This window comes from Marmota monax, unplaced genomic scaffold, assembly GCF_021218885.2.
Source record: "Marmota monax isolate L192 unplaced genomic scaffold, Marmota_monax_Labrador192_F-V1.1 WCK01_AAM20220418_F8-fsc00014, whole genome shotgun sequence".
NCBI lineage: Eukaryota > Metazoa > Chordata > Mammalia > Rodentia > Sciuridae > Marmota > Marmota monax.
In genome coordinates this window covers 25,185,014-25,242,413 of record NW_026695222.1, presented here as the reverse complement: position 1 = coordinate 25,242,413, position 57,400 = coordinate 25,185,014, and the positions used below count along the sequence as shown (strand labels likewise).

Below are 57,400 nucleotides of genomic sequence, written 5' to 3'. Positions count from 1 at the left end.
AGTTCTGGTTCTTTGGGCCCCCACAGCACCTGGGGGAAGGGTGGCCAGAACATATGCCCGACACCCAGTTGCATCTGAATTTCAGATAAGCAAGAAATAATCTCTTATTATTATATAAGGATATTCCATGAGATATTGGGGATATACTTATGCTATAGAATTGCTTTTCATCTGCAATTCAAATTTAACTGGTGTCCTGCATTTTAACTGGCTAAATCCCTACCTGGGAAGGCACCAGCTGCTCAGAATTCAGCATTGGTGAGCATGAGCCCAGGAATCTGCATCTTGAGTTGTTTGGGGGCAGCTGGGTGCACAGGGTCTTCCACCCACACATGTAGAAATAGGCAGTGTCTTGCTGCAGACCGAATTGAGAAGGGATGGAAGATGGGGCCTTCCCTCACCTCCTGTTTGCAAAGCAGACATGCTACTCCCTGTACAGGAGGCCTGAGGTGAGGCAGTGGTGTGAGCAGCACCGTGGGGGCAGCTCACTGTCCTGGTTTAAAGCCCTGCACGTAGGGAAGGGTGATGGCTGGGTTCAGATCCATCTTCTGCTCACTGCCTGTGTGACCTGGAGCAAGTCCCCGAGCCCCTCTGGTCTTCAGCTTCCTATAGAGAGATGAAAAGAGAGGCCAGCACTTCGCAGATTGCCACGAGGATGAATGGAGACCACACGTGGAAAGTGCTGAGCGCAGCACCCGGACGCCATGGTGATTAATACTGGTCAGGGAGCAGCAATAACAGTCCTTGCTAACGCTGAGCACTCCCTGTGCCTGGGGTGCCCACAAGTTCCGCTGTCATTAACTCAGAGAATCCTTGTTCTCCTCCTCCTCCCTTCTCTGGCCACAGCAGAACCCTCTGCCCCGTGGACATGATGGAGCCACTCTGGTAGCCCTTGGCCCCTGGCACAGGGTGCTCAGGCCACATGTTGGCTTTTTCCTGTTGACAAGAGCTGTCCCTTTGTCAGGAAGGTGCCCGCATGTAAGGCCCCATTCAGCAAATTCCCTGGAGCCCCTCCTGTGTGCACCCTGGGAGAGAGAATACACTCCAGCACCAGGGGTTCAGGAGACTTTCCATTGTGCTGTTATTTCTGACAGCAGGTGTCTTAGAGCAATGGTTAATGTTGGGATTAGGAACCACACTCCTGACTGCCACTTTCCAGCTGTGTGAACTTGGGCAAATTTCTTAACTTCTCTGTGCCTCCATTTCCTCACCAACAGAGCTAATTAGAGCGCCTATTTTATGCAATTGCTATGTAGATTAGATTAATTGATTTGTGTAGTATATGTAATTCCATGCACTCAATAAACCTGAGCTACTACTATTATTACTGAAATTGTTAATTATTACTTGCACAGGAACTTGGGCCCAATGATTCAACCTCTAGGGACTGTCCTTGGCACTGGGGGAGGGGTTGGTTGCAGCTGGGGCAGGAGCATTGAGCCAGCAGGTGACACATTTGCACACAGGAATCTGCATCTTGAGTTGTTTGGGGGCAGCTGGGTGCTCCTGGGCACCCCAGAAACAGCCCTGAGTGAATCCTGGCCTCCTAGCAAGGTATCCATGACGAAAAACCAGCCTTCATGCACCCCGAGCAGGGCCACCCCCACCAGCCCCCACCCTCTCCACTCCTACTTGATCCACACAATGAGGGAGGGAGTTACAGCTTCACTGGGCTTCTCAGGCAGATGGTCAGCCCTGACTTTCCTATCTGGACCCCCACGCCACATGGAGGCTGATTTAGGAGAACAAGATCTTAGAAGCCCAAGGGCCCAGCTTCCTCCCTCATCTCTCCCAGGATGCCACGGCCACCCACTGCCCACAGTACCCCAGGCACCCTGCCTCGGGGCCTCTGCACACACTGTTCTTCTGCCTGGAACTCGCCCTGCAGGCTCCTTCTCAGTCTCCAAGTCACAGCCCACCATACCCTCCCCAAAGAGGGCGTGCAGACCACCAGGTCTGAGGTGGACACCCAGCCTCCCCTCCCAGTTCCCCTTGTCCCTGTGTCCTGTTTCAATTTCACATGGCTCTCATCACAAACAATAATTCCTTGTGCATATTTGCTTTTGTGTCTTGCCCTTCTCCTTGAGTAGGCTCACAAACTCCACGTGGAAAAGGCTTTAGCTCATTCCCCACCCGCCCTGCCAGTTCCCCAGCCAGGTCTGGGCCCACAGACCCTCAGGACCTGCTTGTGGAAACAGCCCCCAGGCCCTTCACTGCTCTGCCATGTGTCCCAGGGCCATCTCCTTTTGCACCCTTGAGAGCAGGGATTCCTTGTGTGTGCCATATTCCAGGGAAGCTTCCAGAACCTCTACCTAGGACCCAGGGAAGAATTTTGCAAGAGGCCTCAGAGGCTGCAAGAATCGGAGACATCTAGGCCCCACCTTTTACATTTCTCCTAAAGGAGCATTGTCTTAACATTTCCCTGTCTGACAGGGACATGTACGTAGGGTTGTGGAGAGACCCACTCTTTGATTGGGCAGAAAGATCTGGGTGAACAGAGCAGGTGGCTGTAATCACAGCAGATGTGTGGGAAAGGCCTGGGAGTCCCTTGGGCTCCATGGAGCCAGAGTGCATCTATGGAAATTTTCCTCTTCCCAGGCCTCCCATAGGTAGACCCCTTGGGGGACTGGCCATAGCCAGCACCCGGACTGGACACAGCAAGTTCACAGAGACCACACCAATGTGTGTTCCCCCCACTGGATCTCCAAGTAGAAGTACTAGTCAAGGAAGAAAGACGTACCTCCAGTCCATGTGGGATGATGGGAGTGCACTGGCACAGTGACTATCTTCTCTGAGCTCCAGTTGTCCCATCTCCAGTGGAGACTGCTGTAAGCCTGGACTCAGATCTGAGGTCCTAGAAAATGCTCTGTACTGTAGACAGGCAGGGGCCAGGACCCTGCTCTGCCCAACCTAGTTGGACAGAGCTCTTCCGGCGGGGTCGGGGGGCACATCCCTTCCCCAAGAATTGGCGATATCCCTCAGGTGCCAGCAGAGCCACCTGCCTGCCATGCCTTCCTGGCTTCCTTCCACATTGCAACAACCACTGTGCTGGTGCTTAGCTGAGCGTGTATGTGCAGGCAGGCGCTCCTGCAGCCTTCCCACGACCTATAAACCAGGGTCAACTAAGGCCAGCTAAATTAGAGGACCACCTGAGGCCTCATGCTTAGACACGGCACGTTGGTTCCAGAGTTCCTGCTGTTCCCACCAGTATTTCTCACTGGTCCCTTGCTTTGTTTATCCAGGTGTCTTGGAGGAGCCCTTCCCCCACTCTTTCTTCCTCCCTTTCCCCCTCTTTTCTAGTTAAAAGTCATCTGGTTAATGGACTAGTTGACCTGTCAGCAACCCAAGTCTCTCTGCTCTTTGGTCCCAACACTGGACAATGTCCCAGCAGAAGCCAATGGCAGGCTGAGGGGATGCACTAGAGGCCCCTGTGCTGGCTCTCTGGTGGCAGTTTTGCACTCTGCGAGTTGGACAGGAGTGTGTGGCAGGCCCCTGAAGCGGTGACAGGAAGGCAGTGGGCAGGGCAGGGAGCCCAACTGACTTGGCCTTGACTCTGGCACCCTGGACAGAGTCCCGCACAGGTTCCACGTGCTTGCCATCGGGGCAGGGGGCACCGGTCTTTCCCCGTGGTTCCTGTTGTGTGGATAATGCCTCCTCTCCACAGGGCCGCTGCCAAGGTAAATGCTCCTGTTGTTTGGAGACCTGCATTCTATCAGTGTGGGAACTCGAGTGTGCCAAGCGCCTCCCGACCTGGGCAGGAGGGGCTGGGTGGCCGCGCTCCCACTCCTCTACAGTGGAGTGCATGGCACATTTGGAAGGCGTGGGCTTCCCCCAAATTCCAAACCTAAGAAGTCCCATTAAAGTGGTTCAGGGCTTTCTTCCCCTTCCTACCCTCGGAGGGTCACAATCACAGTCATTTCCTAGAAAAGAACAAAAAGGAAGAGTAAGAGAGGGACTAAGGGAAAGGCAAGCAGGGGCCTCCTGGAGCTAGAGCCGGTGGAGTTTGGGTTGGGTTGACCCTGGGGTGCAACTACGGTTAGGGTTCGGATTATAATTGGGTTGGGTTGGGTCAGGGTTAAAGGTTGGGACCATGCCTTCCACACACGAAACTTTGGGGACACTTCATGTCCAAGCCACAGCAGTCAGACCGGCGGGGTTTGGGACTGCGTCGAGTTGGAGTTAAAAACAGAGTGGATGAGATTGGGCCGAATGTGGATGAAGTGAGAGGGGCCTCCAAGGTCAGTGTTGGTTCCGAGTTTAGCTTGCCTCTCATGAAGGGCAGGCTTGGAGCAAGATGTCTCTGTGCCCTTCCCTTCTTCTCCCTCCTTCCTGGGGGTGGGGTGGGGGTTTCTGTTCTGGGCACTACTGGGTCACCCAGTGACATTCAGAGCCAAGACCCTAGGAATTTTTCACTTAGCAAAGCAAAGCAGGCATTCAAGGGAGTGGGTTCCTGGGGGGAGTTCTAGGGGCCCCCAGCCAGGGCATGCTCAGGCCTCTAGGAGTGAGGAAGGTGACCTTCCCTGGAGCCTCCTGAGAGTGAAGTCCTGGCAGCGCCTTGACTTTACCCAGCGATGTGCGTGTTGAATTCCGACCCGACACTGGAAGATAATAGATGTGTGCAGTTTTGAGCTACAGGTTGGTGGTAATCTGTTACAGCCAGAGAAGCCAACGCAGCTGGCCCAGAGCCAACAGAACTGGCCTGTGTCTTGGCTTCAGGACGTGGTGGCCGTCTGGATTTGAGCCAGCAGCTCCCTCACTTCAATTTCCTCGTTTTTTTTTTTTTAATTAGAGCATTATAATTATACATAATAGTGGGATTCATTGTTACATATTCGTAAATGCACATGGCATAATTCAGTCAATTTCACTCCCCAGTACCTCCTCTTTCCCTTCCCCTCCCTCCCCAGTTCTCTTGCTCCACTCTCCCGTCTTCCTTCTATGCGATCCTCCCCATTTATTTCCTTTTGCCTCTCCGGCTTCCACCCATGAGAGAAAACATACCATCCTTGACTTTCAGAGTTTGGCTTATTTCATCTAATACAATGCTTTCAAGTTCCATCCATTTTTTTGCAAGTGACATAATTTCATTTTTCTTTATGGCTGAATAAAACTCCACTGTGTATACAGAACACATTTTCTCTATCCATTCATCCATTGATGGACACCCAGGATGATTCCGTAGTTGGGCTATTGTGAATTGTGCTGCTATAACCATGGGCTTTCATGGATCACTGTAGCAAGATGACTTTAATTCTTCAGGTTAAATACTGAGGAGTGGTACAGCTGGTCACATGGTGGTTCCATGCCTAGTCTTTTGAGGAGCCTCCATACTGATCTCCATAGTGCTCCTACTAACTTATAGTCCAACCTACAGTGTGAAAGCGTTCCTTCTTCTCCGCATCCTCCCCAGCATTTATTATTGTTTATATTCTCGATGGCTGCCATTCTGGCTGGAGTGAGATGAAATCTCAGGGTAGTTTTGATTTGCAGTCCCCTGATTGCTAATGATTTTGAACAGTTTTCATATATGTGTTGGCCACTTGTATGTCTTCTTTTGAGAAGCGTCTGTTTAATTCACTTGCCCATTTAGTAACTGGGTTATGTGGGAGTTTTTTTTGGTGTAAAGGTTTTGAGTTCTTTATACATTAGATATTAATCCTCTGTCAGAAGAGTGACTAGCAAAGGTTTTCTCCCATTCTCTAGGTTCTCTCTTCACATTGCTGATTGCTTCCTCGGCTGTGCAGAAGCTTTATAATTTGATGCCACCCATTTGTTAATTCCTGGCGTGATTTCCTGAGCTTTAGGGGTCCTATTGAGAAAGCTATTGCCTATCCCTGAAAGCTGGGTGTGTTGACCCTACATTTTCTTCTAGGAGTTGCATGGTTTCTGGTCTAATTCTCGGGTCTTCGATTCATTTTGAGTTGGTTTTTGTGCAGAGTGAGAGCTCTAGTTTCATTCATCTGCATGTGGATTACCAGTTTTCCCAGTACCATTTTTTAAAAAGCCTGTCTTTTCTCCAATATATATTTTTTGGTACCTTGTCAAAAATCAGATGATTGCATTGGTATGGGTTTGTCTCTGTGTGTTCTGTTCTATTCCATTAGTCTGTGTCTCCATTCTTATGCCAGAGCCATACAGCTTTTGTTTCTTTAGCTCTGTAGTATAATTTGAAGTCATGTGTTATAATACCATCAGCATTGCTTTTTTTGCTTAGTAAATAAAAACAAACAAACAAAAAAACGTTGGCTAGTCTGAGTCTTTTATTTCTCCATATGATTTTTAGGACTGTTCTTTCTAGTTCTGTGAACAATGTCATTGATATTATAATGAGGATTGTATTGAATCTGTAGATTGCTTTTGTTAATATGGTGATTTTAGCAATATTAATTCTGCCTATCCATGAACATGGGAAGTCTTTCCATCTTCTAGTGTCTTCTTCAACTTCTCTCTTCAGTGCTCTATGATTTTCTGTGTAGGTCTTTCACCCCCTTGGTTAGATTTATTCCTAAGCACTCTTTTTTCTTATTTTCTTTTTGAGACCCTTGTGAATGGAATTGTTTTCCTTATTTCTTTTCCAGCAGATTCATTATCGGTGTCTAGGCAAGCTATTGATTTTTGTATGTTGATCTTGTATCCAGCTACTTTACTGTATCTGTTTATTAGCTCTAGAAATCTTCTGGTGGAGCTTTTGAAATCTTCTAAGTATAGGACCAGGTCATCTGCAAACTGTGATAATTTGACTTCTTCCTTTCCTATTTGTACCCTGATTGTTTTCTTCTCTTGTATAATTGTTCTGGCTAAAATATCAAGGATTATGTGAAATAGAAGTGGATATCCTGATCTTGTTCTTTAATTTTTGAGGAAATGCTTTCCATTTTTTTCTCATTAAGCATGATGCTGGCTTTTGGCAATTTCCTCATTTATAAACAGGATGAGGTCATTTAGCTTGTATATATATATATATATATATATATATATATATATATATACACACACACACACACACACACACACTGGGGATTGAACTCGGGCACTCAACCACTGAGCCACATCCCCAGCCCAATTTTTGTATTTTATTTAGAGATAAGTTATCTCTGAGTTTCTTAAAGCCTCGCTTAATTGCTGAGGCTGGCTTTGAACTTGTGATCCTCCTGCCTCCTCCCAAGCCACTGGGATTACAGGCGGGCGCCACCACACCTGGCCCATTTAGCTCATACTAAGTGCAGATACCACAGGCTCTGACTGGTTCCACGGGTCCCTGGTTCTTACCCATTGCAGGTCCAGAGGGAGGCCTGCACCTTTGGTCATGCTGTGTGCATGTGTGTTTTGGGGGCATGGTCTGTGAGACTTTCAGCCCAGGCAGAAAACAGTAGTGTCTCTGGGTCATGCAGGTACTCCATTTTTGGGGGCCTGGAGGATATGTGTCACAAACCTTCTTTTTTTTTATCACTCTTGGCAACAGTCCTCTCTTCCCGTCAGAGGACAGGCAAGGCCAAGGTGGGGCAGAGCAGAGAGGGGCAAGTGGAGTTCAGGAGCGGCAGAGGGTGCTCATCCAGAGAGGTGGGCTTGCTGTGGCCTTACAGGCTCAGGAACTTCTCTGTCCTCTCTCCTCCTTTTCACTCCTGTCTTTCCTTCCCCTCCATTTCTTTCCTCTTGCTGTCTCTTCCATGATTAGGAACTAAGCTTAGTGCATGTGTATGTGTGAGTGTGTTTTTATATTTAGTAAATCCAACTACTAAACCTGGCCCACTTGTGGGTGGCCCTTGAAAGAGTTCCCTCCAACCCTCTTAGCATCCGTGAGCAAGAACAGTCCCAGTGAACCAAGAGCCTGTTTGGCCAGCCAACCATGGGGAGGGGGCCTGGATTTGGGCGTCTGAGACCTCCACGTGAGGCTTCCCCTTGTCAGGGTCCTTTCCCCCTTTCTTCCCTGGTCCTGGGGAGTTTGAATGGGTTGTGCTGGGGCCAAGGCCCAGGGTTTCCGGGAGCCCTGTGGGCGGCCTTTGTCACACCCCTGGGCTTCACAAGGTGGTCTTGGACTGCTGACTAGACCACCAAGTCGAGCTTGAGGAAATGAAGGCTGGGGCCCCGTGAGGGTCAGTCTTAGTGTAGGGTTTCATTCTGTGGCTCGGTTGTGCCATGGTAAACACTGCTTTTGGGAAGTTCTGGGGGCCTCCCGTCATGGGCTGGAAACCAGCACAGAGCCACGGCTGTCTCTGGGCCTGGCCTCCCCTCCACCACAGCTGTACTCCATCCCTCTGAAAGCCCCCTCATCACCCCAGAATTGGCTCCTTCGAGAACTCCACCTCACCCCTTGAACCTGCTCCTGTCCCAGGATCTCAGGGAGCACCAAGACCATGCCCCCAATCCACCCTGGTCACCCAAGCTCAAGCCCGTGGCCTTAGCCCTCACTCCTGCGAAGGGAAAGGAGGAGAGGGAGGGGACACAGCAGGAGTGTGAGTGTGCATGTGAGTGTGTGCGTGTGTGTGCGCACAGAGCACCCTGCTGTGCCTCCGTCTGCTCCCCCATTCTCCCCGTGCGTCTGTCACTCTGGAGTCTCATCAGTGTGCAGAGGGCGTCCGAGCCGGAGCCGAGTGAGTCACTGGCTGAGCTGCAGACTGTGGGGGCTGTGCTCGCTCGCTGGGCACAGAATCCCTGCTGGCCTCTGCTCAGCCCCCGCACCAGCGCCCACGCCTGCCCCTGCGGCTGGGTGCTGTTGGACCTGCCATCTCGAGGGGGGAGGGGAGAGCCGCAGTCACTCTCCCCAGCTGAAAGCAAGGTCGGAGGGCAGTGGCTGTCCCCAGGGCCATCTCCTTCAGAAGCCCTGTGAGGAGCAGCCCAGATCCCATGGAGATGAATCCATGTCTGTGGGGTGGCTCCTGCATGCCTGCCCCAGGACCTCAGTGGCAATAGTGGGGGGCTATTGCCACCAGGGCCATCTCCTCCTACACAGCAGGTCACTCTTATGGGTATGATCCTAACCTTCCGTCACATCACACCAGCCCCAGGGCCCATGAGGCTGAGTGTCCAGTGGATCGAGAGATGAATAACAAAAGCCAGGCCACACCGAGGGAGGCAGGGTTCAGACTGTTTCGTCGCTGTCGTGGGGCTGCCGGCAGTGGCCCGCCACAGGTGTTTGTGCACTGGAACACAAACTCACGCTACCTTGCACCTCCACATCTGGCACAGGGCTTAGCATAGCGTGGGAGCCAAGAAATGTGCCATGGTGGGAGGCTGGATGCACAGCAAGGCAGGGGGGCGAGCGGGATGATGAAAGAAGCACCTGGGGCAGGTACTATAGAAGGACCTTGCAAACAGCGAGACTAGCTAGTGCAAAGGCACTGGGGCAGGAATGTGCTGAGCCCTAGGGCAAAGAGGAGGGAGGTGAGAAAAAGAGGCGGGATCTCCTCAAGGCAATGGAAGGGAGCAGAGGGATCTCAGGAGGTGAAGGGGACTGACTCATGTCCCATCATCAGGGACCTCCATCTAGACATAGCAGAGTGTCTGCCAGGTTGGAAAGGGTCTCGTATTTTCTAGAAGAAATAGCAGCATGACTCTTTAGCTTGGGTAAAAAATTTGTTGTCGTCACTTAGCAGGGAACAGGGTGCCCAAGGGACATTGGGGAAGTAGGTCAGGACGAGATGTGGTTCAGAAAACGTCCAGACTCTGTGGGCTGCAGGGAGTGGGGAGGGTCCTGGTCCATCTGCCTGGGCTGTGTCACCTCTGCCCACCCTTCTCACTGGCATTCTGCCATGGCTCAAGGCTCACCTCTGTCCTGCCCTCCTGTCAGCAGGTGCAGGGTCCTCACCTGTCCACAGCTCAGCAGATGTTGGCACCAGCCCGTGTCCCTGGCCACCCAGCCGAGATCACCTATGAAATTTGAGTTCCTGTGCAACACAGTGGGTCTTCTGTGACTCCTCCATCCTCTGGGTCATAATTTCCCCGAGAGCAGACAGATGTCTGTTCCCGTCCGGTGCCCAGCACGGTGCTGGGTGCAATGTGTGCCATCTGTAAGTAGCTGCCTGAGGAGGGCAGGTGATCCCATTTTACAGAGGAGAAGAGTGAGGCAGGCACCTGTGCTCGTTGCCTCCTACCCAGGGTCAGGACCAGAGTGAGATACTCAGGGTGCAAAGTTCGAGGAGGCCCTGGCCCTCAGATGCCAACCAGACTGGGAGTGGGTGCCACTGAAATTTGGGGCCTCGCTTTCTCCACCTCCGTCCCAGCTCACATTGGGACCCACCGCTGCCGGCTGGCCTCCTGCCCTGCCCTCCCCACACCCTCTCTGGGTCGATGCCCATCCTGCCCTAAGCCTCAAGGTGAGCTCACTCCCTCAACCACATCCAGACACCCAAATGTGCAGGGAGAATGAAACCAGCCATTTCTCCCAATGAGCTTGACTTCGGGGGACTGGAGGAGATATTTGTAGCACTTTTAAAACCTTTTATGGATCAGTTTGTTACCACTGATGACAGAGAAAGAAATCATGCTATTAGCGGCAGAAGCTCTAAAAGGTTCGGCTGGTGGGCATTCTGATGGGGACGCCGTGCTGGGAATAAATGCTCCTTGTGTCCTCCCAGCGCTCTTGGTGCGGAAGCCACCCACTGGCTTGGGCCTTCCTGCTCACTTGACGGAGAACTTGGGCAGTTTGCCCTTCTACAGCCGACCCATGGCCTCCCAGGACGCTGGCTGGGGCTGGCCTATCTGGAGCTGTGTGTTGGTATCCCAGCGTGCTTGTGAGATGGAGCGTGTGTGCATCTCTCCAGTTGTCTCCCTGTTTGTCGTCCTGCTGCTGACCCCACCCAGCTTTGATTCTCCTCTCCCTCACCCTCTTCCTTGCCTTTCTGGTCCTCCTCCTGGCATCTCCCTGGTACCTTCCTTCCTTCTCTCCCTTGCAGGAATCCAAGACGCTCCACGGACACCAGAAGAACAGGCTGCTGCGGATGCCCTGCTGTGGCCGCCCCAGTCATTCTGAGGACTGGGTTTCTTCTGAAGGCCCAGGGCATCTGCTGCAGCTGCAGCTGCTTTGGGAGTCTGTGGGGTACACATGCATGACCCAAGACGATGAGACTCCCCCAGGTCCTGATGCCACCTGACACTATGGTCTGGTGTCAGCACTGGGTGGGGCTCAGTCCCTGGGAGAGAATCCAGACCCATCCCCAGCCTGTCCCATGACAAGGCCAGTGGAAGAGCTGGGGAGGACAGCTTGGGTCCAGTGTGGGGACACAGATAGCATTGGATGGAGGTGGCCATGGAGTGGGCCATGACAGTGGGATGGGCCAGGTGCCATCGTGTGGCAGAGGTCCTGGGAGAGTGAGGTATTTTAGGAGACAAACAAGTAAGGCGGGTCAGAAGACAGAGACTGAGGCTCAAATCTTGTCTCAACACTGCTTTCTTGGTCAACCTCTTCCACTTTTGGACTCTATTTGCTGATAAAGAGGGACAGGAGAGTGTGACGGGAGACTAGGTCATTGAGGCCTGGCTCTCAGGATGCTCCTTATGAACCTGCAGCAGAGCTAAGAAGTCCCATGTCCCTGGGTGCAGAACTGGCTGGAACGGGAGCCTAAGAACCCAGGCTACCCAGTCTCACTAGGTGCCAGGGATGGTCCCAGGGGCCATGCGGCCTCGGGATAAGGAATTCGTGGAAAGTACTCACCATCCAGCTGCTCACACAGCTAAAGAAGCAGCAGGCACCAGAGAGAGGGGCAGTGAGCATGGGCAGCTGGTATCCTGCCAGTCATCTCGCTCCATAACCATGCTCTTCCTTGCTATGTCACTACCAACCTGTGGAATGAAGGACTTTGAGGCCAGGCTCTTGGCTTTGGACTCCATCCTGCATGGAAGGAAAGGGACTGGCAGCTCCAGGTGTGTCTGTGTGGCCTGGGCAAGTCTCACGCAGCAGAGCGAGACCTTGGGGGCTGCTAAGGGACTGCCGCCATTCTTGCATTTGGGAACTTATCTGTCACGGTGGCTCCGTCATTGGGTAGCGTAGAGCGTCTCTGAAAGGTGCTCCTCCTCTTCCTTCCAGGTTCCTGTCCTGATGGCTTCCATGCCGGTGGGGCCCACAACATGTCGTGGCCCTCAAACAACTCAAACATCTGATGAAATGCTTGGTAATACATTCTCCATAAGCCCCATCCCCTGAAGAGCCTGTCTTTGAATGACTGCTGGGGCTGCCCTCCATGGGGACCATACTTTAAGTATGCAGCTTATATTTAATTTAAAGGAACAACAGACTCCCCTGCCCCCAAACTCTCAAACTCCTGGGAAGATGGGGAGACAGTAAAGGTGGGAGAGAGGAGACATATGACTCATTCAGCACCCAACCCAACACACGTATCTGTGGGCCACTCCTGGCTCCAGAAACCCTCTGGGTTTCTGGATGTTGCCAGCCTGCCCCTACAAATGCCCACTCTGTCATTTATCATTAGCCATCTGGTTTCCCACCATTGGGGACAGCCAGAGCCCAGAGCAGGCCCTACTAAACTGGGTGGCAGCTGCACCCTGCTCCACCATAGCCCAGGAAGGTGTGTGCCTTCCTGGATCATCCTAGATTGGAAATGTCCATCTGTCATCTCACCCAGGCCTGCAGATACAGCTCCTCACCATCCCAGGCTGGAGTTTCTTGACAGTCAGATAAGCCTGCTCACAGAGACACAGCCTTAACACCACTTAGAGAGCAACACGATTGAATGGGATAAAGCCTTGGGCATCCACGAACCAATTTATGGTATCAGCCGAGATGAAAAGGCTCGTTTTCCTAATAGACACCCCAACTGAACACAATCCAGAGCCTGAGAGCTTCAGTGAAACTTCTCAGCCTTTGCCTCTTGAAATTGGGGCAAAATCCAGACAGTTGTCAGTCTTACCACTTCCATGAGCGTGATATGTTTTTGTAATATTCTATGGGACCCTTTTGCCAAGGGAGAGATGCCCCAGCTGCTTTGGGGGCTCAAAGCCAGTGTCTTCTTTTCACATAATGCTAGCACTGCATTCCAGTTCCCCCTTCTGGAGGGAAGATGTCAGATAAATGGAGCATTCTGGAGCAGTCTGGGCAGCTGAAGGGGTAAGTATTCACCTTCCACTGGCTTCTCGTCTCCTTGAAATAGCAGGCTCCCCAGAACCAAGTGCACAACCATTGTCAAGCCCGTTCCTTAAATAGAAAAAGGCTCTCTCCCAACCCCAGCTGAGGGACATGGACCTCCTCTGGAGTCCCCCTCTGAGAGGGCACAGTCAGCCCGCAGGTGCCTGACTTGGGGAAATGGCTCCCTCCTTGGAGTTGCTAAAACATTTATCATCCCTGCGATGTGCGCAATTAATCACGCGCTGCCTGGAATCTCTCTTCTGTTGTTGTATCGAACGCTGCTTAGCCCTTATCAGCCAGGAGGCTTCCCATATCTTGTCCTTTTAACTCATCATGAGCTTCCAGAGAGCTGGACAAATGTCCACCCCTCCCTGTCCCCATATCCATTGCCTGGATATGCCTGATCTCACCATCCTCTGAGGAGGCTGCATCTCCCGGGTGGTAAAGCGTTGGCTCGTGGGGAACTTAGCACAGAGACTGGTACCTTCTAAGTGCCTGAGAAAGGACCACTGGTACTGGCACCATTATTGCTAATGCTGTTCGGCTTACCATGCTGTTACTGAGCATGTTCAGTAACTGTAGACTCCACTCCCTACTGAGGGATGCACTGATTCCCTCTGGGAGAGGTTGTCTTTCCTCAAAGCCCTCCATGTCTGGGCGAAGGTGGTTGTTTTGATCTCAAGAGCAGTGTGACTTTCGGAGCAGAGGGAGACGTATCTATCCACAGGCAGCAAGGAAAGACCCATCTGTGCGGGATGACTGCTGGAAAGTGTCACCCACGTCCCAGCAATGCCTCTCCCTGGCCAAAGGATGGGGTGAATAAGCACAGAAGGTTGGGGGGCTAGGAGTCCAGGTAAATTCAAGAGGTGTTTATATGATCTATGCCGTGGTCATTTCGAATAGGACACTACCACTGGACCGCGGGTACCATGCTACCTGTGCCATCTCCTGCACGTTATTTTCAGAAGCTTCTTCTGGTTCCTGTGGCAAATGTCTACAGCTACAGGGGAAGCCCACCAGGGGTGTCACGGTCATCCAGAGGAGTGTGGCTTGGACTAGGAGGTAGAACGGGGAGAGAAGGCTTCCTTCTGGTCCTCTTCCAGCCCAGCTTCCCTGCCCCTGCCCAACACCCTCCCCTCACCGCCCAGTTCCTCCTCAGCCTGTGTCAGGGCTTCCGGCTGGTTTGTCAGCCGTGAATAGGGCTCTGTGCAGATGAGCCCTGGCTTAGTGGTCTCTGCTCACTGAACACCAGAAGGAAGCAGAGCAGGTGGGTCACTGTGTCCCTTTCTGGTTCAGTCTTCACAGAAATTCCATCGACGGCTCCATGACAGTGAGCCAGACTCCGGGATGAGGAGAGAAGGCTTATCTCCTAGGCTGCATATGATTTCATTCAAATCTGAGCATTTGAAGTCATGTCTCATTCCTGCCTGAGGCTGTGACTCTCATGGGGTCTGTTCTATAGCTTCCTTCCCAGCAAAGCCTGAGTTGGGGACAGCTGAGATTAGCCCCAGGTCCCAGAAGGAAAGAGACCTATATCTCCCTCTAGGGCCACCAGTCCAGGGACAATGGCCCGTCTGTCAGCCTGTAGTGAATGTCATAAGATCCAAAAAGTCACTCTCCTTGCCCTGATGAGCCTTTGAGAACACAGAACAAATTTTTGAAACACACACACACACACATACACACACACACGTAGAAACTAAAGAGGAGGAAGAGGAGGGAATCCAAGGTGACATTGGCTCCAAATGGCCCCCAAGGATAACAGCAAAGCTGGCCTCTCTGAGCTGCCTGTAGGGCACTTGGTGCTAACCAGGGTGAGCCCATATCCAGCTGGGGCCTGAGAGTGGCCTTGTATGAAAATTGGCACTTTGCAGACTGATCACCTACATATCTTCAGATCATCCTGGATGGAAGGGGTCCCAAGTCCTCATGAGAAGAGGGGAGAATGGGAGACTCAGAGGAAGAGGCTCATGTGGCCACAGAGCAGACATGAGGGGTGCAGCCATGGGCCAAGGTCACCAGGAGCCACCAGAGACTGGAAGAGGCAGGAAGGATCCTCCCCTCAAGCCTGCACAAGGAGCTGGCCACACCTGGACTCGACTTCTGCCCTCCAGGACAGGCCCTGGCCGGTGTGAGCAGAACAGCGGTATATCCTCCCATGTCCAGGTAGGAGATTTCTTGATTGCTTTCTATTGCCCCCGGATGGCCCACTAGTGCTTACCACCACCTCCCTGGGGAAGTGGTGTGGCAGCAGGGTTGGGGAGATGCAGATGCAGCCTCAGCAAAGGCCACCAGCATTTGCAGGGACGCAGGTTGCCATGAGGTTTCCCATGAAGCAAGAGTGAAGGGCAACTGAGAGTCATGAGCAGGTTTCCACGAAGTACCTGAGACCAGGTGCCGCTCCCTGGAGGACTTTGTGTGGCCTCTTGCCATCTTTGCCTCCTCCCTGGCCCACCACCAGCCACTGCAGCCTTATTCACTACGCATTCTTTGGACAGATATTTATCAAGTACCTAAATATGCCTGGCTGAAGATTGGAGCCACCCTGTGAGCAGGCAGCTCCTGTAATGTCCTGTGGGGAGAGACAAACATAAAAGAAATGAAAGGTGCCAAGCTTTCGGGAAGACTTCCAGAGAATGTGGCTGGAGAGCTCCAGGTGAAGCCATTCAGGCTGCGACTGGAAGGACAAGAGAATAAGTGATCAGTCCATGATGTCTGTTATGCCACTGGTCACCACAGTCGATGTGACACATCTGGCTGGTCTAGGGGGTGGCCTTTTATCTCCCAGAGCCACTTCCAAAAGACCTTCCCAAGGAGGAGCAGTCCAGAGCTCTATGTCAATCAGTGTTCTGAAGCTACATGTGCAGTGATTGATTAGCAGTGTCTGCTAGGAACATGGGCAAGGAGAGGGTCAGGAGTGCCATGTATTTGCCATCCTTCATAACTGAGCGTCTTGTTCCTCTCTCAAAGCGCCAAACACTTTCTAGGTCCAGTGGCATACACTTGATAGATGTTTAAAAAATGTTTGCTGTTTGATCAATACAGTTTATTCCACAGTTATTTTATAGCCTGGTGACCGCAAGCTAGATGAAGAGATACGAGAGGGGAGGGGTAGGAGAATCTGGCTGCCAGGTGGGGGTTGAGAGATGCCTGCCAGACAAGGAGACCATCTTGCCAATGGAGCAAGAGGGGCTGATCTCTCCAAGCCTGTGGGCCTGCACAGCGCCTGGCACTGTCTTAGATTTTGGGAGTGCCAAGACCCCTGCCCACGAAGACACCTGTCTAAGCTCATGAGCTTTTTTGCAAGAAATTCTGCTGGCCTCCTCGAGAGGCAGGATTCTAGAGCTGAGATGCCCTGGTGGCAGCTCCTGCCTCCTAACCCAGCAGAGAAAGAGGGCTCTGGTGCCATTTGACAAGCACTCCTATGAAAGCGCCCTTAGCAGGCCAGAGCAAGACCCTACCCAATGGGTCCTGGTCCCAGTGTCCAGAGCTTAAACTCTCTTAAGATGAGGAACTATCATATGGAGCCCCACCTGCAAAGGACAAGGGTGTGCTGTGTGGGCCCCACGTCGGCCCTGGTTCCTGTTTCTGTGGGATCTTCCATCTTGCAAGCCAGATAGCCACAGCATGTTCTCTGTAGATGTTTTTCCACTTTTTCCAGAGCCAAGAACCAAGGGAAAAGCTGGAAAATGAAAAAGTAAGGAAAGTAAAGTTCAGGCCGTGTCCACCACATTGGGGTGGCCTTAAGAGAGTGCTTTCTTGAAGGATGCTGGTCCTACTGGCCCTCCCTAGGACCATGTGCTCCCTGATGTGCTGGGAATGTTCAGACCCCTCTGTCCCCAAGATTCTCACAAACACACCTGTGTACCACAGGAACAATGCAGCAGCCACTGAGGCTTCCAATACTTCCCTCCCTCTGCTTGCCTGTCTGAGGAACCAGAAAAGGCTCGTGGGTGACCTGTGCCTGGTCCAGGTGAGTGGCAGCTCACCCTCACTGCTCTGTGGCTGTGGTCTGAGGTCAGAGTTGGCATGAAGGATGCTGCTCCTGGCTGTGAAAGCATGCTCCATCCTGAGACACCAGAGCCTCTGGAGGGCCACCAGAGCAGAAAGGGGACATCTTCTAGGGCCTCTGCATGAGAAGACCAGCAGTTGTCAACCAGGTCTCCAGGGGACATTGGCCATATCTGGAGCCAGTGTTGGCTGCATTGTGTGGGGGAGGCTGCTGAGGACATCTGGCAACAGAGGTCAGGATGCTGCTCAGCACCCTGCAGGGAGTGACAGGATGGCCCAAGTGCCACCTGTGCCCAGGGCCAAAGAATGCTGCCTCGAGTCCCTTGTTGTCACTGAGGCCACCGAGGTGTTCACTGTCCCCAGGGCTCCCCATGGGGTGGGAATGCCCTTCTGGAGCTCAGGCCAGCCAGGGGCCAAGGGGGAGAGGCCTTTCCCAAGGCAGGACAGTTATCTGACAGCCACTCACTGAGCTCACTTCCTCCTCTCTTTCCTGTTCTCTTCTGTGATGCGAGGCCTGGTGGACTTTCTTTTTTCTTTTTTCTTTTCTTTTTTGTAATTGTAGTTGTAGATGGACAGCCTGCCTTTGCTCTATTTGTTTATTTTGGGTGGTGCTAGGGACCTAATCCAGTGCCTCACGCATGCTAGCCAAGCACTATAGCCCCAGCCCCCTGGTACACCTTTCAAATAAAAATGGGTGAAGAGAAAGCCTGGATGTCCCTGCAATCTGTCCCCACCTGAGGAAAGAAGTGAACCCAACTGGAGGCCCATCCTAGAGAGACCAAAAAATCAAAAAGGAAGGAAGGGAGGAGGAAGGGAGGTTTCACCCTGGTAGACCCCCGACAGGCCCTCTGTGCCTGCCTCACGTGGAGATGCTCTGGAGAGACTTCTGGAGAGGGGCTTTGCAATCCTTCCATTCCAAGCAGTGGCCAGGGCAGGCGGCCACGGGGATGTGGGACTGAGACGACCCAGTTGATGGGAGCCCACCAGCCCGCCCCTGAAAGGAAAGGCCGCCCCAGAACCTTCTCCATGGCTGCAGCTTGGAAGGGCTACATCAGTGCTTCCAACCTGGAGGAACTTCTGCCCCCAGGAACCTCAGTCTTTAGGCTCTGAGTCAGAGCTGGAGCCCCAAGATGCCCATGTGCACTTACCCCAGGAAGCTGTGTCACCCAGGAGACCTCACCCCTCCCTTCCTGCTGTACCTCTCCCTGTGACCTCGTCCCCTGGAACCTGCACTTAACTTAACTTAACTCCTGGTTTCTGCTCCAGCATTACCTCTTCCCAGAGGCCTTCCCTGGCACCCCTCCTGTGTCTGTTGTCTGCCATGAGGCAGGACCCTGTGTCTTGTTGGCCGTTATGTCCCCAGCAGCCAGCTTGATGCCTGGCATACAGTACCAGCTCTGCCAACATCTCAGTGCTTCTGCTGAGCTACTCCTGGGGACTCTGACCTAAGACCATCATGGGTGATGCTAGTATCCCCCACCAAAATCAACATGACCAAGGGATGAGGAGGTTGGCCCTGGAACCAGCTGGGCATGAGTTTCATGTTGACTGTGCCTCTGTGTGACCTCAGGTCAGTCTCAGGAGCTCTGAAACTTCCTCTTTGTGGGACAGGCAGGCAGGAGAGAATTCCACCTGTTTCTGGTGCTGAGAGTTATAACAAGAAGCATGGCTGAGCCATGTACTCAATCAGGGTGCCAAGACCTGGGTGTTTCTTTCCCAGTTGGTCCTTTGGGACACCATGTTGGTCACCCTCCATGTGCCTCTCATCTTGAAGGACCATGGAGCGGTGAAAACTCTGCTTCTGCATGTGGAGCCTTTGGCTGCGGGATTTGCATCAAAAGCTTCCCAGAGTGGCCCTGTTTGGACTTCAACATGGTGGCCCCTCTGCCAGGGTGGTCCCAGTGAAGAAGGCCTGCTGGGGCCTCCCGTGTGGAAACCAAAGAAGCCTGGCTGGTCCCATGGCCATCAACACACGCCCAGCACTGCGTGCCAGAACCCAGATTGCTAGACTAAGGACAGGCTGGGACACCAGCCGGGCAGTGCTAGGGACCCAATCCAGTGCCTCACGCATGCTAGGTGGGGAAAGGTGGCTGCCCGAAAAGCTCTCCTCAGATCCCCACCACTATCAGGAGCCCACCCAGACCCCTGACTCAAAGAACAGGCTGTCAGTGCTCCACTCTGGATGGCAGAAGCCTCAGCTCCCAAGGAGGAAATTGCCCTGCTCCGGGCTCTCTCCTGTCAGCCCACAGCCATCTGCCGCCCCAAAGTTTCTCCGGGACCAGGGCCCCTGGCCAAGGCTGACACGTTTGAGAGGAATAGTCCCTCATTTCACACCAAGCTGCACCCTGAGCTCACAGCCCCGTCCTTAGCATGCCGGCTCACACAGTCACCCTCTTTAACTTCAGGCCTAAGCGCCTTTGGCAGGGGTGCTGCCTGCTGCCACCCTGCACACTGTCCAAACAGCCTGGCCACCAGAGATTGTAGCACAGGCCAATCACACCACAGCACGAAGCTTACAGCCACCCCTGACCGCACTGCACGGGGGTTGCTGCTTCATCCGCCCCCCCCCCAGAGAGGATTGCCTTTATCTCCCAAGAGGTTCATTCATCCATTTACTATTCATTTATTCTTTCTTTCACCCAACAAATATTTACAAAGCCCTCACTCTGGGTGAGGAGAGCACAGAAATGAATTAGGTACACACAATCCTGCAGCTCTTCGTGGTTCTGAAAAGAAGATAAGAAAAGCTACATCTGAGGTCCGTGGGGCTCACTGTTCCTTGCCTACCAGGGTGTGCTGGTGACAACGCCCCAATTTTCCCTGAGAAAGCACCCCTTGCGTTGAGAGCCTGGCCCAGCTGTTGCTCAGGCCAGGCAGAGGCTCAGTCCCCTGGAGATAGCCATTGATGACTGGTCACCCAATTCAGGCCACTGAGACTCGGTTCTGAGACCTTTGCTGGGATGACCATGAGTCCAGTGCAAGTTGCCAACGATGCTTACCAAAGCATCTACTCATTCTTCGGAAGGCTTCCTGAAGGCAGAGCTTCATGTCTTAAAATGAGAGGAGAGCACAGCTGGCATGCGGACCAGGCCTTTGTCCACCTGCTGACCCTTGTCTGCTAAGCGGAAATGCACAGTTCCACGCAGACCTGAGTCCTTCCTCCATGTGTACGTGGTCCCCTTCAGCTGGCCTGCCACACCTGTCCACCCCATTTCTGAACTGGACCTAGATCTAAGTGCTCTTAACCCAAAGACAGAAAGAACACCAACATTGTCCCAACAACCAAATATGGGATAAGGTCCTGCTCTTCTCAGGGACTTGGGGAAGATGGCAATGTTTCTTTGTGGTGCACTCAGGAGTGGTAAAGAACTGGCTTCAAGGCCAAAATGCCCCTGCTTAGCTGTGTGGCCTGGGGCAAATAGCTTCCCTTCCCTGGGCTATATGATCTCTAGGCATCTAACTAGTAAACTTTTTATTTCCAAGAGATGCTGAGGCCAGGAGGCACGGAGTAGAGGTCGGAGCGCGTGGGCTGACCAGTGAGCTCCTGGGCATGGCTGTCTCCTGTCCCGTTTCCTCTCTGCTGGACTCCAGAAACCTCACCCTGCCTGGCTGCTCCCTTGCTTCCAACCCAACTCCTAACACCTTTCTTTTTCGCTTTCTTCTGTTTTTCCTTTTGCTTCGGTTCCAGGCAGATCAGGGTAGGAAATTGTGTTGAATCAAGACAGAAGTGTTTGAGGTTGCTAATGGCATCCCAAGGAAAGGCCAAGTGAGCTATTCCACTTCACATGATGTTTTTATCAGAGGTCCTGGAAAGAGTTTTCTAGTGGGAACAAGTCTGGTTTCCTTGGAAAGATGGAATCCTGGCCAGGCCAGCAGGAAGCTGGGCCCTCCTGGCACGCGGGAGGCTGGAAAGGCCTGTAAGTCAAGCCAAGGCAATCCCGGAGAATAGTCTCTCTCTTTCTGTCCCAAGAACCTGAGCCTCACCCATCTGCCTGGGAATCCTACCCTTTAAGATGGAAGCTTCACACTGCACCTCCATTTGGAGTCATTCTCTCAAGAGAGCACACACAAGACTGTGTTGTATCCATGGTGCTCAAAGGAAAACCGCGTGTGGTCTTCCAACTGGCCAACTTTGAAAGATGCCTGAACTCCAGGATGCTCTGAGAATTGAATCCAGGCCCACTTTGGCATCGAAGCCCAATAAGATCAGAGCCAGCCTTTGGTCCTCAGCTTGGCCTGCAGCTCTCCCTCCTCTGATCTCCTCCTGCCTACCTGGCTCCTTTCTGCTCCTCAAAGACTCTGGGTCCAGGCCACCATGGGGCTTTGCCCTCACAGCACTCTCTATCCAAGGCTCTTCCATGGCTGTGCCCCACGGCCCTTTGGGGCATGATGTCACTGGCTCTGAGAGGCCTCCCTGAACTACCCCTCCACCCCACGCCTGTCAAAGCTGTCTGTTCTTTCCTGTCCTCCGGGACTTATCCCTCTCAGAGACCACAGTATCTGTGGCTTGCCTTCTGGATCCTTCTCTTAGAAAATGAAGGGTGGGAAGGCATTGGTTTTGACATTGTCTTCTCAGAATCAGGAACAGCACCTGGCCTACGACGGGCCTATCCACCAGAAAGGCAGAATCAGGAGCTCCGTGGGTGTGAATATGTGAGGGGCTGTGGCAGGGACACTGGCTGAGACATCTGTGGAGCTGTGTAGGGACCTCCTTAAGGAGTAACCTCGAGGCTGCTGCTGGGGCCTGAGGTTCCCAGGACTGTCAGGAGGAATGCATTAGCTGGAGCTCCAGGACCACACGCTGGACTCTGTGGCTATTACTGATGCCCCTGACCACAGTGGCAAGGGCACCTAGCACTGTGAGCACTGAGCCCACCGTCATAGAGCTGAGCACATGCACCTGGCCAGGAGTCAGACAGCAGGAGGGGTGCCGGGCCCAGGTGCAGGCAGAGCTTCAGGCTGCCTCACACCAACGAAGCCAGGTCAGCAGATCAGCAGCAATTGTGTCAGCCACAAAAAATGGCTGCTGTCTCCCTTGCCTTCTGCATCTTGCAAGAAGCTCCCTTGAGGCCCATCCGAACTGTAAATACACAAGAAAGAGAATTCCAAGAAATGCAGCCGGGCTGGCCAAGTGAGCACATTCCCCAGCCGTCATCTCAGGTCCACAGCAGCCAGGATTGATGGAGTGTTGGGGTGGCTCTGGGATCCAGCAGGACCTCCTGAGACTGGCACATCCATCTCTGTGAAATCCAGCCTCTGCTGCCCCTCATCCTTATTCCAAGTCCCTACCTCCCTCCCAAAACAGCCCAGGCCCATTGGGGCTGACCCCTTAGTCCAGAACCCTGAGCCTTGCCACCACCTCCCCACAGGAACCCTTAGCACCTTGAAAGACTCCAGCCTTGCACAACACCTCTGGAAGCCATTTCACGCGAAGGCTGAGTCACGGCCTTGTCCATCCTTCCCTCCCAGCTCCCTTCACTGAAGAAACAGCTATTATACTGCATTCCTTATGTCTCTTTTCAGAGATGGCCTAATCACATACCAATAAAATATATATTTTTTACATCCTTATGTGAAATTCTGGATTTTGTGGGTTTTTTTCCTTTTAACACTGTATCTTGGATATCTTTCCAAATTAAAATATATAGAATGATTTATTTTTTTTAATAGCTGCATGGGATTCCACAGGCATGGGCCACAATTTGTTTGACTGGTTGCTTTCAGTTGGATGTTTAGATGGCTTCCGTTTTCATGGAGATAAACAGCACTGCAGTGAAGATCCTTTTACACGCCAAGATCTATGCCTGGCTGATTTGTAGTTCAGTAGGGATGCCACTTCCTCCAGGAAATTCACCTAAATCTTTAGAAGTTAGTTGTGTTATGGTTTGGATTTTAAATGACCCTCCAAAGCCAAAGGCTTGATTATCAGTCTGTGAGGCTATTAGGAAGCAGTGGCATCTTAAGGAGGTGAGGCTAATAGAAGGAAGTAAAGTTTATGGGGCATGTCCTGGAAGAAGCTCTTGGGTCCCTGGCCCCTGCTCTTTCTGTCTTTGGTCCCAGCTGCTATGAGGGCAGTGGCTCTGCTTCACCATGTGCTCTCACCATGATGTGCTGCCTCGCCCCAGGCCCAAAGCAGGAGCCAACCAACCGTGAAATTGTGAACCAAAATCAGCCTTTTCCTCCTTATGAGTTGATGGTTTCAGGTGTTTCGTCACAGTGACAGAAACCTGACTCACACAGGTTGGCTGCCTTTCTTTGGCTTCCAGGCACACTGTACCTAGACTCGCCATAAGATATTGATGTGTCTGCTATCCCTGTGTCCTAAAGTTCATCTGAGTCACCAAGACAATTTGCAGTACCTGACGCACAGTGGGAACTCAACAGATGTCTGTGTATCCGAAGAACAACAGACTTAAGATGCTGATCTCTTCTTCAAGGCTCCAAATCCCACACGCTTACTTTACACACCACCCTCCCCTCCAGAGGCATCGCTGCTTGCTGGCCCTCCGGCTTTCTTCAGAGTCCTGCTTCTCCAGCTTTGCTACACTGTCCCAGTCTGGGGTCCCTCCCTCCTTTTCCTGTCCTTCAAGGCACAGGTCTTCCTCACAGCTCCACGAAGGCAGCGTTCCCTGAGACACCGCCTCTCCCTCTCTGGACTGCCGCCGCCTCTGTAGGCACTTGGGCATATTTCTTCAAGCCCCATTGCTCACTGATTGTTTTCCATCTGTTGGTTTGTGTCCCGGCTAGACGCACGTTCTCTGAGAGCAGAGCATCTTTCTCAGCGCTAGTGTCTCCCACCATGTGGGGCTTGTTTGATGCTTCTGTCATTGGCTGCTGGATATTGTCCCCAGGGAATCAGCAAGGGCTTAAAAGTCACCGTCCTGCTAACTGCTATGGTGGGAGATGTGTCACATAGGGAACTCACGGAGTCTTTTCTCTTGCCCTGCTCCCTTAGTCTGGGATTTCAGCAAGTGACTCCCAGTCACATCATGTCCTGTCACCCTGATTCCTAGACTGAAGCATCTCCCCCAGGAAGTCACTCCTTCAGAAGACACCCGGCGTGTGACTTACCTCCCCAGATTCTGGAACCACTGCTTCCCAGAGGAAACAGAGCACCCAGACCCCATAGCCAGCTGTGTTTCCTGACAAGACTGGACACAGTCCGGCTCAATCAACTTTCATTTCCATCAAAAAGACCGGAAGCATGCTGTGGAGCCCCTTAGGTGGAGTGGGTAGGTCATATCTGACGGAGCCAAAGGAAACACTGACCGAAGTTTAGAACTGAACTTAGGAAGGAAAAAAGGGAAAGAAGGAACCAGAGACATGCTTTTCACCGACAATCTCACCTGGAGGTGCAAACTGACTTAGACATCAGCTAAGGAGGAGTTGGCCTTTTGAAGGGAGGGGGAACTAGCCAAGAGGGGACACAAAGTCAGAATTACTGCCCTGGGTGTCCACAACCCTCTTATTAACCCAAGACCCCTCCAGGCCTTTGAGCTCAGGGATGGCTCCTGGTTAGGGGGCAGGCCCACTCTCACCAACACGCCTGCCCCCACCAGCTCCCCAGCTGGGGAAGAGAAAGTAGAGCAACACACAGGTCCAGGTGGGATCACCACACAGGTGCTCCAAGGAAAGGTGCTGCCATGGCTGAGGGTGGGAAGGGCTTGTCAGGGAATCCAGGATAACCCCCCAAGGCCAGCGGCTTCTCTGGGGAAGGGCTATGGTGGCAGAGGTGGGCTGGGCAGGGGACTGTGGGGGAGTGTATTCCAGCTTATGGAGGTGAATCCTGGGCCAGTTTCTCCCAGGAGACAGCTGGGAGACAAGGCAGACCTTTTCTCAGCAGAGTGTACCAATAGTGACCTTTTCAGAAAGGTGACGGTTTAGAGCTCCTCCTGAGCCAGGAGCTGACTCTGGAGACGTGGAGACCAGCTAGCTGGTCCACAGAGGTGACAAGAGCCATGCAGTGACAGTGAGGAGGAGCAGGAGAGGACGTGGGCCACAGTGAGAGTGCAGAATCCTTTGCAATCTGGTCATGGATGTCAGCAGGTAGCAGGAGCCAAGAGGACTGAAGACCACAGATGGTCCTGAAGGCTCCACTTAGGGGACCACTGTGACCAATCAGGAACTGAGGAGGGGAGCACACTTGGGTCAGAATCCAGTGGCTCATGCTGGACATGCAGGACAACCAGGCAGCTCTGTGCAGGCAGCTAGCTGGAAGCTCAAGGTCCACAGAGAGAAGGTGAGGGTTGAGGATGGAGTTTGGAGGGGAAGGCCAGAGGCAGGTGGTCCCTGAAATCATGGTAGGTAACAGCAAAATAGCTGGGATAAAACCTTGTATAAAGTCAGCATTTGGTGGGTGAGCTACCGAGATCCAGAAGGAGAACAAGATACAAACAAAGTTCTGGAAGCCAGGGTGATACATTTTAAGGAGAGACCTATGGCAATGTGCAGAGGACAGGGTAGATTGAGCACTGGCTGGAGGCAGAAATCTGTTGCATTTGAACAACCAACAGCCCTTTCTGGGCTGTAACACCCTAATTTCAGAAAAAGCCAGCTGTGGTTCATATTGTCAGAGTAGATCTGATGCTGGACCCTTGCTGACCTGAGTGCTGAATGGCCATGTAACCAAGACCTGACCAGTCTGTTGGTCAATCCTTTCTGGTGACAGTTTAGGGGGCAGGGACAGGGATGTGACCCAAGACAGGGCAATGAGAGTCAATTCTAGGACTTCTGTTGAAACCATTGGGCAGGAGAAGCACTCTTCCTGCAAGGTGCTACTGTGTGTGATGCCAGCGTGGCACTTCCTCATACCTACCTGAGAGTCGGCCTGAGGAGGAATCCAACCCAAACAGGAAGAGATGAGGCAGACTTGTTGGTACTGTTGACTCTCTGGATCCTGCCATGCCTAGATTTCTTTATTTACTTGTGCCAAAGCATTAGCTTTTAAACTTAAGCCAATTTAATTTGAGTTCTGTCATTTGCAACTAAAGGTGTCCTGACCCGCGCATGTCCATGTGACTAATGAGCGGCTTCTGGTGACAAAGTAGCATCTGGAGAAGGCTAGAGTCCAGCCCTGGACTGGAGGATCACACAAATTACCATGAGCAGGTCAGCGGTTATGGCCATGGGAAAAAAAACCTAGAAACTGAGGAGCTGGCCTCATGTCAATAACTGCTAGCATGAAAACACAACGATTTCCTTTATATTTCAAGGGTTGGGTCATACTGGCCAGCCCTGGCTTGGCACAGCAACTTAGTGTTCCTGCCAAGGGAGATGGTTAAGATGGGAGGCTGATTTATTTGAGTACATATGTGTCAACATCATCCTGGAAAAAAAAGCAAAAAGGGAGAATGCAGATATGCCTGCTGGCATGTGTTATTACCAAAGAGGCCTCTTTCTTGGCCTCAGAGACAGAAAGCCAGAATGTTAGACATTACTTGAATCTCAAGGTTGACCAAGCATGGGCCTTGGAACAACAGAGTCCCCTCTGTATACTGAGCAAGGTAGGGGCCTGCCTTACATAGAGTGGACCTGAGTGGTGATAAGGAACCCCATGAAGACCCCAGGAAGGAAGAGGCAGTGAGTGCTAAGGTGGACTCCTAAACAGCAAGAATCCTGGTGTGGTTGAAGAACCACACTGAGAGGGTGACAGAACCACTCTCTGTCCATGCCACCCACTTCAAGTCTTGTCTGTCCAGTGTCCTCTGGTACTTAATATATCCAATCTCAGCTCTCGACCTATCAGTCCATGCATTCCACAGACATTTTTTTTCGGGGGGTGGCACTAAGTCTGGAAAGAAGTGTTCCCCAAGCAGAAAGGGAAGGGCACACCCTTGCAGAGAAGGGTCTTTGAGCCACATCCTGGAGAGAAAGCAATCCACAGGGGTGAGGCCTATTGGGAAGAGCTGTGGATGCCAACCCTCCATCTGTCTGCCATGGGAGAGAATGGAACATCTGCGTGCAGAACACCAGCAAGGGTGGATCCAAGAAAAGCCTGAGGAAATGCTCGTGCCTAGGATGAATCAAAGCTGGTCCTATACTGTATTCTAATACACCCTTGAAGTAGCAGGGACCAACGGTTCAGGAGAGTAAAGGAGAAACACTGAAGATGGGAGACCATTCCATCATTTAGCTTAATGTTGTCTGCCAACCAAGAGAAGAACATCATCAGTTCACATTAGCAACCGCCCAGTGTGGAGTGGCTTGGGGAGCACCTGGCTTTCTACTGAGCACTGACGGAGATCAGCTGCTATGGCCAGAGGGAGCTGTTCTGGGGCCTCCATCAGGCAGTGACATGATCAGATTTGTGCTTTGGAAAGGTCACTGCGGCTGCAGGGTAGAGGATGGATGGAGGGGAAGAGCCGGCTGGTGGTTTGGAAGCTGCTGGAAAAGCACACGTGATGAGAACCATAATTCGGGCAAAGGGAGGGGCTGGGCAGTTTCTTGAGGGTAAGAGTTCAGGTCTGTGTCTGAGCAAGACCAAGATGCAGTCACCACTAGATTTTTGTGCTTACACACTCAAATTGTCTGGGGTAAAAAGTTAATGGGATCTACACAAAACAAAACTGATGTCTCTTTCTAGTCCCTGCTTGGGAGAGGGGTGGTCAAAGCTGAAGACAGCACAGAAGTGCATTCTGAAGTTGAAACCCTCAAGGTTTGAGGAACTATTTTGGTAGACAGACTACAAAACTCCTGCTTCTGAATCTGCTTGTTGGGGCGGCTCTGGGCAAATGAGACATTTCTCAGGCTTGGGGGCTTTTGTTGCTCATTCTGATAAAAGAATAACCATCTCTCCTTCTACAGGCACCCAAAAGGCCAAAGTTAAAAGATGTCCATTTGGGACCATCCAAAGCCCTCTTCTACATGAGAGTACATTGAAGACACATCTGGATTCCCAAGCCATGAATAAGGATCTCAAAAATGTGCTCTGATATTGTTCCCACCACCATGCCCTCCTCTTTGGAGTGTGCAATGTCCTTGAGGAAGAGGAGCACCCTCCTGAGCTTCCTACAGCAAGCCTGCTGTGGCATAAATCACATGGCTATTGCTGGAGGGCTTACTCTGTGTTCAGCCTGTATGGGGCCCACTGACACTTGCTCACCATGGGTAGGAGTCTCCCACTGCCCAGTCATTGTCTAACCACTGGCCTGTTAGCATTCGAAAACCTTCCCCTGCCCCTGTCATCTGGCTTCTTTTGGAAAAGTCCATGTTTATGGTCTCTTTCTGCACTGATTAGAATGACAAACACACAATAAAACACTTGTCCCCAAAAGTGACTTCTTGGATCCATTAGCAATGTTAGAAAGTGGGTACAAAGCCCAAGAAACAGGACACGGAGGCTCTGTGAGCTTGGGGAGTATTACAGAATCGTAGCCCAGGCCAGGAATGAGTCACAATGAAAGCTTTTAAAATATAAAACCATCAACCTAGATTTCAATTCCAAGGAAACACATACTTGGCCATGAGGGAATGCTTAAAAAAAAAATCAAGCTTAAGCCACTTGACAGGAAAATAAAACAGCCAAGGAACATTCAAATATAATGATTTACATCCTTCCCCGGCTCCTGTCCAACGTGGGTCTGGGCGTACATGGATGTGACCACAGTGTGCATACCCACTCAGGGGCGCCCCTTTTCTCACTTAGCACTATCTCATGCACATAGCCCCTTGCCTGGATGTGGCCTTCAGGGTGCTATGCCTATCTTGTGGACAATTCCCCCTCTCTCTGCTCTTGGGCTCTTGGGTTGCTCGAGGTGGATATTGGGGGAACAAAGGATTTCTCTTTCATTATTTATGTGTGCAAACACTGTTCGTTTCTCTCAAAGAAATGAAGCTTGATTGATTTCCCAAATGTGCGAGCGAGACTGTCCCACAATAAATATTTAAGACTGACCAGGAAGGATGACCGCCATCTACTGAAACACAATACCAGGAATTACTTAGTTAAGCTTCCCGAATGGAGGGAATGAATGAATAACCATCCTATGTAATATTTGTTCAGCACCTGATAGTTTACACAGTGTTTTCACTTATCTTATTTGATCTTCACAATAACCCCAGAGAGGCAAGCAGGGCATGGATTGCAGGGATTATGAAAACGCAACATTTCTCCCCCCACCCCAACCTTCTTAACAAAAAAGGTCTATACAGGCTTAGAGTCACTGGTAAAGGTCAGGGAGTCTGGGGACTACATCTCGGTTCTGTCATTCATTCATGTACATATTTAAAAGGCATTTATCCCAAGCCTGTAGCAAACCGGACGAGATGGCAGCGGGTACAAAGATGACTAAAACACAGTGCTGCGTAGGAGGAAGGCCTCGTTCTAGGCACAAGTAAACAAGCCCATTCTTTGCAAGGGGACAAGAGCTGGAGAGAATGAAGCAGAATGGGGACCATGGCTCGAATCTGATGTTCATGCAGAAGGCCAGCTGTTATTTACCAATACCAGTCCCCTGAAGAGGGAGGAGGCTTGGCCATGTGACTAGGGTCAGATCTTGGTGGTGAAATCAACCAAACTCTTCCTTGATGGGCAGGTATTTCCCCGGGGGTCCACTAATCCCAGTAGTCCACGCAGGGCTCCCCGCTTGCCTTTTGCGAAGCCAGTGCTTTGCAGGGGCGGCTCTTCACGCCCTGCGAGTTCCAGCTGGGCGGGCGCTGCAGGAACTGCCGCGCGCCACGGGCGGATTTACCTTTGCTAAAGGTCCGGGAGCCAGTGCCTTGTGCGCCCTGTGAGCGCTGGCGCGCGGCGCTGGGCTGGAGCCTGTCCTGGCCATCGATGCGCTCAACCCTGATCGCTGGCACTCTCGGTTTTCTTTTATGCATTGTGTTATTTGCCTCAAAGATACTTGTTACATAATTTTTAGTTACACGAAGAACGCACAGAAACAGTCTCCTTTAGAGGAAAAACTCCGGTTCCCGCGCGTTCCCTGCAGGCCGACGGAAGCTGCGGAAGCTGGCTGCGGGTCTCCTCACCCGCGGGAAGGCTAGGGACACCTGCGCGTGCGGGAGAAAGTTGTCAACGTACGCAACAGCGAGGCCGCTCCACCCCGGGCCTGGCCCGGCTAGCGACCCCCGCCCTCCTGGCCGTCGCCTGCCTGCGTCACCGCGCTCGGGCCCCGCGGAGCCCTGGAATCCGGCTGGGCGGGCACCGGCAGGCGGGCACAGTGAGACGACAAAGTGGGCTTTATTTCGCGGGGGCAGTCAAAGTTTTCTGCGAACTTTTCCACCTGAGAACCACAACCCTGCAGTGCCCCCTACAGAAAGCGCAGCTGAGAGGGTGGGTGCCCCCACGACCCCCGACTGCTGCGGGAGGCGCGGCCCGGGCGGCCTGGAGCACGCGCTCCCCTTTTCCCCCTCTGGTTGTTTTTCTGATACATCTTTTTTTTCAGAGTTAAAAAAAAAAAAAAAAAAGTGAGAGAGAGAGCGTGCGAGCGAGCGAGCGAGTCGCGCCGCTGCCTGCAGTGGAGCGTGCTCGGCCTGCAGAGGCAGTCGTCTCCCACTTTTCCTCTCCCGCCCCCGCTCCGCGCAGCCAGCGCGGCCCTGCTGGAGCCCAAATTTGCCTGCCGCACAACTTCCACTCTAATGCGGGCGCCAAGGCCCCTGGCGGCGGTTCGCAGCGTGGGGGCCACTTTGCCGAGGCTCTGACTGGCCGGCTCTTCGGTCTCAGCAACAGAGCCCACTTAGAGAAAGGGAAACCGGGCGCCCCGAGAGAACCCCGGGAGAGGGCGGAGCGCTCCCGCGCCGGGGCAGGGGGGCAAGGGACAGGGGGGCAAGGAGCTCCCGCTCCCGGAACGTTGCAAGCAAAGCTTGTGAGCGTCGCAGGGGGGCACTCGCGAGGGACGGACAGGAAGAGGGCCAGGGGGGACGCCAGAACCCGGGACCACGGCACGGAAACGGCCCGGGGCTGGGCTACAGTCAGATCCGGGGATGGAGGGAGCCGGAGAAGAGGCGTGAAAAGGCCGGGGAGGCAGGCCCTGCTGACCTCCTGGAGGCCGGCAGCCTGCTGGCAGTGGAGGACCAGGCCACTCAGGAAAGGAAGGGGTCAGGAGGTCGGGCTGAGCGTTGGCAAGCTCGGTCTGCCGAGTAGGGAGCTGCAGGCGCTCTGTAGTTCAGGGCTCGGGCCTGCTTCGGGTTGTCCACACAGAAACATAGAGCGGGCCTCGCGCGGGTGGGGGGGCAAGGCGCCCGGCGTCAGGGCGGGGCCTAGCGCAGCACTCGCGCTAGGGCCCGGGGGCCAGGACCTTTGGGGGTCTGAGCAACTGAGAGTGGTAGGGGGCTTCAGGCCCTCCCACTTCCGAGCTGGATTGGCGAGTTAGACGCTTGTAGATCGAAGGTTGGATTGGGGTGGGGTCTCTGGGACGTTGGCCCGCTAAGCAAGGATTGGGGGGATTCAAGTGCTTAGAGATCGAAGTCAGGTCTTGGGTAGGGGGAGTCAGACAATTGGAAAGCCTAGGTGGTTATTTGGGGAGGGGTCTTTGCGCTTTGGCGGAGCGCAAAGCTGCGCTTTTCGGCTTTGGGCCTCGTGAAGAGAGGCTTCTGTGAAAGGGTGGGCCGGCTAGGCCAGACCAAGAGAAAGTGAATCAATCAGGACTATCAGTGGGCGGGGGGACCCTGAGTGGGGGGTCACAAAGGGTGAGACATGGCCACCAGGCGTTTAACCGACGCTTTCTTGTTGTTGCGGAATAATTCCATCCAAAACCGGCAGCTGTTAGCCGAGCAAGTGAGTAGTCACACCACCTCCAGCCCTCTGCATTCACGTAGCATTGCTGCGGTGAGTCTCCTGGCGGCCTCTCCGACACACGCACCGTGTGCACTGCGGCTCCGCCTGTCTGTCTGTCTCTGTCTGTCTCTCTGTTTAAAAAAAAATAAGAAGAAGAAGAAAAATAAGACTAAGAATAATACGGAAATGCAAGGTCTCGTGGCTAGGGTCAGAGGGCCTCTATAACCCTGGCTGAGGAAACCGTCCTAGGCCCCTGCCCCACCTCTGCCTTGCCCTCTCACTTCCGCAGCTCTCCCAGTCCTCCCCCCTCCCGCCTTCGTCACTGCAAGACCGGTGGCTTCCAATTTACATATGTTTTAACACTTGGATTTGGAAGCGTTAGGCTTTTCTGAAGACTTCTTTTTGTTTTGTTTTGTTTGAAGCTCCCCCCGCCCTCATGGTGGGCTTCACTTGGGCCCTAATGACTTGAGTTGCGGGATCGCAGACCCAAATCTTTGCAAGTGAACAGTTCCCTTCCCCCAAAGAGGAAGGAGTTGTGTTGTTGTTGTTGTTGTGTGTGTGTTTTCCACCCCTTTTCTTTTAATGGCCTCGCAGCCCTCTGTGTGGCCATGTTCCCTATGAATAATTGCTTCACTGTTTTTCCTGGGGGCTCATGTTTGTGCGACTGTGAGGTGCGAGGCTCTTCATTTTCCATTTCCCAGACAGGAAATTAAGCTTTCCCCTGCATTCGAACTTTTTAAAAAAACATGATGTGTATGTGAAAATTAACCCCTCAAAATAGCACATGTTCTTTTTAAATTTTTATTAACCAGAACCTTCACTTAGCCTAACAGGAGAGTTTTTTTTTTTTTTTTTTTTTTTTTTTTAAAGCAAGGTCTTAGAAAGATTACTGTTTTAGGGTTGCTTTTGATGGGGCTAACTTTCCTTTTCTGAGCCTCAGTTTACTGCTCTTTTAAATAAGGGGGCGGGTCAGGGTGATTCAAACAATAATGTTGATTATTAGCTCTGTAATATCTTTAATTGAAAAGTGAAGATATAAAGCTTGTGTTAGTAGGGGGCTTCCTGCTCTAGCCAGGCTAGGTTTGAATGGAAACAACTGGAACATGGGGGAACAGTACCCCCAAGATCTGATTCTTGGGGATTATGCTTGAAAGAGAGCTTTGAAATCCAATGTTTATTTCACCTCATAGTAGCTGTACTACCTTTTAATTTTTTTTCTTTATTATTTATCCATAATACTAAATAGAAAAATTATGGCAAGTGTTGTAATTATTGACATGTCTACCAAGACAGTTTTTCGTTTTTGTAAGTCGTGGTGGAAAATATCTTTAGCCATATTACTCATTGAAAAGCGATTTTAAGCCATGTGTGCACTTTCAGGAATAAAAGGATGTAAACTTTGGTCAAAAAGCATAGAAAGCAAGGACTGGATATATTGGGTTTCTATTTATTTACATGAGAATTTGAAGGCATTTTACATTTATAAAAGGAAAGAAATGGTATTATACAGAAATAAATGTAAAGCTGTCAAGCACAGAAACAGACTATGTCTAGCGCTAATTTTGAAAACAGTGTCCTGAAATAAGCCAAGAAATAGAGTGCAGAAACTGAAGGAATGAAATTCCTCAATGGGTCTTTAGTTATGTTAAATAGGAAGAATTGCATGCTCCTTAAATGACTTGATTTTATGCTTCTTTGTAGGGGGAAAACACGGAACTAAAACCCGTGTTAATGCTTCTGGGGTCTCACTTTTAATTAATAAAACATCATTTTAAATTTTTCAGTTATAAAATTCAACACACCCTGAACCTTTGTGTAACTTGAGAATTTTTTCTTTCCTTTTTTAATCTTTAAGTGAGATGATTTAAAAACCTGGTGTCTGAGACGGGTGCTTTTTAAAAATACATTTCTGAGTCAAACCACATTTTAAAATGCTTTTCTAATTTCAAAATTTTTAAAAAATATGTAAACTAAGTAAAATAATTAAATAAATTACTGAAGTGTACAATTTTGGGAAAATAGATATGTCGGGAAATGTACAGATATATTTAGCTAATTCAGTTTCTTGAAAGTAGATTTCTAAATCTAACTAAAAACACATGTTTTAAGTCGGAACATTAAAAATATTTTTATGTCACACCATTGAAAATATTATATGTCTATATTAGTGGGAGCATTTAAAATCTTTTTCTGATCCTTAAAAACAATCAGATCATTTCAAATATCTGTGTAGTCAATTCAGAGTCTAAAAAATAGATCTTGCAGTCTAACAGAATTAGTTTGCCTAAGTTAGAATTTTAAAACAAAGCACATTTGTGAATTTTGATTGTGTACATTAGACATTGTGTGCCATCAATTTCTGAAGTGTTTAGGGCGAAGTATTACACCTTCTGTTTGCTTACGGGTGATTTCACAGAAACCATTTCTGCGCACACAGAATCAAATATAGCCAGGTGTGAATATATGTAGAGATTGCCGTTTTTTACCTTTTCTGGACATTTGAAAAATTATAAATATTTTGGAGAAAAAGACATGGCTAATGTGATTTTTTAAAAACTGTGATTTTTAAAAACTATGATTTTCAGTGTTCCTCACTGCACTTCTAGCTCAAATATTTTAAAACCTCATTTCTGACTTGATAATTTTAAAGCCATATAACAAAAGCAAAACTATATCTGTCGGATTTGATATGGTCTAGGTTTTACGGGATTCTAAGAAATACTGATTAATTATAACTAATTAAAATTGTTAATTTTAGTAGAGATGCCTACTGAAATGTTTCGAAGTGAAATGTCAAAACGGCTGTTACTTATTTAAATACTCAATGTCCCTCAAAAATAGAGGAAGCCAATAAAGCAAAATGCTGTTAATTGTGAAGTCTACAGATGAATATGTTAGAGGATATTTTACCATTTTTACATACTTTGTTTGAAAAGTAATAAATAAAAACTTAAAAGAAATATGTTTATCATAGAAAAATAAAACAATTAAAGAGACAATTTATAAATATGTATATCTAAACTTAGATAATTAAAAAGGGAAGTAACCAAACACAAGACTTTAACTTAATTTAAAAAATTGAAATTGTAACATGAAATTTTAACTTCCTACTTAGAATAAAAACTGTAGAAGTTAATTTTGGTGCATTTGTTGTCTTATGCACAATTAAAAATGAATTACCTCAAATAATTGATTTTTTAAAAAAATGTAATGCTGGATTTTTACAACCCTGTTTGAGGGGAAAACTGCAGAAATTGATTGCAAAGTGGCGTCTGTGTGTATGTGGTTTCACACACAACTCAAAACAAAGCACATCTAATACTATCCCCAAAATTTAAATCCACATTTCTTTGAATACTAATTTGAAGAAAAAGCTAGAAGTTCATTGGTAGTGGGGGTTATTGTAGGTACCTATATATGCATTGAGATTTTTTATAGCATTCAGGCAAGTATGTTACAAATAAGCAGGAATTTAAATATGTCACAGATAAGCAGGAATTTAAACCTTTTGTTACTGTGTCAAAATGAAAATCTTCAAGTCCCCAGAAGGGACTAAAAAGTCATTTGGCCCAATATCTCCCAATTGTTGACAACTGCCCGCCTTTGCCCCATCACTTTCTGTGACAGCGGGAAGAAATTCCAGGGGCTCGGGCATTCCAAACCTTTTACTACTGAAGCGTCTTTTCCTTTATTGACTTCAGTGACGTCTATGTCTCCCAGCCTGTAGTCCTAGTTTTACTTTTTTTCCCCTAGGATCTATGTCATAGGAAGGCTCTTTCTCCTTCTGCATGAAGACCCTGAAGCCTTGTTCCCCGGTGTGTTTTTTTTTTTTTTTTACCCTAGGTTTAGAAGTCCCGGCTCAGACGCATGGTTTAATTTCTTTCCTAGAAATAAGGTCTAGTTTTTCTGTATCTTTCTTAAATTTCAGTGCCCCAAATTGAACAAAATTCTACTTATTAGTGCATTTTGTTGCATTAATATTAGTAAAGCTAATTGTTAAAAGCAGACTGGGGTTTGATTTTAGTCTCAGGAAAACACACTTGTTGGGTCGTTCTCTTGCACTCTGTTTTGGGCACCCCGTCATGTTTGTGCCTCAAGGCAGCATGAAATAAAGGAAAAAGCTGTGGATGGTTAGTCTGGGAACTCAGGGGAGTCCCACTCTGTAGCAGACTTACTCTTTTGCCTCATTTGTAAATTGAGAAGTTTGAATTAATAGTAGTCCTGTGTATTCAACAGTTGTTTTCTCGAGTTCTTTTTGAATATGCTGTTTCTCCCAACCAAAGCACATAGCTTTTTTTGTTTTGTTTTGTTTCTCCCAACCAAAGCACCCAGTATTTTGAAAAGGGAAAAACCCATAGTCAATAACAGTGTTGTGGCTGTCCGTTCATGTTTACTGACAAAAATCCTGAGAAGTAGCCCTGATACTTTGCAGAAATAACTTTTTGACGTGGTATCGGCTGAGTGTAAGTTTTAAGATAGCCACTCATACAAGCAGTTCCAGGCAGTTTGGCTTAAGGAAACTGAAATAGATGTACAAGTTCAAGAATCATTAAAAAGTGTAAAGTCTTGAATGAATGAATGAATGAATGGAAAGTGGAAGTTGAGCTGCTGTTCATTTGATGAGATGCTGTATGGATTTTTGTTTTCTTTGATCTCCTGTAATGAATCTAATGCAGGGCTGGAGCTACATTGGTAGGGTTTACCACATAATCTATGCTCTGCTTTAAAATAATGCATAATCTATAAATGGAAGCTTGAGTTAATTGGTCTTAGTTTGAAACTAGCACATTATGTTTAATAAAATATGTGCTTTAAGAAGAAAATAAGGATTAACTCTAGGTAAAAGAAATCTAAGCTCCTTATTCAGTGTTGACTATAATATTAGCTAAGATTTTATTGAGTGCTTACTATGTGCCTGGCACTGCACTGAACCCTCTCCCTGAGTAACCTCATGTCATCCTCACAGTGCCTCACCTCCTAGGTGCTTGTGATACAGGTATGGGTATAGGTATAGAGGGGTTGGAAGTTGGCCGAGCATCACCCATCTCATGAATGGGGGGCTCTGGGTGGAACTGAGCTCATGTGGCTAGAGCTCTATGCTCACCTCCTGGACCACACTGGTGCTGGCTGTTTTCTAGAACACGGGTTGCAGACCCTGGAAAATGTAAAGATTTGTTGTTAAGGTGCATTTCTTTCCTTGCAGTAGGCTAGAGTCTTTTTTCATCTCTGTGGCCTTCCCTAGTCAGTTCCAACTTGCAGAGTGAAGGTTCTGAGCCCTATTCCAGGCTGTCTGTTGGAAAATCAGTTCTCTGTCTTTAGAATCCAAGTATGAAATCATTGTATATTTCTCTTTAGATCTATTTGCTTTTCTGCTTTTAAAGGTTCCATTTGAGCAGTGAGGCTTACTTGAGAATAAGGGTACTTTGTTGGATAAAAGTGAAGCAAGCTTTTATTTTGGCAGTAATGGAAATAAAGTAAATATCACTATAGCATAGACCTGTATTTCCAACTCATTTTGCTCAACTTTTCCAGACTTCCTGAGTAAACACAGATGGGTTTCCACTTATTTTTCAGTTTTATGTAGAAAGTTTTTTAGACTATAAATTCCACATGCTACTTGGAGTTTTCAATATTTGCTTGATTTCATGCCATTGGTAGGTCAGAAACTTAGATTTAGACATTATAAAGATTTAGAAGGTGTAGATATGTAGAAACGTGTGTTCATTCGGCTGTATTTTGATTTTTTTCCTGGTGGTGATTCTCAATGTTTTCATTCAGATCTTCACTAAATGTTCTGGTAATTTTGTGACTGGGGGGTTTTGAAAGCCTTCTGTTTTTAAGTAGCAAAATGGGGGGGGGGTCTATGAAAAGAGGGCCTTCTGAATTTAATCCCTGTGCTGTGGCAGCTGGCTGTTACAATAAGTCCTGAATTGTTAATAAAATTAGAGAGGCCGAGGATGGCACGGAAAGAGGTCTGGACACTGGGACTGTCCCCATCCTAACCATCAGCAAGCTCTGTGACCTTAGGCAATGCATTTATACATTTTGAAGCTTAGTTTTCTTATTTGTAAGAAGAGAGTTGTGTGTAGCCCTAGAATCTCAGGTTGCAGTTTTACCTCTTCTCATCTAGTAATTGTAGAAATCAAAAAAGCAGGGTGTGTATTCTCCAGCATCGAAGGCTGTAGTGCACAGCAGAGATCCTGACCGGGGTTTGCGATGATATTTTGTTCAAAGATTAAATGCTGCAAAGCGGGAAGAGGCCGGAGCAGCCATGCTTAGGGTTTTGGCTTGCATCTAGTTTTATTGATAAAAGGTGTCATGCTTTCTTGCTGGAAATGTTAAACTATAAAACAAACAAACATTTTTCCTTTTTAAAGTAAAAGGAAATAAGATCAGATTTCCATTGACACTTTCTTCTCCCGGTATCTTCTGGCACTACTGTGTGGGGCATGTATTTATAAATACCGTTCTCCTTTGCCCCCAGCAAATTGTAGGAGTGAGGAAGGTTTTCAGGTTTCTAGAATGTCACCTCTTGAAGTTCCACCTAAGAAGTGTGGGTTGAGTACATCTTATTGCTATCATTGTGTCATCGTGTTTTGGTCCTGATAGACCAACTTCATTTGCACTATTAATTTTTAAGTGAGAACATTTTGTGTGTTTTTTTTAATTTTCTAAATTTACTGCTAAACAAGAAAATCAACACAGTTGATTATTGCAATTCACCACTAATTATTTCCATGATCAATACTGTAAAAAAAAAAGACCTAGTTGTTTAGATTATCTGTCATTAGTAACTGTCTATTCAGAAGATAGAGTTCCACGTTGATCTAAAAAGAATCTTTAGTTAGAAATAGAAGCTCAACTCCCCCTCCCCGCTCCCCCTCACAGACAGCTTTCTTTACCTTTTGTTTTGTCTTATTTGCTTGCTTTTATAATATCCTTATAGATGATTGTGTGCTTTCTAGACTGATAATAATACATACCAAGCAAGTGTTGAGAATTTTTCTTTTATTTTCCCACCTGTGTTTTCCCGGGAAAGAGTGGTTTCTCGGCTCTCCATGACCACAGATCAAGCCATGTCTGTGGGATTTTGTTTGTAGAGCCCTTACACATGGGGTCGCTCAGATAGCTGAATGCAGTAGACAATTTTGAGGGTTGTTCATTTTTTAATTTTGTTGCACTTGCAGGGCTGATTTATATGTTAACATATGCATTTATTTGACACAGTAACATTACATCTTAGCTTGTTCTCTTATTTAATCTTCCGCAGAAAATTTAGAATGTGGCATGGTATGTGATATTTGATATTTATGAAACAGTTTAACTAGTATACTTTAGTGAAAACAAAGTGTTTATTTCCATTGTATTTTAATTTTTACAACTATTTGTTTCTTATATCCTATTTCCTTTAACAAAGCAACCACAGTTAATAAAAATATATCTTAATGCAGCTTTTATTTTTTAGAAAGCAAGAATCAGAAGGGAACAGTTTTAAATGCCTTGACTAGTGGATCTTTGTTTTTAGTCAATTTAGAGTTGCTTAACACCTGTTTTCTCACCTGCTGGTGCCTTGTCTGTCTGCCCCATGCCTTTCTTCCTGCTCTCCCTACCTGGACCCACCTGACGGCAACAACACATCTGCAGGAGCTGGATGAGGTACTGTGTTTTGGATATTTTTGCATGTGAGGTGATTTTAGTTTATAAAGTACCTCTTTTTCCTAAAGTCTTTGCTCATATATAAAATGCTAGTGGACATTATATATGTTTTAGCATTTGTTTTGATTATAATATGTCTAACAAAGTAATGCTTAGATTTGTTGAGTGTCTTCACCCTGCATGAGCTGGTGATTAGAAGGAGGTGTGGGGCAGCATTTGCACCTCTTGGGAGGTGTCTCACCATTGGAAGCAGTGAAAGTTGAGTGTTTTTTGAAATGTGAAGTTAGAGGGGAGTGATACTATGGCTCAAGTAGAGCACAGGAGGACATGCTGCCTGACAGAAGCCCAGGGAGGTGGGACTGAAGCCCCGAGAGGGTCTTCCACATCTTCCTACTTTGTTGTGTCTGGGATGACATGTGGAATGCGTTTCTGGAGCTGGGCGCTACATCTCGCCCAGCAGGTGGAGGGAGTGTGTGCTCAGGCACCTTCCTTCTAGCTCTCCTAGAAAGGTCGAGGGAAATGAGATGACACTGCTGCCACCCATCCATCTCGGCACTTCTCACCAGGGATGACTCTTGCAATGAGTGACTGCGGGGAAGGGCTCTTTGGTTTTAGTTATAGACTTGTACAGTGAGCTGCGAACAGGACCACTGCCTTCAGAACATGTGGGGTCCTGATAGACTAAGATTTATGTAAAAATTCAGAAAACCTTAACTAGTTGCTAGTACACAACTGAAATATCCTTCATTAGGAGCCCATTAAATAAATCCTACGATGTCCTCAGTCCCCAAGTTGTCTTCCTGGCCACACTGCTTAGTGGGAAGGAAGCCACAGGCAAAGCAGTGTGGGTAATGTGAATCTTACTTTTCACCCCCACCCCACACACTTTTTTTTTTTTTTTTAAGGAAAATAACTCACATTTATGCTTGTATGTACTTTAAAAAACTGAAAAGATACACACAAAACCACTAGCAGTGAGTATCTCCCAAGAGAAGCTGGGACTGGAAGGGACATTCCATTTCTACTGCACACCCTTTTTTGGGGCGGAGGATGCATTCAACACGTGCACAGGTGACTTTTGTCAGTTGTTAAAGCATACTCTCAGCTGGAAGCTCCTTGAGCAGGTGCTGCCAGTCCTTGGTGGGAGTTGCCTGCCTTGTTCAAGAGCTTCCCTGCTAGCACCCAGCCTGGGTCTGCAGAGGGGAGAGGTCACAATGAAGTTAAGGATATCTGGGGTGCAGTGGACATGGATGGTTTTGCTGACCAAACTCCAGCACTGTTAAGGCTCTTAGTGCAGGCAGTTTTAAAATAAATGTAATATAAAATAGGTGTTACTCCTTACTGAGCAGTTGGTAAGGTTAAAACCTGTGACCCTCCAAGAGCAATGTCTGATGAGGGACAAAAGCAAATACAGGAAGGACTCTGGGTGAAGGGGCATTTGCATGGGAGGCACACGGTGGCCCTGGTTGCCAAAGGGTCAGCCCTCTGAACCCATCTTCCCTTTCCCACTTCCTCTTCAGTCAGCAAGTTCAGAGACTGCCTGTGTGCCCTCTGAGCTAGCGGGCCCTTTTCCTTTCCCAGGCTCAGCCTTTGGTGACCAGAGATCCCAAGTGCCCTTTCTCTGTTCATGGACGGAAGTGCAAGTGTGACAAACTCTTCCTGCCTGTCTACCTGGGGTGCCTTCCTGCCTGTCTACCTGGGGTGCCTGTGGCCACTTTACCCCCTTGTGTGTCTCACTTGCCACTTTTTCTCCTCCTCCAGCACCATTAGGTTTTTTCATGGAGTGTAACTTCCAGAATTGTATGACTTGTTTTATTTACCTCATCCATTCATCCCATTCATTTACTGCTGATTCATCCAGCTAATTGTGTGTTCATCACTGTGAAGTGTCAGGTGCTGAACCAGGAGCTGGGATGTACTGGGATGGTCTACTCAGACTCCTCCTGGGCTAGGGTAGGCTTCACCCTGGTGTCTCTCTGCCTGAGCCCCCACAGAAAAGGCCTCTGTCTACCAGAGCCTGTTCCTTCCAGGGCTTTCTGTAGGTCACTCTGACAGTTGGTCACTCTCCTACTCAAATCAAGAACCCTGGAGACACCACCTTCATTCTCAGAAAATGCTCAACAAGATGTCCTCTGAGGATGAGATCCAGTACTGCCATTCTCTCCGCCAGGGAAGTGCCTGGCCTCTGTTTTGTCCTCCTCCTCTCATCTGCTTATGACAAGTCATCTCCCAAATGGCTGGGTTTTTAAAATTCAAAATAGAGACTTAAAAAAAAAATCACAAGATATAAATGTCAGGCCCCCAAACCACATAGCTTGGGGAGGGGCAGGTGGTGTATTGGTGTCTGGGTCAGGTCTCTGGTCATGTCTGTGTGGCCTTGAGAAAGTCCCTGCGCCCAGGCTGGTCCATTCCCCAACCCCAACCCCGCTCCTTAAGGGTTAAGGGTTAGTTAAGAAAAAAGAATCAGTGAAACTAATGATGTTTAATGTCAGGGTGGGTGATTCTCAACTTTTTTATTTCTATATTTTTATAGTTTAAAAAGTATTTTGTCATTTCATAATCTGGAACAGTATTGTTTTTAAATCAGCACATGTTGAAAATACACAGTGCTGACACTCAATTCTCTCATCCCTCTGCTTTTTCACCCCTCCAAGAAGCCAGGCTTTTAGCTTTGGAGTTTCAGGATGGTGCTGCCGCTCTGCAGTGTACATGCCTCCTGCAAGCCAAGTGTCTGGGCTGCAGTCTTTAGTATCCTTCTGTGCTTGGTAAATGGCCCTCTTCCGGGCAGCTCAGAGTTGTCAGTGTTGTCCTGATCCCAGTACATTGTGGCCGGGCTTGTTTTAGTTTTTAGCTTACTGACTTTCCCTATCCCTAGGAGGCTGTGCTGTGTCCTTAATCTTATAGCATACTAAATCAGCTTGCACACACAAGTGGGATTTAGAGAGGGAGTGAGCATGTTCCTTCCATAGATCAGGAAGTTGTCTACATTGTGCTCTTTAACAGAACTAATGTCCACATCTGAAGTGGATCAAGGGCAAAAGATGAGACTAGTAAGAAAGTCACTTAAGTGTGCTATCTGAGCCTCTGCTGGAGTTTTTCTGCATTTCCACAGGTTAGGGTAGTATACTCCATGGTTCTTGGAGGACAACCCCAAGTTAAAGAGATAAGCATTCTTAAATTCTTAATTGTCCTAAGTACAGCTCTTCCCCCCACCTTCATACTTGTGTTTAAATCTAGGACCTTGAGCATGCTAGGAATATTCTTAACCATTAAGCCACATCCCTGGCCCTTTTTATTTTGTTTTGAGGCAGAATCTTGCTAAGTTGCCCAAGCTGGCCTTGAACTCTCAATGCTCTCAATCTCCAGATTAGCTGGGATCACAGACATGTGCCACCACACCCTGCTCTACAGCTTTTGTAACAATTTTTTCTTATTTAAAAAATAAGGGAAGGTGGTTTTTTTTTTTTTTTAACTTAAGAAATACAAGTTAATTAAGAAAAGCTTTAATAACCAACATCATATTTTTAGAGAGAGGGGGATCATGTTGAAATTGGGCAAGAATAAATAAAATGAAAATTGACAGTTTTTTAAGGTCTGTGTGGAGTAGGATGGCAACTGAAAGTGGAAATGTATGCTGGAATTTCAGCAAACAAGAAAACGTGTTTTTAAGTGGCAAGTGAGATTTTTAGAAGTTGAAAGGGTGACTATTTGAGACTTAAAATGTATTTTTATGTTCATATTTGTTTCAAGTAATTGACATTTATTCTCAATTGTTTCCCTTCCCAAAATATCCTGTCTTCTTTTATAATAGTACATTACCAATTGGTACTGATAAAAGAAATGATACATTTCTTCTCAGTAGGGCAGCATTTCTATCATGGTGAGTTATGGCTGTAGATGCTATCAAAAAGGGGACAAATTGTTGGCCATTTGAAGTTTGCTATCCCAAAGAATGAGCTGTTCTCTCATTGGCAAACTACTGATGTGGTGTGCAGGAACACTCACATCCAACTGGGTGGGCTGGTGACCAAGCTTTCCTGGAGGGACTGCCTCATTAGCCAGCTTCTTTAGGACCCTTAGAAAAGTACATTTGCCCCAGGTTTGATTTACATCTAACTTGGGGAGAACACATTTCTTGTATAAATATTGCTTAAAAGAATTGGATCCACTTTAGCTGTTATGTGTGGTTTACAATATTTTGTTTAGATAAAACAGTATTAGTCACAGTACAGGTAAATTTTAGCTTGATGTATATTTGTAAAAGTGTAAACAGGTCAACTTATTTTGTTCATTATAAATCATTATAGAAACAAAATCATTATACATAAATCATTATTGCTGTATTGAAATATGGCATAATAATAACATATGGTAGATTAGATAAGTGGTATAGTGGAAAATCTGTGGCTTATCAAAAGGTATGGCAATTTTAGATTTTGCTTAGTAAAAAAAGCTGGAGTATAAGTTCAGGTTGTTATTATAAGTTATTCCCTATTCAGCACACACTGGCAGTGTGCCATTAAGTGACCATGTGGTTTGTCCCTCTGCCTTTCACAAAGTTGGATGCCCCTCTGTGGCCTTGGATCAGGAATGTGGAGCAGTCACTAGCACTGCCCCTGATTGTCTGCAGGCAGGACACATTTGTGTCTGCTCCACAGCCTGTCGGTAGAAGAGACCATTTTTTTCCTAACAGTTATGGAGCCTGTGCAGTTGCTGGGGAATGAATCAAAGTTCTGGGTTTTGTTGAGCTTTAATCTGATGGCTTGTCCTGATTCATTTTCTTAGCAAATTGCAGTTATATTTCATGGACCTGCCAGAGTGATTGGCAGCTTGTAGGGTGGAAGGGTCTTCTGGATTCAGCTGACCCAGGTTTTAATCTGTCACATAATAGCTCTGTGGCCTTGGGCAAGCTACTTTTCTGAGTTTCAATTTCTGTATTTATAGATTGGAATAATAGTTCCTAGCTCACCTAGTTTTTGTGAGGATTGAAATAATAAAAAGAATGTGAAATTTCCTATTAGTGAACTCTTAAAAACAAACAAAAGGTGGTAATGGAGGTGATGGAGAGTCCACCACTTCAACCCCAGACAGTGCAGGTTTGGGTAATGCACCATTTGTTTAGGAATGGAGGCAACCCTGGGCCTGTGGCTCTAGGCCTTGGATCAATACAGTGGACTGAATCCTTGCTCCATGGCCTTCTAGGCTAGTCCTGGGGTCTGGTCCTGTATGTGTGTGGTCCTTGCACAAGACTCATTTCCTGAGTGGATGCGGTGCCCGTGGTACAGAGGATACCCAGTGCAGAGCAAGGCAGGGCCTGGCTGCCAGGTTGGAGAGGCATGGGGTTCTGGAAGGCCAAGACACCAGTTTGCTTTTAGGCATTTTGCTGTGAGCCCTGTTCTGTATTTAGGGCTTATTACTTGAAGAGTTCTTTTAATCTAGATTTTTTTCTTATGTGATATTTGTTTTCTTTTACCTATGGGTTTTTAAAATTTTGTCTTTACTTCTTTATTGTTAGGTAAGCAAATAAGTTTTTGCCAGATGAATAAAAAAAATGAATTTAGATAATTGAAGGGAAGAGAGAAAGGAATAGAAATTCCTCACCTAGTTCTACAGTATGATTTAGAAATTTACAAGAGTATTATCTATAAAGGGCCTTTTTATAGACCATTTTCCAATATTTTGATTTTCATTGGGATCTTCTGAAATTGCCATTTAAAAATTCTGAGCTTCAGAGGTCACCTCCAAATCTTTTCAACCCATTCACTGCCTCCAGCTCCCCCCCCCCAAAAAAAAGCTTAACCTTGCAAATCTGCGATTTCTTCCCATTCTTAAAAAGGGAGCAAGAGAGAGAGAGAAGAAAAGGAATATCGATATCATTTCAAAATAAGGGAGAATGTTGCCTCTGGGTTTCTAAGTGGGGAGAGAAATGACCGGTGAGACTGCACTGCGGGTGTCGAGCATTGCTCTGGCCTGTGGGTGACTGCCTGGGTCAGGCAGCTCTTTCACATGCTTTAGCACATGGTTGATGATCTCGTGACTGAGATAACTGGATCAATCATTACTATTTACAAAATAAGCTGAGTGGATGTAAGTAAACCTTGCTACTATTAAAATTTTGTATTAGTTCCGTTTATAGCCTAGGATTTCTTTTTACTTGTATCTGTTCACATTAATTGCTGAGGTTCATGCCGTTCTATTGTAGTTTGGTACTAAGAGGCCTTTCTTTTAAGGATCTTCTGTTGACTTTTTCATTACATTTCTATAGCCAGATCAAGTCAGATTCATGTTCACAAGTATGCCCAAGGAAATTAAGAACTGATGCATGAAAAGATAGGAAAACAGTTCCAAATCCTAAGTGTCAAAAGCAAGTTTATAATACAGGCAAGTGCATTTACTCCTATGTTTCTTTAGCTCTTTAGGGAGCCACATTTAAAAGGGAGGAAGAGTTTCCTTACCTAAATTGAATCCAAAAAAAATTTTTAATGTCCATTTATTTTCCTGTAGCTTGCTGATGACCGTATGGCACTGGTGTCAGGCATTAGCTTAGACCCAGAAGCAGCAATTGGTGTGACAAAGAGGTCACCTCCGAAATGGGTGGATGGAGTGGATGAAGTAAGTTGAATGAGAGTTTCTCAGTATCTCATTTTTTTTAAAGTAATAATAACATGTTTTACGATATCTGCCATGTAAACTACTGTGACTGTAGATGAAATACTTAAGCATTGGGTTTATTCATTTTACATACCACACAAGAAAAGTATGTGTTAATGATTTGGCTTTAGTTGTTTTTTTGTTTGTTTGTTTGTTTATTTGTTTGTTTTGTTGTTTTTTGGTTTTGGGTTTTGTTTTTGTTTTTGTTTTTTGTAGTTGTAGTTGTAGGAGGACAGAATGACTTTATTTTGTTTATTTTTATGTGGTGCTAAGGATTGAACCCAGTGCCTTATAGGTGTGAGGCAAGCACTCTGCCACTGAAGTATAGCCCCAGCCCTTGGCTTCAGTTTTCATGTTAGTGGTATCCACCTGAATTATAGAAAGAAATTGAAAAGTTGTTCAAGGGCGATGTTTAATTTCGGGGTAACTTGAAGGCCCAGCTCTGTTCTGATTGTAGTTGTCTCAGTGGCCTAGACACCTGCCAGGCATCATGGAGCTCTGGTGACTTCATTTATTCAGATACAATACGATGTTGGCCGGATTAAACAGAAGATGAAGGAATTAGCCAGCCTTCACGATAAGCATTTAAACAGACCCACCCTGGATGACAGCAGTGAGGAGGAACACGCCATTGAAATAACCACCCAAGAGATCACACAGGTGAGACCACGGAGGATCCTGGGAAGTTGATGGCCAGGCCAAGTCTCCTTGAGGCCATCTCAAAAGCCACACAGTATTGCCACTCTAAACCAGCTGGTGGACCATTCTAGAGTTTCACTTCCAAGCGTGAAGTTCTCAAAGGAACTTATAGAGGCCCTGAGGCCCACCAGGTAGCAACATATGGGTGCAGTGACCTGGAGATGTGGGGACTATTTTTTAATTGTTAGTATGTGCTACTATGTATTAGTTAAATAAAAATTAAATTCAGAATAGTGTGGAATTCAATCTTTATTTTTAAATATACAATTTCTTTTATATACTAGTGCTTTAAAAATTTATGTTAAAATACAGTTCTCATAATTGAAAAAAAACAGCATGCTAAATTTTTTTTTATAAATGTTAAAAAATTTGATATATATAATTATACACAATATTGGGATTCATTATAAAATGTTAAATCTGAATAATTTTTAACTACCATGGGCTGTGTTTAAGCATTAGTGTTTGTATTTTTATTTGTTTGAATCTCTTGAATGCCTGTTTTCAGAGGAGGAGTATCCTAACGTGGGAACACTGGTTTCTCCATGAATCCCTCTAACTCCACCATTCTATAAAAGTGGGAATGACAGCAATGCTAGTACCTGCCTTTTGGTGTGTGCATGGGAATTAAAGGAGAAGAGGGCAGTGATAGCAGAGTAGCTGGTAAAAATGGCATGAGGTCACATGCAGTGTGGGGCGCACCACAGGCACAGGGATGTGGGAACGGGAACCCAGTTGCATCCTCCTGGGTGTACAAGTGAAGCTGAAGGTGGTTTCCATCCCGGCAGCTTTCCCTGCGCTGCTACATGGCACAGCACTGCCCTCCCCCACTTTTATGTGGCAGAGGCCTTTTTGCCCTGAGCATGGCCATTCTCTCAGCTCTTCCACAGGTGCCAGCGTGCTGTGCAGGCCCTGCCCAGCCGGGCCCGCAGGGCCTGCTCGGAGCAGGAGGAGCGGCTGCTGCGCAATGTGGTTGCCTCCCTGGCACAGGCCCTGCAGGAACTGTCCACCAGCTTCCGGCATGCACAGTCGGGCTACCTCAAACGTGAGTGCTGCCTGCCCTACTGAAGGGACTTAGAGAAAAGAATTACTTTTTGTTCTCTTTGTTTCTTTTTTGTAACTCTTTCTCTATTTATTCCTTGTACCTTTTCCATTCATGCTTTTTGTAACAAAAGGAGGTCCCCTCCCCAGGTTAACCAGAGGATCCTAAAGTAGTTGACATCTAAGCAAACGTTTATTCCATCTCAAACTTGAGGAATTTGAAAATCATCCTAGCGTGTTGAAAAAAAATTGCTATTTTCTAGCTGTTGAAGCTTGGGAACTGCTCATAAATAGGTAAAAGAAATAGTTGTCATCACATGAAGCTACATATTTGTATAACAACTGAAGTATTTGAGAATGCCTAACAAACCTTCTGAGAATAGTTTATAAGTACTTCCTGCCTTCACCACCACTTTGTTCAGCGTACCTTTTCTTCCCATACAGTTCAAAGCCAGTCATATCCTCATTCTACTTACCTTGAAAATGGGGTTTTTACTTTGCCATTGCAACCAGCCAATAAAGTCCCCACATGCTTAAAAAAACAAAAGCAAAAACACCTCTCTTTCCCTTCCCTCTGACAACTGACAGTATTTGTATTTTAATTGTATTGCCTCTGAAATTTGATTAGGGTTATTTGAGATTCTCAATAGAAATGCTCCTAGAGAAAATATTGATTTGTTGTTGTTGTTAATGTTTTGTAATAGCAGTTAGAGTGACCATTTCTGTTTCACTCAGAGATTCTCAGATGGTTGTGTCGTTTTGTCTTGGCATCAGGTGAGCTGTGCACAGCTAGAGTGGGACTTGTCTTGAAGGTCTCTCAAGGCTGGCACACCCTCGCATGTATTAATGCCCTCCTCCCCTCCCCAGAGCTGCTTCTCTGAAGCTTCTAGGAGATCTCCACTTTGACTGTTGAGTTTTACTCTAGATTTCCCCTTTTTAATGGCGGAACAGTAACCAGAATGGTTTACATATTCGAGTAAAGTGGATTCCTATCTATGATAGGCATGAAGAATCGAGAGGAAAGATCCCAGCATTTTTTTGATACATCAGTACCACTAATGGATGATGGAGACGATAATACTCTGTATGATCGGGTACGTGAAGGGGCTGCAAAAGTGACTGCTGTGCATAGGCACTCCTCGGTTTCCTCCTGTCCTAGACCTCGACTCCTGTGCAGTGCAGTGCAGATGCAGTGTGCTCTTGACTCCCATGTCCACCAAGTAGCCTTTTCAGCAGGCGGAAGAACAGCCACACTGTTTCTTCCTTTCCAGAACCTGCAGAGATACCTTGTAGTCTGCTTTCCAGAACTGTCAGGAAAGCAGTCTTATCCCGCTTTCCCAGGAAGAACCCAAGGAAGCACAGGGTCATCCCTGAGCCCTTGCATGGCTACAGACTGGGCTTCTTTCTATGTCCCCTGCTTTGGTGACTGTGCCATAGATCCCGCTGCTTGGGGGAATTTGGATCTTTCCTATTATGGAAAAATAAGTGCTTATTGTCGTGTGCTTTATAGAAATATTTTCAGAATTCGTTTTCTTTAAATGATATCTGAGCTGGCGTGCCATAGCTTTCCCAGTGGGGAAATTCCATGCTGTTGTTTCGCTAGGGCTTCACAGACGACCAGCTGGTGCTGGTGGAGCAGAACACGCTGATGGTGGAGGAGCGGGAGCGAGATATACGTCAGATCGTGCAGTCCATCTCTGACCTCAATGAGATCTTTAGGGACTTAGGAGCCATGATTGTAGAACAGGTATGCAGGTCCTCCTTCCCCATCTGTGAAGTTTCCTGCTGTGATGTGCATCCTTCTTCGAAGTCCTTTGAATCCTGTATTTCAATCAGGGAAAGATTTGAACTGTGCTCTGTGTGTGCATGTGTACAGATATATACATAGTAGGTATGTACTTACAAATGATTTACATTGGCTGCTGTCTTTCTCTATAAAAATATTAATAAACTTTTTTTCAGATAAAAAGAAATAAGTAGAAGTTGTAATATTCCATGCCCCTGCCCCAGGGCATTGATATGAGCCCACTACTGTGGGGACCTAGCAAGCCCAGCCCTAACTCTGGCAATAGAGAAGATTTCCTCTCGGATTTTGGCGGGTTATTGTGTGATGGCGCTTAGAATCACCAGCTTCCAAGTAGAATTAAATTGTTGTTCACCGTTAAAATCTGATTAGGGCATTTTATTATCTTGCCAGCAGGGATTTGGGTCCTGATCCCCCTGAAACCAACTGCAGAATGGAGTGTTCAGGCTACACAAGATCCAGTTACATTAATTACTCCCGTGCTTCCCAGTGAACCTCCATCTCTCCTGATCTAGCATGTTTCCAATAAGAGTCCTGCCCTCCCTGCAGCCCAGTGTCCCCTTCTTCCTATAGGAACTAGGAAATTAAACAATTAAAAACACTTTTTTTGAGACTAGATTTTAAATTTTAGTTGGTAGGTTGGAGCTTTCCGTATTCTGCTCTGACCTGTGGAGAATCGTGTTCACTTTTGTAGATATAATGGTCAGTGAGCAGATCTAGTCATGACTGGGTTGAGCAACAAAGTTGTCTCTTTGCTGCACAGAGCTTATTTCCATTGAACTCTGTATTTTTTAAATCCCTAGTAAGTCTGAATACAGTGTATCAGACATTGGCTAAATCCAAAAAAATAAAATCAAAAACAAAAACCTCAAGTTGTCAAGTCTTTCTTTTCCATGAGCTAGTCTTCATTGAAACTAACCCTGCACTCTGGGCTGGAGTACCTGATGTTGCTTGAGGGTCAACTCCTGCACTTCCATTGTGAGCCCCCTAGCCACACAGTTAGGTGGTCAGAACATGCAGGGTAGATTCTGTCTATAAATTTGCACGTCTTGTATTCAAAGTTCAGTTCCCCCACTGCGACTGTTGATCCTGCGTGTCTGTCCTTTGTTACTCAGGGTACGGTCCTTGATAGAATTGACTATAATGTTGAACAGTCCTGTATCAAAACCGAAGATGGCTTGAAACAGCTTCACAAGGTAATATCATCTTCCATTGGTTGGGAGTTTTTAGGAAATGTCAGCAACTCTGGAGAGTTTGTGAGAGAATTCACAGATTTCCACCATGGCTACTGTTGGCATTCCAGTGCATGGCCAGCTCTCTGTGGTTGTGTCAACGCACACCACCATTTCATTCCAGCTGCCTTGTGGGGTGCTGTTGCCATTTTGCTGCAGTTAACTGATCCAGAAGTGCTGCAGTCTGGGGTTACATGTTGCTGTGACAGTAAATCCTGAAGGGACTTGGTTTTCCTTTCCTGAGTCATCTCTTATTCTCTATGGGGGTATCTGGCTGGGAGCAGCTACTGACTCCTGGCCCCCTTGCTGGTGGAGAGTCCCTCTGGAGAGAACAGAGGTCTCACTTTCCCTCTGCTGACCACGCCAAGTCTGTGCATTACCTGGAGAAGAGGGAGTTTGTGGGAGTGTGAGCGCTGGTGCTCTCATTCTTTGCTGATGAGGTGCCTGTTTCAGGATGTTTTCATGATATTTGTTCATTTCTTTCTGTTAAAAATCAGTGGGAAACATCTTAGAAGTCTCATGCCACGAATACTACGTGCACATGTTTTCTTTTAAAGGAATATAATAGTGCTTCACAGATAAAACAAATTGTGTCCACTTCCTTGTATTATGAGACCCAGTAGTGTTCCTAGCCACACAATGAGCCTTTTCCCAATTCACTAACACAATACGATATTATTGTTCTAAAACCAGTTGCCAGACAGCCCAGGTGACCACCTAACGCGAATGACAGGTTCACAGAGCGCCCAGTCTATAGTCTGCCTCAGGTGCTAGCCATGGCTGGCACAGGAGGGACTGAAAGCAGCACCCAATGAGAGGGAGGTATGCCCTGCCCTTGCAGAGGCTGTTTAAGTAATTAGATTAACCCAGTTGCCAAGCCCTGTATATTAAAGTGAAAATCAACTTTAGTTCTTCACAGTGTGATACCAGGTTCTGATATGCTGCTGCATCATGCATTGTTTTTGAAGTTTCTTAAATAACAACGAGTGGGGCATGTTTTGCATTCTAAAAAGGACTGGAGGGAGGGGGGGAACCTCCCCTCAGGAATAAACAGACCTAGGGGGACTAGAAATGTCCTCATGGGTTGTATTGTCTGCCTCATTGCAAGAGGCCTTCTGGTATGTTTTTGGTATTGGCCCTAGGCTTGGGTGTACTCATTAGGACAGTAGAGGTGCACCCTGGTCCCTCAGGCCTCATGTGGGCAGTGGGATCAGGCAGCTATGTCCTGGCACGTGGCTTCTCTGAGGATGACTGAGCCTTAGTAGTCACTTCACTGTCCTGCCATTTCCTCTCAGTTGAGAAGGGGCTCCACCAGTGGATGGGGGGCTCACCAAGGACGAAGGCAGGGGGCATGGAGGTGGGACAGAAAAAACTATGTCCTCGCCAGTTCTCCTCATCCACCTGGGATTGCAGATCTGGAGGGGGTCTGTACTCCCTGGAGTGCATGTTGGCCCCTTGCCTTCCTATCCTGCATAGGAAGAGGTTTTCTCAGGGCCTGTCAGGGGCAGTGGCATGGGGCATGCTGGCATTTCTGCACCTAAGGCATGTTGGGTTATGTAGTGCTCCCTCTGAGCTTTCCCAGATGGGCCTCCCCAGGCTGGGTTTTTGGGAGCTCCTCCGTTTTTCTGAGTACCACCTGGCACTGGGAGGGCTCGCCTCAGGTGGGCTCTACTCACAACAGCCATGGGGCACATTTAACCCATTTCTGTTTCAGAGGATAATGTTTTTTATTTCTAAGTTTAGGGGAGGTTGAAAATGAGCCTCAGCCGTCTGTTCTGTACCTCCTGGTTATGGGAACTGTACCTTCTATTCTCTTTCACAGGAAAGGCGATATGCACCTGTGTCTAGACATGGGACTTTCTATGAGGCTGAGGAAGCCAGAGTGGGGGGAATTCAGGTGCACCCAGATCCAGAAGCACAGTCTTTGGCATCTCTACAGCCTTTGTCTTAACAGCAAATCCCAACAATGTTTTCCAGAGTCCACGATTAAACCAAGGGAGGGTTGACTAATGTGGCCTGGTCTTTAGCAGACACATTGCTACTTGCTATGCAGAAAGTGTCAGAAGCCTCTCCAGAAAGCAAGGCTACTGGGTTTGGGTTCTGGGGAAATGACTGTCTCTTTCCTTCTCTCCCTGTAGGCAGAGCAGTACCAAAAGAAGAACCGGAAGATGTTGGTGATCCTGATACTCTTTGTCGTCACCATCGTCCTGATTGTCGTCCTCGTGGGTGTGAAGTCTCGCTAGCAGTGTAGGGTTCTCACACCACTGCGCTGATTTCCTGGGTGTGGGGGCTCAGCCCGCACCCCCGGCTACTGCAGAGCTGCATCCGTGGACTGTACGGGCACCAGGTGCAGGGTCCACCTCTGCCGCTGCCCCTCGCTGCACTGGCGCCCCGCGTGGGGGCAGTGGGCCTTTGTTTTCATCTCTTTCAGGGTGCGAGGACCTTTACTCTTGTGACAGGGTGGAGGTTGGTTCTGTGCTCAGTTATAGTTCATATTTTTTACAAAGTGAAGGTGAGTTGAATGTTTCTGGCACTGCTGTGGCTGCTCAGTGTGGTACGTCTACGTGCTATTTTTTTAGCAGTCAAGTCTGAGCAGCATGTTAAAATAATTTTTGGAAAAATTTTTTTTAAACCATGTGGTTTTTAAGAAATTTGGTACCAAAAATTTATGAGTAGAGGCAAAAATGCCTCTTCATCTTTCTCTCTATATTTTCCAGTTGAAACAAACCAAGAAGTCCTTTAAGAATTTATAATCTGTTCCCCATTAACTTAATTTAGCTTTTCCATCACTGCTAATGATCAGAGTAACAAAGTGTGAAAAATAAGAAACCATCATTGATGTTAATTAACACATTTAGATGGGCCAGTTAAAACAGCTTCATAAGTTTAAATTAATTGTAAATAGAATATTCCTCATTTAAAATTTTTGCACATTTCTACTGTAAACCAAAAGGGGTTACTAAGCAAAACCACCTCAGTTGAAAAGTTGGTGATTTGAACCAATCTCCCATTAAGAGGAAGCTTGACTGTGTCATGAATGTCACAGACTGAGCCAGTGTGTCCTGGTTGTCCCTGGCCGTCCTCACTTCATCACTTACATACTAACCACATAATGACCTGTTCAAACCAGACTCCATCTAATGAACTGTGAATTTACACAGAGGCCATTTTAAATGGGTCACCCCATTTAGGATTAGTGGATCTCAAATTATTAACCAAACATCACTCCATTTCAAAGTAAAATCTTCCACCAGTGGTTTGATTTATGGGCTCTTCCGCTGCCACTCAGCAATGCTGGGAAAGTAGTCCTGTTCCCGAGGGCGGCAACTGGGAAACCCTCACCCGTGGGAGTGGGACTTGGTTTCCCTCGCTGTGTCATTGCAGTGTCTCCCTCTGTGTTCCAGGAACTGGGGCCGGGGGGGCAGTGATAACTCTGAAAACTGAGGCTGTTTGAGTTTTACTTGCCCAGTTTTAATTGATACCAGTGTAATTTTACTGGCCTTTGTGTAATTTTTTTTATAGCTTTTTCATTGTTTTTGCTTCTCTTAAAATTTTTAAGAAGAGCATGACCCCATTAAATGTATTACATTTTACTTGAACCGGTCACATAAAATGCCTCTCTAAAATTGACTTTGAAGTGGTTTCCAGAAATATACACTCAAAGCTATAGACTCCAGTCATCCAAACAAATCGTGGGCTTACCACCCAGCCCCGGCCTGGCCTCCCCTTCTCTCATTGTGTCTGCCTCCAGGCGGCCTCCGGTTTCCTCTTTCTGAGGCAGGGTGGAGTGAGGGGCTGCCACAGGTGTGCCTGCCGTTCCCAGGCAGATGTTTATGAAGGAAGAGGAATGGGTGCCTCCCCCGCATCTCCAAGGTGTGGGACTCTAGAGACCTCTGGGACCCCATAGTCAGATGGTGGCGGGGTTGGGTGGGATGGCTCTCCCAGTTAGGGGTGTTGCCTCAGAAGCAATCCACAGAGGCTGTGCTTGATGATTGTTAAAAGTTTTTAAAAAGGTAGGGTCTTTGCAACCCTTGAAGCAAATTGACCCTTTAAGAAAGACTCTCCACTTATTTATAAATATTTATTGCCCTGAGTAGGGTAATTTGGGTTCTCCCATAAACCATAGTAGACCTGATTAGAACTTATTTTCAGGACCTCCTGGAGAAGGGGAAACTGTCCCCTTCTGCCTGTAGCCAGGGCAGTGCTGGCCAAGCCCCAGCTGTCTGCTGCTGTGACTGGGGTCCTGGAGGCAGAGGCGGACAGGCCCAGCCAGGTGCTGGCCCCAGAGCTTGTGCACTGACTGTTGGTTCTCAAACCACTGTGTGTTTTGTTGAGCCTGTTGCGGGGGGGGTGGGGGGGGGTGGAGGGGTAAGGGGGATGAGTAGCATTTGAGGAAGTTAAGAGAAAACCAGTTGTTATGGCCTGGTACCTCAGGGCAACACTTTGCCTTGCAAAGAGGTGGACCTTTAACTGGCCACAACTCCTGTCAGTGATTGGGCCTTGGGGGTGTCGATTGCCCGGGCCACTCTCCCCTGGCCTGGGAAGGGCCCTGTGGGACCCTCAGGCCTAACCTGGACACATGCCCTCTTCCAAGTGTCCAGGGCCAGTTCAAATGGAAGTGGTTGTGTCCGTTCTCCAAGCTTATGGTCTTCCCTGAGATTGTAACTAAAAACTGCTGTCTGTTGTTCTTGTTTGTCTGGTTCTGGTGGTGGTGGTGGGTGCTGGCTGGGCCATGCCACATGAAGCAGTACGTGTCTCTAATTTAACGGATTTACCACTCTCTTTGCTAATTGAGAGAGCATTATTTATTTGTTTTGACACAAGTGCTTGCAGTGTTTTATCCCAGCTAATGGCTTCTTAAAGGTAATAAAACCCTTCAACCTAATTGGTCAGATAAGACTTTTTTTCTTGTATGCTTAAATAAAGCAATTAGTGAAATGCTTCTATCCAAAATGACTTTTTTTGTCCTTTTTTAAGAACTAATTTACTGTCACTGGAAACTTTTTGTACAATAAAGCAGTCGTGTAGATTAAAGAACATCCTGCAGTCCTGGTATTAATTTTAATGGCGGGTTTACCGTTTCCTTCAGTTGCATTTGTGTCAGGGGAGCGCCTGGCCTGGTCTGGTCTGTGATCTTTGGGGCTAGTGACTGTTTATCTTGTGCCCGAGGCCTTTGCCTGAGTGTCGGAAAGTCAATCTGTCTATCTAATGAAAGCTTTCAAAGGGACCAATCTATTTGCTGTCCAATATACAAAAAGGGAAACTGCCTTAAAAGGAGTTAATTATTTTTCTTTTGAAAACATTTTATACACATACCAAGAACCATTTGGAAATTTTCACATGAAACTCTAGTGTTCCTGAAGTAATTCTTAAAACACAGGATTCGGGACACTTGATTTTCTAAATGGCCTTGCGCCTTTCCCATCCTGCTGTACTGAAAACTTGAGGGACACTGTTTGTCAGTTGGACTCAAAGCCGAGACTGTTTGGTCCTTGCAAGGCTGGGTAGCCCTTTGTCAGGAAGTACTGGCTTACAACATGGATACTGCTGGCAGAAGGTTTGCCAGTGAATCAAGATGGGGTATGAGCTGCTTTAATATCACAGTCCAGGTAGTGTCCTTGGTACTGGGCATTTCATCCTGAGACCAAAGAAGCAGCAGCTGCCACCCCCATACCCTTGCCCTGTTCTTTGACTAGAAATTAGAGTTCGCCCAATTTGCTTGTCAGCCATGTCTCTGCCTGAGAGTAAGATCCACTCTCAAAGGATAGACTTCTGCTCTAGATTTGAGAATGTCCAAACTAATGGTGATCACATTAAAGAAGTCATTCATTCTGACATGGCAAGAAGGTGGCTGCAGGCTCGGCTGCGTGTGTGCTTCCTGAGTGGCAACCTTTTGGGTTATGTTCCCAATGGAGTCCTTGCCAGCCCAATCAGATAAAACCCAGAAGGTTGCTCTTGGGCAGAGAACTCCAAAGATTTAGGCCCTGGCCTGAAGGTGGTGGAGCATTGACTCATCCCCTCTGAATGCTCACCTTGACCATGGGAGCAAGGCTGGATGTAGATTTACTCTGCCGAGTGTAGCAAACAGCCTACATGTTTAGTTGTCCAGTCAACCCAAAGTTAGCGCAGTCTTCCCTGGATGGCTACCACTGTGAGGTCACAGAGAAACAAGTGCCCTTGTCCAGCATGACCTGAATCCACACACAATGGCCAGTGTGTTTCTCCACATGCTGCCTCAGGTCATCAGGGTCCCTCTTTCTCATCAAACCATATGGGAACCATACAGAAAGACCTTTGCTGGGAAGGGGACAGTCATTAGTTGGGTGCAGGGAAGAATGCCTGCTTCTTGGTGGTGCACATCACTGATGAGTACGGGAAGTTTCGATTTCTTCTGTTAGCTGCACCCTGGAACTTGGCACTGTGCACACACTCCAGTGTCAGCCTTGCATTGCAGCTCTCCTTGTGCACACCCGCCTTTGAAACCCCTAGCTTTTCTATCTGCAAATCCT

General features: G+C 47.9%; 1 protein-coding gene across 7 annotated transcripts; it reads left to right on the top strand.

Annotated features, from left to right (window-relative positions):
- Positions 1 to 30,964: 30,964 nt before the first annotated feature.
- Stx16 (syntaxin 16) lies at positions 30,965 to 54,521 on the top strand. Of its 7 annotated transcripts, none has more exons than XM_058575377.1 (10): positions 30,967 to 31,808; positions 39,334 to 39,464; positions 45,730 to 45,845; positions 45,969 to 46,076; positions 46,635 to 46,775; positions 47,694 to 47,859; positions 48,858 to 48,949; positions 49,459 to 49,602; positions 50,775 to 50,855; positions 53,030 to 54,521. In XM_058575377.1, exons 3-10 carry the CDS (start codon positions 45,783 to 45,785, stop codon positions 53,132 to 53,134), a joined length of 900 nt encoding a protein of 299 aa, XP_058431360.1. In that variant the 5' UTR covers positions 30,967 to 31,808; positions 39,334 to 39,464; positions 45,730 to 45,782; the 3' UTR covers positions 53,135 to 54,521. The 7 variants fall into 7 exon arrangements, with proteins under 7 accessions (XP_046289066.1, XP_046289068.1, XP_058431360.1 ...); XM_058575376.1 differs by having other exon boundaries at positions 31,720 to 31,859; XM_046433115.1 differs by lacking the exon at positions 39,334 to 39,464.
- The last annotated feature ends 2,879 nt before the right edge of the window (positions 54,522 to 57,400 follow it).

Bases quoted from the DNA above. Each gene is read 5' to 3' on its own strand.
- Stx16 (XM_046433110.2), top strand. From the start codon at position 31,728: ATGGCCACCAGGCGTTTAACCGACGCTTTCTTGTTGTTGCGGAATAAT. The intron at 46,776-47,693 runs GTGAGACCACGG...CCATTCTCTCAG, and splicing joins CCACCCAAGAGATCACACAG to CTCTTCCACAGGTGCCAGCG. The intron at 47,860-48,857 runs GTGAGTGCTGCC...TATCTATGATAG, and splicing joins ACAGTCGGGCTACCTCAAAC to GCATGAAGAATCGAGAGGAA.